This window comes from Scomber japonicus, chromosome 12 (assembly GCF_027409825.1).
Source record: "Scomber japonicus isolate fScoJap1 chromosome 12, fScoJap1.pri, whole genome shotgun sequence".
NCBI classification, from domain to species: Eukaryota; Metazoa; Chordata; class Actinopteri; order Scombriformes; family Scombridae; genus Scomber; species Scomber japonicus.
In genome coordinates, this window is record NC_070589.1 from 15591497 (window position 1) to 15663585 (window position 72089).

The 72089-nt window shown below is 40.2% G+C and overlaps 2 protein-coding genes across 2 annotated transcripts; one reads left to right on the forward strand and one right to left on the reverse strand.

Annotated features, from left to right (window-relative positions):
* Positions 1-21902: 21902 nt before the first annotated feature.
* LOC128369623 (neurocan core protein-like) lies at positions 21903-58074 on the forward strand. The gene is given in 22 exon segments (XM_053330701.1): positions 21903-21930; positions 22028-22103; positions 24659-24718; positions 25035-25054; positions 29279-29482; positions 29861-30043; positions 30572-30746; positions 34539-34666; positions 35398-35682; positions 36775-36912; positions 37011-37100; positions 37199-37356; positions 37436-37601; positions 41817-43025; positions 46489-46605; positions 51444-51557; positions 53543-53594; positions 53805-53911; positions 54408-54490; positions 54663-54807; positions 56441-56623; positions 57908-58074. Coding segments are annotated over 22 exon segments (3840 nt in total). The 3' UTR covers positions 58027-58074.
* A 2173-nt stretch (positions 58075-60247) lies between these two features.
* Positions 60248-64780, reverse strand: tm6sf2a (transmembrane 6 superfamily member 2a). The gene is made up of 10 exons (XM_053330106.1): positions 64518-64780; positions 63565-63668; positions 63363-63460; positions 63172-63275; positions 62987-63069; positions 62773-62897; positions 61974-62075; positions 61758-61850; positions 61530-61649; positions 60248-61425 (listed from the first exon to the last, which is right to left on the reverse strand). The coding sequence occupies exons 1-10, from the start codon at positions 64607-64609 to the stop codon at positions 61216-61218; spliced, it is 1131 nt and encodes a 376-aa protein (XP_053186081.1). The 5' UTR covers positions 64610-64780; the 3' UTR covers positions 60248-61215.
* Between the last annotated feature and the right edge of the window lie 7309 nt (positions 64781-72089).

Below are 72089 nucleotides of genomic sequence, written 5' to 3' on the forward strand. Positions count from 1 at the left end.
CTATCAAGACAGACTGCAACAACACAAGAGAGACGCAGAGAAAGATGTTAAGAGTCGAGTGGACAACTGAAGGACGACCAGGTTGCTCAGAATGACAATGAGGCACGAGGAGCCTATTTTAAATTCAAATTGATATTTATACATATGGATACTCACACTTTTTAATTATACATCAGCCTGATTATGTAGCTGGTGTCAGTATGGGATTGTATAGAGCTAATTGGCACTCTCGTCTTGTGTATTCAGGAAGCACTGTTTCTAGCAGAGTTATGCACTCTAAAAAATATGTTGAATTCATGCTGTGTTAATGTTCTGACAAGCCAAATGTGTTGTAATTAGGAAAACAAACAGATGGGTATGTGTGTGTGTGTGTGTGTGTGTGTGTGTGTGTGTGTGTGTGTGTGTGTGTGTGTGTGTGTGTGTGAAAGAGAGAGAGAGAGATAGTTTTTAGTTTTCAGAGTTGATTTGCAGGTCTTGTAAAAAAAAATCAAATCAACAACAACAGCAGAGTTTTAAGCTAGACTGTAATGCATTTTTGCTTTTCCATGGGATTTTTATACAAGCTGCATTATTTCTATTTTGCTGTGAAATACTGTGAAATTGTCATTTATATCCAATTTATTTCAGCATTATTCCCTGACTGCTGATAGGTTTGCTGTGCAAGACAGTTTGCTCTTTAAGCAATCTGTTTTGGCCTTTACCATTTTTTCCCCCATACTCTATTGCAAGACTGCATTTTAAGTAGATTGGCATTTACTTTCTTGATAATATTCATATTTCTGGTATTCTTACAGTATTTATATATTTTCCAGTGAATTACAAAAAGCACAAATACACACAAATGAGAAAAGAGAGAAAAACAAACAGAACAGATGAAAAATAGCTTAATTAAGAGAAAAATATAGCAACATATTAATGTATATAGACACAATACATACTTTATATACACACACATACAGTATATGCATGCATACATACTATTCATTCATACTTGAGTACACGCATACATATGCACATACATATTGAAGAGGATGAAAAAAACTTGATACATATTGAAGAGGATGAAAAAAACTTGATTAATTATTTAGGCCATATGTTTAACATTGATTTGGTTACACCTGGAATCATCATATTTGAGCTGATCTGCTTTTGGTCTCTCTTCGATTAATAGTTAAAACCCTTTTTTTCTAAACAAGAAATTACATCATTGTGTTTGCAGTGATTGGAAATATCTATGGTCCTATTTCTCCTTTCCAATAGGAAAGAGTAGAGAGAAAGCTGATAAGAGACAGGGACAGGCCATTATGAAAGGCATCATGAGAGGTGTTTACTCTGTTATGAAATACAGTCCTTGAACGTACTGAGGCGTCATTGGTTGGTGGCGCAGAGAGAAAGTGGAGCATGTTTTTCAGCAACTCCCTATCAAACAGAATGAGGCTGGAAAAAACACAGAAGACCTGGATGATGAAACAAGGTTAAAACTGGAGTAAAGTAGGTTAAGGAGTGAGTCTGCAGATCGAGTTGATCGTTTAGTGAGAATCCCCTCAGTGTCAGGGAAGCAGAGTGAGGCAATAAGACTGAAACACGCTCTACAATCAGGCCAACTAGGGCAAGTCCCACCTGCAGCAATGAGGAAATAAAGAGCTCACCTACTTGTTTCATCCTTTCTTTATGTTACAATGTCTTATGGTATGATGCAGCTGAGTTGAAGAGAGAGGACTAGAGGAGACAAAGGTGAAGGAGAGTTGGCTAAAGTAGAGTTATAGCAGAGTAAAATAGAGTAAAGCTGAGTGGAGTCATGTCAAGTCCATTTTTTATTTATATAGCCCAACATCCCAAATCCAAAATTCGCCTCAAGGGACTTTACAATCTGTAGCCTACAGCTTAGAGCGAAGGCGAGTTACAGCAGAGCAGTGTAGAGTTAAAGGGGTAATCCACTGATTTTATAAATGAAGTTCAGTTTACTGGCCACAAGGAGTTCTCAACAGGCTGCAAAAACATGTATTCACACTTTATAAAATCCTCTGTAGTTCTGGAGGGAGCTTTCCATGGGGAAAGATTACCTTGACGAGGTCATCAAGGTTAACTCACACAGGGTTTGTGAATGTTAAAGTTTTGAAGGGGGCATGTAGTGCTCTTTGTGATTTTCTGTTATCTATATATGGTGTTGGATGTCTATGTTAAACATGGTCAAAGATCCAAAACTTGAGGTTAGCTTAATGTAAAATGTACCCTGCAAGTCTTCACAGGGCTTCACTGAAAAACCACTTTAAAGTGGAGGTAAAGGAACTCTATGATGTATTAGAACTTGGGCTTCATTTTGGTAGCTCTGGCCATTTGTAGTTAAAAGTGAAAGTAAGTCCATACACAATGTTGCTTATAATCCTTATACACACTACACAGCTGCGATAACTATGACGTGTGTTTGGCCAAAGTTGTGAAGGATGTTTACAGTTTGTGTGGTAATTTTTTTCAATTTGCATTCATTTTCTTTCTGATTAACTTGGGGGCCTGTTAACAACCTGTCAGATCATCTGATAGCTAATGCTTGTTGCCCTGTTGGACCTATTTTAAGTGATGATCTCAGCAACTGCTGTGGTGAAAATGATGTTATCATAACCAACAGAACCGATGGTCGAAGCTACAAAAATGAAACAGAAGTTATAATGTAATGTTCTTTAAAACAGAGAAGTGTTACAGCAAAGTACCATAGAGTAGAAAAGAGCAGAGAAAAGTATATGTAAAACTGAGTAGAGTACAGACAGTATAAATAATAGATGAGCAGAGTAGAGTTTGAGTAGAATAGAGAAGAGTAGAACTGAGTTGAGCCTGTAGAGAAAAGTCAAGCATATTTTCAGCAGGGACTACAATGCATATGATTGATAACGTTTTTTAATTAATGTCCATGATGTTAATGAAGATGATAAACCTGTGCTGTGTGTGTGCCACTGTGAAAAGGACAGTGTAGACGCCAAACACGTTGACAGCGGAGCTTCCCGTTTTCAAAGCTCTGTGGTTTTATCTCTCCTACCACCACAGATACTGAGTGAAAGGAGGGAGAAGGATGAAGGCTGAGTGTGACACAGACCACAGATGCCGCACAGGAGCTCATTAGAGACTCATACAGGCACACAGACACACACATGCAAATACATCATTTCAGTCACACTTACACACCCCAATCATGCATGAGAATGTACACAAAGGCACATGTGCACAAGCATCAACACACATGCAGCTGCTCCTTCACACATGACCTGAATTTTAAATGCCAAGGTAGATCAGTGCTTAATTGAGCATGTAAAAGGTTGTTTTTTTTTCGGTGCTTGTGTGTATGTGTGTACTTACTATATGTGTCTGTGTATTTGTGTGTTGGTAAAGTGGGGGGTTGTGGGTGTTAAAGCTGTCATCCAGTCTGAATTAAAAGCCGTCGCACATCAGCCAAACTGTAAGACAGGCACAGATGTGCACAAACAAACAGACTCCAGAGATTTAAAAAATCTGAAGAAAAGCTAACTGAAAAATAAATGAAAAATAAATAGAATAAGTCTCATTATGTCCCTGAAGGATGGAGCACAAACATTTGTATTATCACTGTAAAACCATTTTTTGATTTGGGAATTTGTAGTTTCTTTTGTTCTCTCCTCCCCCAAACTCCCTGTCCCCTTGTTCACTAATAGTCCCTCTTCTGCTGTTATGATCTTTGTCTCTCTTCACAATGTCTCATCTTTTCGAGGCTACCAAGAAATGTTTCCTCTTTGATTCCAGACTAATATTTTTCCTTTCTAAAGCTCAGTTACATGCTGCTCTATTGTGTCAGGTCCTATACTGTTTTATTTTGTTGGGATTCCCTCACTTCCTGTTTGTGTTCTTTCTAGGTGTCTTGACTCTCTGTGTCTGATTGTCCATTGTCTTCACCTGTGCATCGTTATCTCCTCCCCTCATGTGTATAAATGCCTGTTTCCCCCCAGTGTGTCTTTGTCAGATTGTCTGTCGTTTTGTGAGTAGCTTTTCTGGCAGTTTCCTTGTGTATGTTTTTCCTTATGTTCCGACCTTGTTTTTCCCTTTGATACCAGTCTTGCCTAGCGTTTTTGTACCGTTGCCTTATCCTACCTTTTGATGGTTTTAACTCTTGCCTGGTTTTTTGGACTACCCTTTTGCCTCATGTTTTTGTACTTCTGCCTCTGTGTACTGGACCTGGACTATCTAAAACTGCCTCACCACACCTGTCTGTCTCTGGTCTGCTCTGTGGGTCCCAGTTTTGTCTGTCCGAGCCTGACAGTACAATCTGACCACTACCATGGACCCCGCAGATCCAGAGCCTGTCCGCGAGACACTTGAAACTCAAAGCAAGTGGCTTCGCATGCATGAGGAGTAAATGGCTTCTTTGAGACAGGAATTAGCTGAGTCTAACAGACGTCAAGAGGCAGCGTTTAATCTGTTAGCCTCCAAGCTAAGCCATCTGATGGTAGGCCTGTAGCAAGGGCAATCCACAACATCTCCCAGTGAGGGTGCAGTAGCCTCTTCTCCACCACCACCTCAGATTGACACTCACTCCTCCACATCTGCTGAACCAACTTACTTGTGGTTGTCAAGCCCAGAAAGATTCTCTGGTGAGTCAGGAGACCATTCCTTACCCAATGTGAGCTTCATTTCGAGTTTCTGGCAGCAGCCTTCCCCTCTGATCACAGTAAGATAGCCTACATGATTTCTTTCCTGTCTGGTCGAGCCAAAGCCTGGACCAAAACTGAGTGGAACCGCCGTTCGGCCATCTGCAATTCTCTGACCCTTTTTGAAAAGGCCTTTTACTCATATTTTTCAAACTGTTGCTCCTGGTCGAGAGGCCGCCAAAGCTCTAGTTGCCATGCGGCAAGGGAGGCGGAGCGTGATGGACTATGCTATTGAGTTTAGAACACTAACGGCAGATAATGGTTGGAATCAACCTGCTCTAGTTAATGGCCTTTCAGAGCGTCTAAAAGACCTAACTCCTCTAGACCTGCCCTCTGAGCTTGATGCTCTAGTCTCCCTTGCCTCCAAGATTGACAAGAGACTGCTGGGACGATGCATCTACTGCGCTCAACTGGGCCATTTCCTGGAGAACTGTCCTATACGCCACTGCGGTTCTGCCCGTCAAGCATCTGTGCTGGTATGTACCTCCCCAGTAAGAACAGATCTTGACGACAGTTCTCTCATGTCACACTCTCCTTTATAATCTGTCTCTCTCACCCTGCTCTCATTGACTCTGGTGCTGATGCTAGTCTCATGGACATTAACTTGGCCAAGAGACTTAACCTCTCTTTTGTCTGTATAGACTCCCCCGTGCCTGCCACCACCCTAGACGGCCATGTAATGCATCTGGTTACCCACCGCACCTCACCTGTGACTCTGATTTTTCCTGATTCTCATACTGAACAGATAACTTTTCACCTTTTTGATGCACCCCAACACCCACTTGTCTTAGGCTATCCCTGGTTAACACTGCATAATCCTCATAGACTGGTCCTCCGGCAAGGTTCTGTCATGGGGGAGCAACTGTAAGACGCAGTGCTTTTTGGGTCCACCTGTTTCCACCTTGCCCAAGGAGGTCAACGAGGAGTTTCCGGATTTGTCCTCGGTTCCACACTGCTACCAGGACCTTAAGCAGGTATTCCTCATCACCTGCTGGAGCGGGTTTCTTTGTGGACAAGAAAGAAAAGACCCTTCGACCCTGCATTGATTTTCATGGACTCAATGAGATTACTGTAAAAACAGGTACCTTCTTCCACTCATCTGGGTTTGAGCTCCTCCTGGGGGCCAAGGTATTCACTAAGCTGGACCTGTGCAATGCTTATCATCTGGTCCGTATCAGAGAAGGGGATGAGTGGAAGACAGCTTTTAACACACCCACAGGACATTATGAGTATTTGGTAATGTCTTTTGGACTCACTAATGCCCCTGCTGTGTTTCAGTCACTGGTAAATGACATTCTTTTTGAGTATTTGAACATGTTTCAAGGCTGAGAAATGTGAATTTCATGGGGTTTGTGGTGTCTGAGGGGAGGGTCAGCATGGATCAGAGAAGGTTCGGGCAGTGCAAGAGTGGCCCACACCCACGTCCAGAAAGGAGGTCCGACGGTTTCTGGGGTTTGCAAACTTTTACAGAAAGTTTATTTGTGACTTCAGCCACATTGCTTCCCCTCTGCATGCTCTAACCTCCCAAGGTGCAATTTCTCTGCCTTGTGTTGGGTTGTGTCACCTGGGGAAATTGAAGAGCGGGTCAAGACAGCTAATCAAGGGATTCAGATTCCTCCTGAGGTACCACCCTACAAGTTTCACCCCTGACCTTTGGGGTTCTGTGATTACTTAGGCTCATGCTTCTCTGACCCGGGTCCGTGAGAGGTTTTGCTGGCCTGGTATGAGGAATGATGTCAGTGAGTATGTGGCAGTCTTCACAATCTGTGCAAAATAAGAGCAAGAACGTCCCCAGTGTTGGACTTCTCCACCCCCTTCCTGTACCACAGCGGCTCTGGTCTGACAGAGGGTAACACTGCTGTACTTACAGTGATAGACTAGTTCTCCAAGATGGTACAGTTACCATTACCTAAAATTCCCTCTGCCAAAGAAACGGCAGAGGTGCTCATGTCTCATGTTAAGTTTTTGGATTTCCCAGGAATGTCCTGTCTGACTGGGGTCCGCATTTTGTGGCTCAGTTTTGGAGGGCGTTCTGCCAGCTCATGGGTGCCACTGTTAATCTGACCTCAGGCCGCCACCCGCAAACCAATGGGCAGACGGAGTGGTTAAACAAGGAGCTGGAGAAGGGGCTCCACTGCCTGGATTCCCGGAATCCTGCCTCGTGGAGCATGTACGTCATGTGGGTGGAGTATGCTCATAACACACTCCCAGCACTTCCATTGGCATGTTTCTGTTCCAGTGTGTTTTTGGGTACCAGCCACCTCTGTTTCCTGTGCTGGAGAGAGGTACACATCCCGTCTGCTGTCGCCATGGTCCGCCGTTGCCGATGGATGTGGGCTCAGGCCCGTCGGAACCTCCTCAGGTCTTCCTAGAGCTACAAGAAGTTTGCTGACAGGAGGAGAGCGGTGCCAGTGTATCGAGCCAGACAACAGGTGTGGTTGTTGACCAGACACTTGCTTCTCAAGGTGGAGTCCCGTAAGTTGGCCCCTCGTTTTGTTGGACCATCCCTGTGTCTGAGACTCAACCTTCCCAGGTCCCTTTTGGGTGAACCCCATCTTTCATGTCAGGACCAGCCCTTTGGTTCCGCCTGCCAGGCCCCCTCCTCCCGCCCGGATCGTCGATGGGGGTCCGGTCTACACGGTTTGGAAGCTGTTGGCTGTTCACCATTGGGAGAGGCTTCCAGTACCTCATAGACTGGGAGGGCTACGGACCAGAGGAGTTGGGTCTCCTCCCGGAACATCGTGGACCCTGACCTCATACGGGATTTCCATCATGACTACCCCCACGATCTTGGGCCGTCAGGGGTCGGCCATAAAGGGGGGTTTAGTTTTACTGTTTAGTTTGTTTGGTTTTTGATTTCCTGTTTTATTTTGTTGGGATTCCCTCACTTCCTGTTTGTGTTCTTTCTAGGTGTCTTGACTCTCTGTGTGCGATTGTCTTCACCTGTGGATCGTTATCTCCTCCCCTCATGTGCATAAATGCCTGTTTCCCCCCAGTGTGTCTTTGTCAGATTGATCGTTTTGTGAGTAGCTTTCCGGCAGTTTCCTTGTGTATGTTTTCCCCTTGATACCAGTCTTGCCTAGCATTTTTGTACCGTTGCCTTATCCTACCTTTTGATGGTTTTGACTCTTGTCTGGTTTTTTGGACTACCCTTTTGCCTTGTGTTTTTGTACTTCTGCCTGTGCTGACTGCCTCTGTGTACCAAACCTGGACTGTCTAAACTGCCTCACCACACCTGTCTGTCTCTGGTCTGCTCTGTGGGTCCCAGTTTTGTCTGTCTGAGCCTGGCATGTTTCATCTGCAATATCTATTAAACATAATACTCGACTGATTTGACCAAAAAATTTCAAGTTATGGTCGCCTTTGTGGCTTTTTAACACACCTCTTTTTATCATATGACTAAGGTTGCATATTTAATCTTCCTTTTCCATTGCCAGTACAGATCCCAACTCTTTGACATGAGTGGATGTATGTGACATACATCGAATCTTAAAATGACATTGACAAAAAGCTTTTTTTTGAAATTCAGATGGTTCATCTCATGGTCAACACCCAATCCAACCATCAGGGGGTAGGAGGAGACTATAACCTGTTTCTGATCAAAGATGCTATGAACGTCTTATCTTTCTCTTGCCAGTTTGGTACTTCATTCAAGCACATACTGAAGCATCACCATCGTTGTCTGATGAAGACTGTGAGATTAAACTGTAAGAAAAGGCTATTTCAATTAGGGGAGACTAAGTGAAAGTACGGCTTAAAGGATCAGTATGTAAGATTTAGGAGGATCCATGGGCAAAAATGGAATATAATATTCATAATGTTTTCATTAATGTATAATCACCTGAAATTAAGAATCATGTTTTCATTACTTTTAATGAGCCCATTACATATAGAAGCGGGTCCTTTTTCAGAACTCACCATGTTGCACCACCATGTGTCTACAGTGGCCCAGAGCAGACAAACTCCACCGGCTAATCTGTAAAGCCATTAGATGTAATCCTCTGGCATCATGAATATCAATCAAAACAATGAGCTGTGCACAAAATGTTATGTAATATGTTTTATATATAGATATATTTCAGTCTGGATCAAAGTGGTGGACCAACCAACCAACAGGCCAGAATACCCACCAATCAGTTGCCAATCAATTTTCAGACCCGCCCACTAAATCCTGAACACAGAAATCTTGAAACACAGTTTGTGATGCCTAGCTCCACAATTCAAATCTAAATGGTTGAAATGCTTTTTACACCTTGTTTTTAGAAATAAATTTATGACCTATTTAATGTGTTTAGAAAAAAATGTCTGAATTCACTTTATCCGGGCTTTAAGAAAATATTTGCAAAGCTACGATTAGCTACAAGCTAAGATTTTGCTGGGGTCAAACTACTGTTTACAAGGTAAAGAATAAACTTTCACAGTCACAAAAAACAGATAATACAGTAAAACTTACACTTATTCAGTAAGTGGGATAATTTGGTCAGTGAGATAAACGCCCGTCTTCCCAGAAAAACTGACCTTAAAAGGAGAACCTCTCTACTTCTTCAGAGAAACACAGATAACATGAAAAAATTACATTATGCATGTAATGACCATCTACGTGGCAATATATATGAATTTCTGCCACGGTAAAGGAAAAATTAGGCCAAAGCAAACATAAACCAGCAGGCCTGTGGTTGGACAGTATGGAGATATTCCATGTGGTTAGCATCAGTGTGCACCGCGTCTCTACGACTTCCTTCATGACTGCCTTCCTGCTGCCCAGATGGGGCCTTTTGGCTCGGAAACACTTAAACCCAGCATTGTGGTTAAACCCAGTCTGAGCAACTGCTTTATCAGCACAAAGACTGTAAAATCCAGTTTAGTTTAGACTTTTCACCATTGGCACATTTCATCACTCAAAGGCTTCTCTTATATCCTTTTCCCCTCTTTTTATGTGGCTGGCTTGCTTGCTGGCTTGTTTGATCTCTTTAGGTTAACAGCATTACCGTAAAAAAAAACCCATGAAGAAGCAGCAGCACATAATAGGCACGCACAGGAGCCTAAAAACACCTCATAGCAGTGTGGAGAAAGCTACTCAAAGCCTCATTACACTCTGTTTCCTACCGAGGGGCAGCGTGCATTACTTGGTGGTGTTATTTTGCTCCCGCTAAGATGCTATAATCACTCTCCACGAGTCATTTTTGTGTCATCATCTTCATCCTGCCTCTCTTGTATATTTTGTGTTCTCCATTGTGTGTGGATGGCTGCTCCCTTGCTGAAGAGTGATTGACATTGTTTGTCTGTTGGCGAGGCGCCTGACATTTCTAGAAGTCACAGTGCACATTAAGACTGAGCCGAGACTCCTTGCATGTATGTGTGTGAGTGCAACTGAATAGTTGGTATGTGCAGTCCATGTACACTATTTATATGCTATGAAACTGTGTGACGCAAAATTTCATCTCATAAACATATCCACTTTCATTTCCTAGTGTGCAAATATATGTTCAATATCTATAATTTAGGATATTTTGCCAATACAGCATCTGCTCACTTGCAGCTGTAGAGTCAAAAAAGGCAAAGAGCAAACGTCAGTTCTGGTGCACTGATGATCTGGGTGTTTTCACATGTTCAGCTGGACTCCCATGAGCAGCTCCCTGAGGCCTTTGCAGTAAACCTCTTTCAGAGTTGTGTTTAGGGCTTCTGCATCTCTTTCCCACTCCTCCTCCTGTCGTGTTCAGAGGGAATTGGAGATGCAATAAGAGCCGGATGAATCCCCCACTGCTCTGTTTGTTTCTGTTTTTTCCCATCACTCTCACAGCGCTGATGAGGGCCCCTTCAACAAACATGCCTGTTAATGTGTCGGCTTGTAAAACAAACACACTGACTGGATCAAGAGCATCACTGGTAGGCCTTAACTGCTGCTAGTATTTCTTGATCCTAAGTTTCTCTGTGACCGTATCTGTTTGAGTGTGAGCCAGCGACTGCAATTTGCATATATTTTCTCCTTCTGTCTAACAAAAGTATTACAAAATACACCATTGTGTTTAGATGCCAACAAAACCAAGCCAAGAACTAACGTTCGCAATGGGATTAAAGACGAACCCAAATGCAACTACAGTATGTTTACACACTAAATTTGATTAAATATGACTAAACTATGTGCTCTAAGGCCTCAAACAGCTTTATTTGATCAGAATTTTTGAATTTGAAATGGAGATTTTATTTTTGTATTTTTTGTAGTTAATGTGAAACAAAGAATGACACATGAGATGTTTAACTGGCTCAGACCTTGTCTAGTCACAGCGATGCGCCCACTCTCCTGTTGATTTACGTGCCGACAGAAAATGATTATCTGTTAACCAGATGTGCCCTTATCAAATATTTGCACTTACGTCATTACATTACATCTGCTCTGCAGATACTAGAAGAAAATCAGAAAATATCTGTGAATGCCTGTAATATTTATGGCAGAAGACGACAAACTGACATCTTCACTGTTCATTAACCGTAATGGACTGGATCAATACTTGTTATTGGAGACTCCCATACCTCTGTGGACTGGAAACAGATCAGTGCCACAGTGGATAGAAAATCTGAGGATCAATTTTCAACTGAATAACAACAAGTCTTTCCCTGCACTGGACTGTTGGACTTCAGTGTTGTGTTAGAACAACACCTAGAAACACACAACAGTACAACCACATGTCATATTTATGGAGGTGTCTTACCTACTTCCTCTGAGGTTTATAAAAGAAAGACAGCATCATTTTTAAAACCACTGCATGTTGAATGTTTCAGCACAGATGCCTTCAAATGTCTCAAAAATACTGTTTCCATAAAAACTGCTATGATTAATATTTTTATATTAAAAATGGTTGAAATGACTACATGTAATCTCACTGGTAGATTAACCCACAGAGAATCATCACCAACTCTGCCCCAAATTAGTTCTATGTTGAGTTTTATCTTGGGTCACTCTCATCAGAGCTGTTTCCAGTGACAGCAAGCGGCTGTTTTCAACAAAACTCACTGCATATCTGACTACCTGACCTACACCAACATCTGACAGACAAAGTTATCAACTAGCTGGTGAATATAGTGGAGCATGTAGCAGACAGATATTTCCCTCAGGAGTTGGAGGAGCCCAAAACAGAGCTAAAATCAGAACAAATACTGAGCTTACATTCACCATTTTACCTACATTTGTCTAAACAATCTGTCTATCACTGGCACTAGTGGCTGGATTCACAAGATGATAAGATGACGAAATCACACAAAATCCTCAAAGGACGCAAATTGATTCGAATCACTGGAGGTTTGGACACAAGTGCACAACTTGAAGCCTGACAAAATGTCCAGCTGTCTTGCAAGGTAACGTGACCAGAAACACCACTCAAATAATTCTAATGTATAATTAGGCAACAGTTTGCTTACAGATTTGTCATATAGCAACTATATATCTATCATTTGTCAATATTGTGTTGTTAATGCGTTGGGCCTCACCAAATTGGTCCAAAAAATCAATTAACGAAGCTTAAAAAGTTGGAAAAAATCTCTTATTCCACCTATTCTTCTGTATCATTTGGTTTCAAGCTTTTCATTAAAGGTAAATTGTGTTCATGTTTTATGGGTGTACTATTTCATCAAACTTAAATAATATGGATGTCTGGTGCATTATATTTTCATACACTTTATCAAATTCAGCCTGGTTGAAACTTTGGAATCTCAACTAGAGTTGGAGGATACAGTTGTGCAGGTTTGAACAAAGTTTGTAATGACAGGCCCAGCAGCAGGTCACTGGAGTTTATAATTATGTTAAAGTGAATACTGCAGCCAGCACAAAACCAGCAGTTCAAGCTGGAATGCCATAAGAAGTGATTATTATTTAAGGCTTCCTGTCTTCACAGACAAAACAAAACTTTGGGACGAACTCCAGCTCTCATTTCTCCAAATTAACTTATTTCAGTTTCCCTTAAATGAAGATTTTAGTCCAGAGTCACTGTGATTACCATGATTAGTAGCACCAACTCCTGCCTGCATTACACCAGGGAAGATGCATAATTCAAAACCATCTTGAGCACACAATAGACTGCAAACCTACAGTATGATGAATAACAAAGACCCTGCTGCTCTCCAACTCACTTTATCAATGAGAGAAATCAGTGTATAAGCTAAACCAGTGGTCAGAGCCCCACCAGCAACACACCAGCATTCCCCCCTTTCTTTATCATATGATAATAAAGACTGATGCTGTTTCTATTAACCCCCACTGCAGTGATGAGATGTTGGCTGTTGCCAGGTTGTGAAATGCTTCCTATAGGCAATTAAATCTGCTCCATATCAGTTAAATGTTATTCCTGAACACATTAATTGGTTAGATACAGTATAATCTTTATTTGGTCTCATTAAAATAGAAGACCTGTGTATTATATGTTATTATACAACTTGTGTTACACAGGAGGTGTGTGGAAACGGAGCATTTGAGGATGTGAAGGGCTTTAATTCACAGACATCGGATCAACATATACGGTTTATGTAGGAATCGGATTATGGTCATATAGAGTACACCCCCTCGCTCTCTTTTTAACCCCCACCATCCCCCTTCCCACCCTCGTTTCCCCCTCTTTGGATGGGGGCGCTGGAACCGTCTGCCTGTCACCGCTTGCCTCTTTGTTCAAACTGATTTTGCTTATCTCCCTCAGCGTAGCTGCCGGCGAGGAGGGGGACGGAGCACCTTGCTCTGTGTGTGTGCGCGTGTATGTGTGTGTGCATCTATTCCGATCTGGCATATATCACTGTCTGAGGATGAACGGCGCATCGACTGCTCAGTGAGGAGAAGGACACCGTTGAAAGGAGTGAAAAGTCCAAGACGTGGAGCGCTTGTGCACACACTCCCGCTGGTCTCCTCTGCCTCTGCAAAGTGCTGTTTCACCCTTGTTTCGTCGTTTACCGTCTCTGCACCCTCTGGGAGCTTTGGAGAGCACCTGCACTGAGGCGCAAAGCTTTCTCCCACATTTCAGAGGATTGCACCATTAAGACGCATCTCGTTTTTGTCAGATAAGGTAAGAATGAGCGCAAGGAAACCATTTGCTTCATATGCATGCTCTCTGAAATCAATCATATGGTCAGGGTTTCATATCTCAAGTCACCAGGCAGCAAGAGGCGCCTGATCAGCTGCTGAAACACCGTTTAAAGTCTCTCAGTTTATTGGTTACAATAGAAAAACGCACTTTGGGTTAGGGTTAGGGTTTAAAAGCAGGTCTTTTCGATTCATGATATAAATTTGGAGTGTTTTTTCACACTGCCCATCCATGCAACATCTAATCATATGAATATGTAATAAGTGTAAGTAAAAAGAAATTTCCCCTGCCTTTCTCCTCGCATGATCTTAGGCGCACACAATCGCACCCGTTTGGGATATCTTTAATTATTTACAGAACAAATCTTTTAATACTGGTCTATATTTACGACCTATGTAAGGGCATGCATAAATCAACTCACCAAGTATCCTTGTTAGTGTGTCCTTTATATGGTTTCATCGTCATCAAGAGGTCTTGTCTGTATTTTAGAAGAACTTTGAGTCTAAACACACACACACACACACACACACACACACACACACACACACACACACACACACACACACACTTTTCTTCCTTTACACATGACAAAATTAAAAGAAACCAAAGGGGAACATACCTTCTGTTGACTGATGCAATTGTGGAAGTAGATCTGAACACTTGAACAGGTGTTTGTGAAATCTATTATGTAAATCAGTCCTTTGGTGAACAAACAACATGTGTTGAATAGTTGCCAAAATCAGATGTTATATTGGGCCACATCCAGAGTTGTCACCTGGGCATGACATCAAAGATACTATATAGAATCTGGATTATCACTGTATGTGTGTGAGTGCACTGGCTGCATCTTTTTTTCTTTCTTTCTCTCTCTCTCTCTCTCTCTCTCTCTCTCTCTCTCTCTCTCTCTCTCTCTCTCTCTCTCTCTCTCTCTCTCTCTCTCTCACACACACACACTCACACACACACACACACACACACACACACACACACACACACACACACACACACACACACTCACACACACACACACACACACACACACACACACACACACACACACTGTTTTATCTTCACATTATAGGCTAGTACCTCATATCTATGTGCTTTTTACAACTAACTTTGCTTTTGTCCTGAAGATATGGAATCAAAAAAGACACAAATTGCCTGGTGCCAAGTAGGAGAACAGACCTTTCAGAGTCTCATATTGATGTCTGGCTGCTCTGTAAACAAACTCCGGCATGTACAAATCATGGTGAAGGAGGAGAACAGTTTGGGTCACCTTGACAAATGAGCTGTATTGTCTGAGAATATGAGAGTCCCTGCAGCCCAATAAAGCCTATATTCTGTGTCTATTCTTCACTCAGTCTGGAGGAGTCCAAGGCTTTTCTTCTTTGGCCTTGTTAGTGCGCTCACCACCAGCTGTGTGTCAGTGCCACAAAGCAGGACGAGGTTAACTAGGCAACGCCACGCTATATACGAGCTTGAACTGAGGAAATGTGTGTGTGCCAGAGATAACAGTAAAGGAGAGCCTGTGGGATGAGAGGAGAATAGTGAGGAATGAGGCTAAGACAGACACCCAGCTGAAAGTTTACAGCATGCATTTTTTATTCTGTCCGGATGTGTGTGTGTGTGTATGTGTGTGTGTGTTTATGTGTGTGTGTGTGTGTGTGTGTGTGTGTGTGTGTGTTTGTGTTTAAAAGGGTGTGTGGGCATTTGTGAGGCCCAGCACGCATACTCAGTAGTTGTGTGTATGTTTGTGTGTTCATCTGCGTACTTAGATGACTGCACTCATACGAGCAGAGGGATCAGAGAGCCGTGTTGTGGGGAAGAAAAGGGTCTGATTCTAAAATAGAGTAGCGGCTCAGTTCAGCTGCCTTGCTGTCTGTTGCTGCACACTTAGCACTCAATCAGCCTCAGTATTGTTTATCATGTCTGGCTGTGAGCCTTCTGCAATTCGAGGAGTAAGAGGAGTTCACTTTACACGTCAGTGGAAGATGGAAAAACAGACACATAAGATGCTTTGAGACACTTGAACTGAAATGATTAGTTAATTGGGAATAAATTAGTCGATCAACAGAAAAAAAGCTTTTTTAAGTCGCTTTTCAAGCAAAAATGACATTTTTTAAAAAATAATTCATTTTAACAGACCAGAAGATTAATCGATTAACCCAGAAAAGTAGCCCACTAATCAATCATGAAAATGAGGACTAAAACAATTAGTCGATTAATAGGTCAGGTGACTGACCAAACATTAATCAGCAACTGTTTTGATAGGTTTTGCAGTGTTGATCAGACAAAACAAACCATTTTTGGACATCACCTTTAGGAAATTGATGATTTGTAACTATTGACCAAAATTATTAATCTATAGTGAAAACAGTTATTAGTTGTAGCCAGTACCCAGAAATAAATGAATTAAAAGAGACATTTAGTACTCCTGGTCTCTTCAGTCTGCCATGAAAGCATTTTACAAGCCTTGTTGATGGTATATTTGCAGGAGAAGCCAAAGGTAATTCTCAGGCAGGGTTTGATATTATTCTCTGTAGAATGAAAGTGCCTACTGTAATGTGTCACTTAGGTGACATATTACACAGTGCTAATAGCTAACAGAATGGCACTATATAAATGCAAATCAGCACCAGCACCCGCTTATAGTGGCTTAGGTATGATCAAAATAAGCTTCACCTCTGAGACGCCACAGGCTTGCAGCTTTATGGTTATTCTGCAATGAAAATGTGTTCATTTCATTTGGATCAGAATGTGATTGGTAATGCTGTTCAGTGCAGCAAATGTCTGAGAAACTGCAGTCTGTTTTTTGTAATTCATAAACAGCAGATCCAGCTGGCACACAGTGAGCCAGACTGGGGACGAAAGTGGGAATTTTATGATCTCTTTGAACTCTGTGGCCCATTTACAGCCAAACAGGGAATAGGCTTTAGACTAAAAATGACTTCACAGTGACTGGAGAAAAAACTGTCCACGTTTTCAGCACTGGACAGCTCCCAAATCTCATACCCCAGTGGTCCAACCACGAACATTTATGAAATGGAAAAAGAGCAGTGAATAGCTGTGCTTTGAGTGACTGAAAGAGGTGCAACGCCGAATTCTTTCTCTCTTCTCTCCCTGGAATATTGAAACCCTCTCACTGAACGAGTCCCCAGTCACCAAAACCCCAAAAGGGATTGGACGAACTAATCCATCAATCAACTTCACTCTTCAACCTGGGAGGGACTAAAACAGCCCACCAGGCCAATCATTACAAGCGTAGATGAGACCACGGCTGAACAGCTCAGCCACACAAAGAGAAAGGTCCCTCTCTTTGTCTTTGGCCAGGGGCTCTCCTCTAAGGTAGTGACTGGTGGAAGACAAATGTTTGGCTTTATAGTTGGCGAAGAAGAAACTCTTTTAGGCAGCACCAAAGTTTTATCCACAGTCCCAAAGCTTCTGCAATACAGAGTGGATTAGAATTTTTTATGTTATTGCAGCTGTGTTACTTTGTGATATGATTTTCCTTGATGTTACGCTGTTTTAAATATCTCCACTCAGCAAGTCTTTCTTGTTATTTTTAACAGCTGATGTGAGAATGAGTAGACTGCTTCTGGCACTCTGGGCATTGGCACTAGTGATAAACACTTGAAGGACAGAGCTCTCTGTTTTTTTTCTTCTCCTCACCTAGTTGATATTCCACAGAATCAGCACATCATTAAACATTAGGAATACTTGGATTAAGTCCCATCATGGTGGCTATATTTGTGTCTGTTGTCCATTTCATTTCACAGCTACTCATGTTCCTGACCACTTCTCCCATTGGATGAAAATGCGGTTGTTCTGTGGCCTGTTTATGGTAGCTCTGACAATTATACAGTGAGAGAGTGAGAGGGCAGAGAGAGAGAAAAAAAAAAAAGAGAGAGAGAGAGAGAGAGAGAGAGAGAGAGAGAGAGAGAGAGAGAGAGAGAGAGAGCGAGAGTGTGTGTGTGTGTGTGTGTGTGTGTTTGTGGAGCCAAAGATTAAATATACTTGAGATGATAGCATGGACTCAAGCACCTGATCCTTTATTGGCTTTGTTACCAACAGCCGACCTCGAAACCTTCACCTTTGACCTCTGCCATTATTTAGATGCAGCTGGTGTATATTTGACCTCTGACCCTAAAAATCATTAGAGTCGTTAATATTGCTGTTTACTTAAACAAATATTTTACCCACAATATATTTAAATGTGATAGTTTCAGTGGAGTAGATTCTTTAAAGCTGCTCCAATCAAAATTTTCATAGTAACTGAATCAAATGAATACTTATGTCTGGCTTGCAACTTTACTATTCATGGTTACAGCCCTTATCAGTTTTTTTTTATGTCCAAATTTGATGTCACAAATCCTGCAAGTAGGTCCATGCCTTAAACTCAGGTTTAAGTTAAACACAGAGAAACATTCCTTCTTCAGCAAATGAACAGTCTTCTGGTGTCAAGGAGGAGGACTTTAAACAAATAAGTTCTGACACGATACCTGCCCAGCACCACGTTTCCTGGGGGAGACCAAAAAGGACAACAAGGAGAGTAAATATTTTACTTGTTGTGCTGCCCCCAAGTGGCCACAAAATCCTGTTTCTGAGTACATTAAAATTATGAGATAGTAATGTAACGTTTTTTAGTATCTCAACTCTTTCAGTGTTTCATTATCTTTACTTACTGTCTCATAATTATGATTATCAGGATTAACTTTTCATCGTTTTTTATTGTTCATGTCAAAAATCACATCTTCAGATTTTATGGATAACACCACTCCAACTACAATTTTTTTACACAATGTAAATTAGCTTTTTTGTTGCTGAATGTAGTAATACCTTTATTTACGTAGCATTTTTAAAAAAAGTTTACAAAGTGCCAGACATAAAATCAGTGCAATCTTTATTTAAGTAAAATAAGGTTTCTTCTTAAGATCTCTAAGATTGGTTCTTCCAGTAAAAGCTTTACAGGTAACAAATCCGTTGATGTCAGTATGATTTGATCCTCTGTGATGCATCACAGAAATGAGTAATGATTGATTCCACCCAGGCCACCGCCTGGTTCTCTCAGGTTTCTATTTCCTCTAAAAGCTATCTCTAACAGTACTCTGTTCTCACACATTTATGTGCACACTGCTCCTAATATGTAAATCAAATGCATTTAAAATGATTTTTTCCCCCGTCCAGCTCACGACTGACTAACATACACTGAATCACACACAGTCAAACCTACACCTTTTGCATATGCACACACAATAAAAAACACTGATGTGACAGTGCCAGAATGAAGAGGAGGAGAGAGAAAATGAGCATATCTGAGATCATCTGCTGCAGGTCTGTTGAGTGTAGCTTCACAGCAACTTAACAGCCCTCCAGGAAGGCCGGGAGCAGATGGATGTTATAAGAGCTGTCAATCTCTCTCTCAGGTATACCTTAAACATCACATCAGTATATTTCTTATGTTGTGTACTGAAAAATTAATGAATAGTATAGTGTTAAAATTGTAACTACCTATGCTTAGAGTCACAACAAACCCAAGACTCAAAGATCTACTTCTCTCTCTTACTGAACCTGTCTGTCAAGGATCCTTCAGACTGATCTAAATTGCCTCCTCTCCTTGCTTTACTGCACACACATAGCCAAATCTTAACTTGGCCTCTCCTGAGCGTGTTATCGAGCTGGTTTAAATAACCGCTGTCGCTGTGCCCAGTGAGATCAATGGTGTCAGTGTGAAAGGATGGAGTGTGTAATCTTGAATCGGAGGGACCAGCAGCTTTCCAGAGACTCTCAATCCGAAGCCAAGGCCTGAACTGCATGAGTCATTAGTTGCTTTGAGTGTGATTAGTCACCACACAGGCGCACTGAACACAAAGGGTATCTGTATGTGTGTGTATGTGTGTGTGTGTGCATGGTGGATGAAGGGAGCAGGAAATGAATACCTGATTCAGCTTGGTTCACTTTCTTATTGCAGTTTCTTTTTTCTGTTTTTAATTTCTTAAGCAATTAATGTTCAAGCTCTCTGGTTTAATGTCTCTTTTGTGGCACCAAATCACCACTGGATTTGAGCATACTTCCAATGTATCTTTTTCTCTTTCTTTACAATTCATTAGTGAAAATTGCTTTTGTATAAGCACATGGAAGAAGAAATTTCAGCCTCATATCTATTCAGGATGGACTGGCCACAGCCATTCTCTCCTGCAAAGCAAATTAAGGAGAATTATAGTGCTTCCAACGCAGCTTTTCTGAAGCGCTTTCATCATGCCAGTGTATTGTTGTCACGATGGTGATAAAAATGACCTTCCTTTCATTCCCCTTTCCACATGCTCCTCCTCTCCCCGCTTACCACTTTGTCTGTCACTCATCTGGAGCTGTTATTCTGCTGTTCACGCCACCGCTCTCTGGAGGTAATAGTTTTGTGAGACATGATTAAAGAAAAAGGGAAGGAGCACCTACTCCTGTCAGATCACAGTAGGGGGAAACAAGACTGACAATTTGACTCTTTACTGTAAAACTGGCTCCATTTCAGTCCTGAAGTCTAATAGCGCAGGTTTATCTGAAGTCTTCTGCCTCTCCTCTAAAGCTACACTGTATTTTTAGACATTAATTCTGCTTCTTCCTCTTGTCATTGTGCTGCTGCCTGAGCAAGGTTTCGAAGCTTCCTGTAAAAATACAAATCAGAAAAACTATCAGAAAATATTTCCCATGCAGTAAATAGAGCTCAAGCTGTCTTGCGTTTGGTGGGGAACAATATTCTGTCAAATACAAAGCCGCAAAGAACAATGAAGCATAAATCTGACTGTGTAAATAAATCTGTGTGTTTCTTGTCAAAATGTGTTTTTCTATAGTAAGCATCTATTATCCATCTTATAATGAGTAACTCTTAAATAATTTATTTTTTTACACTGTACTTGCTGCTCCTTTATTTTCATGTTTTCTATGTGTTTCATTGGCTGGTGATGATGCTGACATTTTTCATTGGTAGCTAACCTCAGTCTTATGTAGTCAACATTCATAATGAATATGATGAGTCTTTTTTGTTTTTGAAAAATCCTGCATAGTATACATTTTAAAATGAGACACTTCTTTTGTTTGCTTTTGGCTAAAACCAAGGATACAATTTTAAAAAGATTACCATGAATTTCAAATCACTGTTATGATTGTAAACTGCATAACAACAGTCACAGTAACCACAATCCATTAAGCATGTGTTGTCTTGCAGAATGTAGGCTCAGCAAACTTAAACTGAGATTTAACTGAGATGCCAGCAGCCAGTGTGTATCTTGTGCATTGGCTGGGATTTGATGCAGGACTTTATAGTAGCTGTGCCATTACAGCTGCATTCGTGTGTGTGTGTGTGTGTGTGTGTGTGTGTGTGAGCGCGCACACACGTGTGTGTGTGTGCGTGCGTGCGTGAATGAATCAACATGGGACCCAACCTGGCCTGATTAACAAAACCATTTCAGTTTGCACACAGACACACACACATACACACTTCAAGGCATTGTGAGCATAAAGCCGTCTCGCTGTGCTCACAAACATGATTTATCTCACAACCCCAACAGAGGCTGACATGGTATGATGATCCACACTTTCTATGTTTTTTTTCTCCAAACAATTTTCCCACCAACTGTAGAACTGAAGGAGATTTGGGTCGAGGGACCCATCTTGCCTGCATCATGAGTATCATGAGGCCAGTTGGTCTCCTACTTCAACAGATTGACAGCTTAGTGCTGAGCCATAATGTAGGTCTGCCAGCCTCATCTGTTGGCTCTCTTTGGATCTCTGTCACTCTGCTAGCTGGCCCTTACAATGAGCTGAGAATGTGTCCTATTCAGACAACATCGTGAAAATGTGTCCGATGGACATCTACATTGAAGTCCACTGAAGCATTTTAGAGACTTCTGGCTCCTTTCTCCTCAAGACACAACTGTGCCTGTGAAAGTGAAGAGGGCTGATTTAGAGGGAGGCTTTCCCGACATCTGATGTCTCGTCCCGAACAAAAGGTGGTACTGGTTAGTATGCAGCTGGTGTCATTAGATGGCCAGTGCACTGTAAATCCCCTCTGGTAAATCTTTGAATGGCTGCTGTCTATAGTCACATAGTGTTGTATATTGTATAGAATCCATAGAAATGTCCATAGGCTGAAATCTGTTTTCTGTTAGTGTGGATCATGGTTGCTGTGCCCCTGCCAGTCCCAGGCCCACCGATACAACAATCTCTGCTCACAAGACTGGGCAAACTTCTGGGTGTCATGACCCTCTCCAAGCCTTTAGAAATCTCTTGTCACCCACCCAGCTAGCCCAACCAATGGATCAGGCCAGCCTTCAACATGCAAAGAGCTCGACCCCAATCTGTCACAGCCCATCACAAGGTCCTAACCCACCTTCAGAGATGGGATACCACAGAGTGTGTGGCACAGTGGGGTCTCAATAGCCCTTTTTCAAGTGTCCAGAAACCAACTTGATAGCCCACTATTAAAAGCTGCTCAACAAATTGTTTTTTAATGACAGTATAGCTTCACAGGTGTCACAGAATGTCTTGCTATCTGAGAGCAATGTTCTTCTTTGGCCTCACATGTTCCAGTTTTATACAGTTGAAGGTTTTATTCAGCTTTCACTTGGTCAGAGAGCCACTATTATTTCTTCAATTTATAAAGGGTTGAACTGGTGTTGCATAATCTTCTTTCTAAGCATCAGGGATGCTGTTGGCATGGGTCGATGTTACCTTGGTGAATGTGAAGAGACTGTTTGCTTCCCTGGGTAAATTATTTATTTTATGTAACTTAAATCTAGATGGTCAAATTATATTATATACTAATTTCTCTCACAAACTATTTTGAATCTTTCTTTTACTTCTACACAATTTACTGGCAAAGTCTGTGTAGTCAAGGAGATAGACAGAAGACATTTTTGGCCCAAAAGTAAATGAATAATTGAAAGGTATTTGTTTTAATACCCCCTTTATATTCAAAGCTGTGTTTCTTCGAACAACATATTCTCCGCTTTATCTCCATTTCATACCAGTATGAGGCAATAAAGCTCAGTCTCTCCGTTGAGCTGAGACGCTTCGGCCTCAAGCCAAATCCTCTGGCAAAGTCAGCAGCTCTTCTCTGATGTGTGGTAGGATTTCCTCTTTGTTGTGCGGCACTAAAATTACTTTTTTCACTGCAAAAGTTAACACATTGCTTTTGTTGAATATTTGGATGTTTTAGGATTCGTGTGACTATTCCCATTAAATTTATCACTGCATGGATGGTGTAACATCAAATTAGATGGTTTATTTTTACCATTATTAGTAAAGCAGATATGTGGGCAGCTGCACCTCATTTGGCAAAGCCAGCCGATTATTTATCATTGGGGTGGTGGTTTTGATATTGAAGTGTTCTTGAGCAAGGCACCTAACCTCAAATTGTTCCGGATGTCGACAAAAGCATCTGCCAAATGAATGCAATGTATTCAATGGTGCATCCTCCCATCTTCAAGGGGGAATGGGTTCAAAGGTCACCTTGTCTGATTGCAGTGCCAATGGTTTACAGCCCCCCCCCCTCTCTCCCCCCCCCTCTCTCTCTCACACACACACACACACACACACACACAATGGTCTACCATAGCTACCATAGCTCATTGCCTGTAAAGCACTGAATACAAGCTTCAGTTGTCTGTGTCTGGGTCCTTAAAGATGCAGTATTATTTCTTCATTTTGACATTATCACACCAATTAATTAGTTGACAATGTGGTTCATTAGTCCTCTTCTGTTATATTGTATACATGCAACTAAATCACCTAATTCGTCTTAAACTAACTCGTAAATTATTTGTGTTTTAGGTTATTACGGGGCATTTGATGTGTTTTTATGGGTGTGGCCCATTAGAGCAGGCTATGATCGAGAGGCTAGAGGTAGCAGTACAGGAAAGTCACTACAATATTTCACAGTGTTTTCATTGTGCTGATTTCTCACTTTTAATGACCTCACAGATGTTGGTAACCTCAACTTAAGTGAAACAATTGCTTTCATGGTAGACAGCCCATGAACAGTTGTTTTAAGTCTGTCCTCAAACAATAGTCAGGTGTCCAAATGAGCACTGAAGAATGTTTTTCTTGCTGCTATCATTCCTTCTGTTCACATTAGAAGATCCCCTCATAATGTACTTATCGATGTAAGTGATGGGGGACAAAATCTACAGTTGTTTTGTGCAAAAATGTAATGTCTATCCTTTAAGATGAGTGACACATACTGTGACATGAATGTGAACTTGACTAATAGGGTTACACTTAATATCGTAGCATTGTTTCTATCAGCTGAAAATCCCATACCTCCACATTTAATTATTTTTATTAAATTAGAGTTTTGTTTTTAAGCTGATGCATGGATTTGAGTCTAATTGGCTTTGAAGGTTTCATAAACCAAACAGCTGTGAAGTTTGGTTTTTTTAGGCACACGCACAAGCAAGTAGCCCTTCATCTGTTCAAACATGAAAAATCTTCAAACATTTACTAAATGAAAACTGATGAAAAAATCCCAAAAGAGTGATGAAACCGTAAGCTTTAAAGCTCAGAAGTTTGTTGTTAGTGGATGAAATGAGTAAGCTTCAATTCAGGGAAATACTTAATGTTAGTGACTATACTGTACTTCAACTGTGAATGTTTAGGGTGGCACATTGAACACAAAAGCAAATATTTATCATATTTTTATATGAACATTAAATTATGATAATATGCTTGCATTGGGGGAAATGGAGGCACGATTGATAGTTAATAGAGTAATTATTGTCTTGTGTGTTTTGGAGATCAGTGCATCAAACTAAAAAAATTTAAAAAGAATATTTTTCATGTTCAAATAAATTTATTTTAAAGTCAAGCTTGTCTTGTTGTCTCTTCTTAGTACTGACTGTGTTTTCTGCCCTCCCTTTCTCTCTTCAATTCCAGGATGGTGCTCTCTCTGTGTGTGGCTGGGCGGCACATCCTCTTGGCTCTGACGTTGCTACTGTATTTTGGCTCAGGTGAGTTCTCTGTCTCTCACCTCCACTCTTTGTTTCCTGTTGACCTCAATGGCTACGCCTCCTGGTGCTGCAGAAGGTAATCAGTGGTTTCTGATCTAAAGAAACAGTAGTGAGGAACATATCACCAAATTTCAGGGAAGCAAGAGAAAGGAGAGCACAAGAGGAATGAACAGAGGGCTGATTCATGGAAGGAAGGAAGGAATGAAGGGAGGGCAGTGCAGCTGGGTCAGGATACCCATGCGGCAGAGAAAAAAAAACTGTTCTCACATTAATTTTTCCATAGACGTAAATCCATAAGACAGGTGTGTGGTAATTTGAGTGAGCTGACATGCTGAAGATGTTTGCAGACATGCTCAGTGGGATTGTGCTGGAACGCCTCCAAACCCATTTATGCAAGTTTAGTCTACCATCTGTTCAACTATGCATAAAATTCACAATTACGGAACAAAAAGACAAAACATCTCAGAGCTGCAGGTCTCTGGTGGATAATATCGCAGGTCTGATGTCCCACATGCAGACTGCTGACTGCCTACAGTGTAGATAAGTTTCTTTCTTTAATTACTTTGCCTGTAGTTGGCATGGATGATGGTTGCTGGTCAGCCTGGATTTTCATTAAAATGAGAAACTGCATTTCATTTCTGAAATTAAAACATTACCTTACCAGTCATTACGCTCTGACAGCGAAAAGTTATTATTCCACACTTAATCATGCTTTTGTCATATTTTTTCAATCCAGAACACAAATGTAAACAAAAGATATTTTAGTGAAATCTTGCCTCTAGTTACAGAGGAATGTCAAGAAACAGCTTCTTTAAGAGAGAGGTTTTTTTTTTTTTACTGTACATCATGCAAAGCTATTTCAGTAGAGAAAGAGATTTCAATCAGGAGAGACCAGAGAATGAAGTAAAATAATGTTTATTATGCAGATGATATTAATGATTAGGTATTGTCAAAGTCTTTGGCGCTTGGACTCTGCAGGGAGAATTTTTGAATTGAAGGGCGTAAGTCCTGAGCATCAGCATGATAGATCCCCCCTGGAGTCCAGACACTGGTGGTGGTGGCTGATGACATCGATCAATCAATCTCGGTCCAAATCACAACAAAGTCATCTTGAGGTTGAAACTGATCGGGCTGATGAAGTTGAAGTGATTCATTGAGGAATCTGAAGACTAGGTGGTGATGGGGTGGTGGTGGGTCGTACAAAACAGCATTAAGAAAGCGAAAGCATCTGAGCAGAGAGGGAGAACATTTAAAAATACAGCTGCAATATGATAGGCTGACAGTGTGTCACCATGCTATTGGTTAGGCTTGACCAGGTGATGTGAACAGCTGATGTGTCAATTGATGCTCCAGAAATAACAGCAAGTAAGATATGAGCTTTGACAGAGATCAGTATGAGCTATGAGAAGGATCAGGATGACTGAAGAATGAGAAATAAAACTAAGACGTGAGCAAACAAAAAGGTGGTCTTCCTGTCTGAACTTTCTCTAGCTTCATTAAAATTATAGACCTGTAAATGTGCATAATATGTCACCTTTAAGCTGCTATAAAAGCCAAAACATTAATTATTTTGATTAGCTATTTTATTTCTGACTCTATAATTTTAAAGTTCCCAGCAGTCAACAAAGTAAAACGACGTACCTAACTGTGAACACTGGAGTTTGATGTTCTGCAGTATGAGTTGTGCTGGCAGACGGGTGTGAATGAGTGCACCAGGTTAATGGTAACTACCACATATAGTATGTATTTAACTTATCAGTAATGTCCTGTGGTTCACAACATAATCAGGCTGCTAGTAAACACAAATGGTGTCATTTAAAACCACCATGTGATTATTTTGAGTATTCCTGACTGTAATGACTCTAACAGTGGCAGTCGCTTGCATTTACAAATCATTTGGTAAAATGTGGTCACATGATTATTTTGGACATCAGTTGATGAGATCACTGAACTCTCAATTAAACAGTTTACTGGAGCACAAGGGATGAACCCTGCCTATAAGCTAAAACATGCAGAGAATCCAGCCCCCTGTGACCCTGAACAAGACTCAAGTTCTATGATGCTGCCCTTGCATACATAATGTGTTAATTGGATAAAATTTGCTAAATTGTAACACATCTTAGATTAGTGTTAGCATGCTCAAATTAGCTAATTAGCACTTGACACAGACAACAGCTAAGGCTGGTGGGAATGTAATTTAGTTTCACAGGAATTTAGTTATATGAAGGGTTAGATGACTGCCAAAGTTATTACATGCCATGCCATTGGTCCAATGACCAATTATTAAAAAAACATAGTCTTCATAACTTCCCATTTTTTTCCATCTTAATGTATTCTGAAGTGCAAGTACAAAGATACCATTTGCAAACTGATTGCTTTTTAGTGCATTTAGTGCTTAATAACCCTAATCCCAACCCAAAAGATGAAAGTGGTACCCTAATTGTAACACCCAAACATAAATAATGGCAGTGCGCCATCCCACCCCCCAACTTCCACTAATTCAACACCACGGACATGGCTGGCAGTCACTGAACTCCAAAAACTCTAGAGTGTGTATTTTCAGAGCAGTGGGATTTTGTTTTTGGGGTAATGGGCCATAGGACTAATGGACTTTCGGTCCAATGGGATTTTTTTTTCGTACTACTGGGGTTTCAGACTAATGGGCAGTCCAGGAGAACATATGAATTAGTGCATCAAATGTCATAACAATACGTCCAGTAGCTGTTCAGATATTTCAATCAAATGTGAATCTCATGATCAGTTGGGTTCATCGTCTGAGGATGATGAATGTTTTATGCAAAAATGTATTGGAATCCATCAAACAGTTGATGAAATATTTCAGTGCTGTACTGCTAGCATGGCTAAAAATGTTGATCCCTGAGACCTCTCCTCCCCCTTTCAGTCTAACTGTAATCCAAACAGCTCAGTAGAATCTGGAGGAGGACTGACAAGAATAAGAGATCATGTCTGTTAATGACAGCAAGTGTCCCTTCAAGTCACTTCCAGCTCTTTGTTCCTCTTTTTAGTCTTTTTTTCTCCCTTTTGTCTCATCTGTCACCACCATGCTTCTGGGTACACTTGTCATCCAAATTACCTCAATTTCCAGCATTCAGTTTCTTAGACTTCTTTTCTTTTTTAAAATCATCCTTTCCTTCTATCCCTTCATCAGACTTCCTCTCTCATTCCTCTCTGTCTTGTTCTGACTCACATGTTTTCCCTGATATTTGTGATTGTGTGATTAGATTTGATTTGGGGGGCAGGCAGCGGGGATGTTCTACAGCACAGGGAAATGCTCTCAGGGGGTTCAGTGTTTGAACACCATCCAATCTAAATGCAGATGGAAATATATTTCGGGGATTCAATTCCACTGTTCATGTTATTTCAAAAAGGGCTTTGTTTTGTTTTTTTTACACAGGTTCTCTCATTTTGCTCGCATTAGTTTTCTACAAATTGATGTATTTGATTAACAATGAACATTTAATTAGAGAGCAAAATAAAACAAATTAAAAAAATCCTCACACAGGTTTGTAAATGAGTCTTTTGCCTTTTTGTTGGTATGATTTCAGAGACTGTTATAACTTATACCCCATTTTATTCATAATTGTGTGGGTAGAAACTGATTGTGAACTTTACAATTAATATTAAAACACTGAGAATACAACTGCTTTTGCTTTTGATCCCTGTTTTTAAAAAAGTTAATTAAAGTTTACCAAAACTCAAGGTCCTTTAGCTGTTTTAGAAGATCTCAACTATTTAACCACTACTGAAAATCTTCATTTGCAGATGGGAGTATGCTCAGTTATCTTTATGCTATGTAAATTTTAGGGAAATTAACTTTTATGGTTAGGAAAGTCTTTTATGTTTAAGAACAATAAAATGTCTACCTTCTATAAAATAAAATAATGGCAGTTTGGTATGTTGCTGTGAATTGAGGATGAAGCCACAAAGCGGTAGGGGATGGTTGGTCAGAAGATCTTTACAGTTGATCCTGTTGTCATGGTTACATTGAGCCTGTATACCGTGGCAACCAGACAGCGTGCATTGCTGATAGCAGTGTGCAAACTAATCACTTGATACAGTAACTCTGCCTTTACATTGATACTTTTGTATGAAATGTCTTTAAATTAATTAGTTTGAGTGACAATCGGAGTGGTGTGTGTGTGTGCATGTCTGTCTGTGTGTGTGTGTGTGTAGATGATGTTCCTTGGTCATATGTGGAAACATGCATGCGAAATTGCTAATGAATCCCTGAGGTCTTGTTAGCAGGCACCATGGTGAGATGCTAAAACCTACCATTACATACAGTATGCTGCTTATTGCAGAATGCAAGATTTACCCTACTCAGTAAGATTCATCCGTGTCTGTCAAAAATAATTTCTCTGCTGGAGCCTTGTTCAAAGTAGACAAGTGAAGCACATGTGGTGAATCAGCATTACAGGAAATTGTTTACTGGATTTTTTCCTTCTACCATGTAAGGACATTTTTCTCCAACATATTTAATTGTCTAATCCAATTATGCTTTTGTTCTCTTGTTTACTCTCTCCAGGTGCAGCCTCCTCCATAGTGAACATGCGTAGGATCACCCATTCGACAGTACAAGAAATGCTGGCAGGCAAAGCTGTCCTCCCCTGTGTCTTCACCCTTCAGACCACCTCCACCAGCCAGCCTCCCCACCTCCTGTGGACTCGCATCAAGCTGCCAGCAGGAGGACAGGATGCTCCTCTGGAGCAGACTGTGCTCTCTGCTAAAGGTATAACAAAGAAATGGTTTTGTTGTTGAATAAGACCTATATCTACATCATTCAGTCAGCTAACATTTAGTGCTTGAAGACTTAAAGCTGCACTAATCAATATTTTATATTCATAATGGATCAAATTACTTGTTTGTGTAAGGAGTTGCTCATAGTGATTAACCCACAGAGAAATACCGCCTGACCACCTTTCAGCTCATTGTTTTGATTTTACCGTTCAAAAGAAACTGATGGAGAAGATAATGTTTCAGGACATTTAACTCAGTCTTTCTATGTATTTAGGGACCTTATACTGTAAAGTCTATTTTCTACTTCTAAAATGAAATAGGATGTCAGTAGACATTTTGTGTTGAAGAAACCTCTCTTTCTTTGCCAAAGGTGATGTAATCAAGGTGAATAAGGCTTTCATTGGCCGTGTCAGGCTGCCAGGATACACTGCCAATCCCCTGAATGCTACCATGGAGATCTCCAGCCTCCGTACCAACGACTCGGGCACTTACCACTGTCAGGTTGTCATGGGTAACGACTATGAGAGAGACACTGTGCCCCTGGTGGTCTCCGGTAAGTGCAGCAGCCGCTGACGTAGATTTCATTGTGAGAAACGTTTAGTGGCACAGCTCTCCCCAAGGAAACATTTAAAAGAAACAAAAAATGTTGCTGACAGCCTGAGTTGCATTAACACAAAAAGGCTTTAAAATTCTTCTTCTAACATAATTGATTTTTGTGTTTTATTGCATTCAGGCTTGTTATGCTAATGTAAGATAGATAATGGCAGCTTTAAAACAGGGGCACTGCCAAACCCTTTCAGCATTTTTTTCTCAGCATATCAATATCATAATGACTTACTTAATTAATGTAGCTAACTGCTCACTGTGTCCATGTTGTTTTGTTATCTAGTTTTCCACTTGAGTAATTGTGTAATTATTTTTTAATGAAGATGTTTGGACTGAATACCAATGATTATTTTTGTGTCTTCATCTGTGAAATTTCAGCTTAAACTCACAAAGTGTTAAATTGATCTGTATGTGGTCACATGTGTATTGATTACACCCTGCTGATTTATTGATTTTTTTGTGTGTGTCTCTCTAGGTGTGGTGTTTCACTATCAGGCTCCTAGCGCCCGTTACGCCCTCTCATTTACAGACGCCCAGCGTGCCTGCCAGGAAAACTCGGCTCAGATCGCCACACCAGCCCAGCTGTGGGCAGCATATTATGACGGCTTCGCCAGCTGTGCAGCTGGCTGGTTAGATGATCAGACAGTCCGGTGAGTCAATGACTTCTTTCTGTTTGTCAGGAGATAAAACAAAGGTAATTAAACTGTAATATGGCTGGTGTGAGATGATAAAACACAGCAACATATTAAATATTCATAAATACTTTTATTCTATAGTAGAAATGTTTTAAGAAGAGAATCAATTGACTTATTGTTTCAGCTCTACTTAGAGGACTTTTTTAAATCAGGCAAGTCTTTAAAATGAACACATTTGCCTTGTTTTGTTAACTGTTCGTCCTCTCTCTTCATCTGCTATCCCAACTAGTTTTTCTCATTTGCTTAAACACATTTGTCCATTCAGAAGTTATATTTTCAAGACAGTGTCCGTACACACACAGGCCTAAACTGAAAGTCACTGATGAAAAATTACGTCTTGTTTGGAAAATGCTTAAATACTCACAAAACATTAAAAACATGCTACAAAAGCAAATATTTCCATCAATCAATCCACTGTATGGTCAAATTAACATACTGTATTACTTATTAATTATCACAAACAAACACAATGGCCAACAAATCAGTATGAACCGGTTCAACCCCTAATTTGTCCAATATGCCTGTGCCATTTGTTCAGTTACAGTATGTGCCAAAAAGGACAAGCAAGCATATCACAGCGTGAATTTTATTATTAGATAACAAGCGAAGCTGCACCTGCACTTTTTATACTTTTTGAGATGCCCTGTTGCAATACTGTAAAAAAAACATTTTCTTATAAAGATATCTTCATTCACTTTATTCTTTTATGCAGGTCTTTCTGTGCCAATGAACTGTTGTAAGAAACAATAAAACATTGCAAACAAACTCAGAAATACTCAGAAACAAATCTGTTTTTATTGTATTGCATCAGATGTTTCTATGGGTGTGACGATACACTCCGCTCACGAGATGAGACACGATATTGGGTTCACGAGATCGAGACGAGATTTGAACTATATTTTTAAGAAAACTTCAATGAGGAAATATATGACTGTTCTTTTATTTGAAATTCACAAAATGGAAATAATGCAGGTGCATTTTGAAATGTTTTCATATTGTAATGAATCACTTCAGTTCTACTTTCTAAATATATAATTATCATGCAGTATGCAGCACTGTAAAAGGTTTCCCCATATAGACAGACATTTTATAGATAGATCATTTTGGTATTTATGGAAATAACAACCATAAATACAAAGGTTAGATACAATCACAAATACCAAAAAGTAAATTATAAAGAGTAGAAACAATTCTAATATATAAATATAAATTAACAAAGAATACAATTATCACAAATTATAACATATTGCTAATAAAAAAAAACACAAATAAAAGTAAATTGCACAAATCCTGTATCACATAAATACACAAGTAGAACAACATACTTATAAATTGTGTTATAATTTGGCAGTGTGACTCATTTTACTTTTTGCATCATTAGGCTTCCATAGCTGCGCTAGATTCCTCCGCCCCTCCTACCTCAGGTTCAGTGTAGAGACCTGAGGTCAATTTACCACTGCTCCTCTCCTCATCTCCTACTTCTGACTGAGATCTTCTCAGCAGGTAGAAGCTGTAACAAGGTTAATGATCCACACGTGACATTATAAAAAGAAGACATGACGTACAAATGAGCGAAGGGAACCCGATCGTCTTTTTTTTTCTTTTTTGGTGCGATCCTTAATTATGGCTTCGTGAGACAAAATGAACTTAGACGAGAAATATCGTCGCGTTTTCGTCTCGCGAGATCTCGTCTCGCGAGATCTCGTCACACCACTAGATGTTTCCATATCATTCTTTTTTCCATATTTTTCAAACTCAGAAATGCTGAATATTGTAAATAGAAATAAAATAAACAAACATAGAAGCAACCAAAGGAAACTTTTGTGTGGAAATATCCAAAAACAATTAGTCCATTCATTTCTGATTATTAGGTCACAGGTTCTCATAAACATCACTTTGGATGTTTTCCCTTGAAATGCACTGAGGGAAAAACCTCCTTGTTTGGAGTATCTATTGCTGGCAGTTATCTGCACCTATTGCCAGGCAACCAGCATTCATCGCCTCCAGGAAGGACATCTGGTCATATGGCTACTGACCTTCCATCCCAAAGCAGAGAAGAATTCCTCAGTTGGGTTTAGATACGGAGAGTATGCAGGGAGGAATGCATCATCAAACCATTCATTCACCAGTCAAGAGTGGTTGAAGGCAGCATTGCCAAATGATGGCATACAAAGTCATACCAGGCCTCAATAACCGTCCCTCTTCAAGTAAAATCAGTCCTTCATTCAGCGCATCAAGAAATGTGATGAAGCGTTCTGTGTTGCATGGGCCGATAGTTGTGGCAAAGGACACCATCATTGGGGATGGCAGCACACATGGTGATATTGGCGCCCCTCTGACCTGGCACTGTAACAATGGCCCTCTGCCCAGTGATGTTTCTTCCACATAAATTAATATGTGATGTGCCCCTTCAGCTTCAAGCTCCATTATTCTGTAAGAAGAAAGCAAATCCATACAGCAAATTATTCCAGTAACTGTTTGGTATGACAAAGCATTACAATAACAAATCCTTGCCTGCCCATACTGGAGTCCCGCCTCCTTCACAATGTCAAAGTTACTTTGGAATTAAACTCTGTACAGCTGCTTTATTATCTCATGGTTTCATGTAAGGACTTGATCAATAGTAGCCAAACTCACACTGTTATTTTTTCTAAATGCTCCCTGATCTGCATTTACTGCTGTCTGGATTACACACAGTCCGATCACAGTGTTTGCCATGATCATATTTACAATGGCAGCTTTCTGTTCAGCACTAAAGATCTTTCCTGTGCCTGCAGTGTGTGGCAGTCTGTCGACTCTATTAAGTAAATGCAAAAACCATGTCAGAACTGAGATCATGAAAGTCTCATAAATGGGATAGATGAAAAAACTGTATTACTGCATTTACCAAGAGGGCAATACAGTAAAGCTGAAATATGCTGTGTTGTGCAGTAACTGTGATTCACCTATTCTCATTACGAAAAAGTCTGACAGTAGATGCCATAGTGCTCCGCCTGAGAATGGTCTGGACCCTTTGTCCAGTCTTGTTGCTTGGATTTCATTTGAAACTTGAGCTCTATTTTCATGAAAACTCGTCCTCGGGCGCCTCTGCGTGGCCTCTTACTCTGCTTATTTGCCTTTGGCCTCTTTCATCCATGCTTGCAAAAGAAAGAAGCACATCTTTTACAGATGACTGAGGACTGATTGCTGGTTGAAGAGTTGAACAATCAGATTCAATCAGCTTTGAACAGATGTTTTCCTTTTGTTTAACACATTCCCATAGAATTTTAGGTCTTTCTATGAGATCTGTGCTAATTGTGTTGAAAAAGGGTGTAAAAAATGTGTGAAACCAATGAAAAAGTGTTAACACATTTGCAATAGAAGACTGCTGCTGTGCTGAGGTGATGTTAAAATCCAGTGGATACCAGTTGCGTGTCTTAGCAATCCAGACCAGCTGTAACATTCAATTCTTCTGCTTTATCACCTCGTCTGGTTCAGTATCACATTTGTTTACTTGTTTACTGCTCTTGTTTCTTTTCTGTTAATTGCATTTTAATTTATTGTAATCCTCTGCCATTTAAAGAAGAATGTGAATGGAAATGTGCTGTTAGCTGATGTATAAAGTCTAAATGAGAGTAAAGGTTTCGATGTGTGAGCTAAGATAATGTTTTTACAGTAAGATGTCTACAAGACATTTATTGTTCCCAGTGATTAGTAAAAAGAGGCTCATTCCCATTTATAACTCCCACATGGTTGTTGTCTCCACAGCTATTCTGTCCAGCTGCCAGAGCTTGGTTGCTATGGATACAAGGAGTACTCTGCTGGAGTGAGGAATTATGGGAAGAGGGACCCAAAAGAGCTGTTTGATGTGTACTGTTTTGCAAAAGAACTGGATGGTATGCACACACACACACACACACACACACATACACACACACGCGCGCATATCAAAATCTGTCACAGCTTTTGGGTTATCACTGATGTCTGTGTTATATTCTATTACAATAAAGGCCACATTCAATAAAGGACTAAAATCAGCGGCAAATTGATCTACTAACATGTTTTGACTGTGTAGCCATAGCCTGATTTAGCACTTATCAATATATTTTATACTGACAGTGGATCAAATGACTGCTTGTAAATGAAAATAGTTGCTTGTTGTGATGAACTCATAGTAGCCACTGTGCCATAGACCTACATTGTTTCAATCTATTAAAAACATGAATAAGAATAAGCCACACTGACATGTTCCTTTATTACTATAAACAGACACTGTAGTTTATTTTTAGTCGAGTATCTTCACTGAACCCACAGCTAAAAATAGACTCCAATAAAAGCAATATTTACTCCTGTTTAAGTAACATTTATTAAAAGTGACAGAGCCCAGCTTTTTTTAATAATAAAACTAAATATTTGTGACCTATTTTTAAAGAAAGCTTCAGTAGGAACCACCTAGGTTGGGAAGTTAGATATATTATATTGTTTATTTTGGTCTTTTTGATTTGACAGAATATTGCAGAATATTAAACAATATTATGTGTATTTAATACATTTTTCTACTGGATAAAAATCTGTCAGGCAGCATCTGTTTCTTAACAAGTTCCTTCTCATGCCCTCCCTCCTCCAGGTGAGGTGTTTCACTCCTCGGTCCCCGGCAGACTGTCACTGTCCTCAGCCTCAGACCGTTGTGTGTCCCTCGGGGGCCAGTTGGCTACTGTGGGGCAGCTTTATCTGGCCTGGAGGGCCGGCCTGGACAGCTGTGCCCCAGGCTGGCTGTCTGATGGCAGTGTCCGCTACCCAGTCAGCTGGCCTCGGCTGGACTGTGGAGGGAACCAGTCGGGAGTCCACACTGTCACACCCAATAGCACAACTGACAACAGCACAGCAGTCTATGATGCATACTGCTACAGAGGTATTGGTCCGGGAGCTAATGCTTACATCGGTATGCTAACCTGTTGACCATGACAATACTAACGTGATTAAATTTGGCAGGTATAATATACAATTATCACCATCCTAGATTAGCATGTTAGCATGATACGATCCGCTAATTAGCACGAGACAAAGTAGGGGCTGATGTCATTAGTTTTGACTATTTTGACCTGCCGACCTCACTGAAGAGGACTGCCCATTGGTCCAAAGGCCCAATATTCTGAAATCCCAATAGTATAAAAAAAATCCCATTGGACTTAAAGCCTATTAGTTCGATGAAGAAAACAAGTAACCATTGCTCTGAAAATATACACTCAGGATAAAAGCCCGTCGGCATGGCACCTTTACCAAGGTGATACAGTTCACCCGGAGGGGGACATGAATGTAACTACAAAATCTGATGGCCATCCATCCAATAGTCACCAAGACATTTCAATAAAAACAAAAATGTTAACCTCCTGGTGGTGCTACATAAACTCATGGATCACCAAAGTCAGTACTATTCATCCTCTGGGGACCATGAATGCGTAGATCTAACAGTTATTGAGATTTTTCTTTCTGACTCAAAGTTATGACTAGACCAACCAACGTTGCTATCCCTAAAGCTGCAAGCATGGCTACTGTAATTTGTTTTCGATGGACAGTTCTAGTAAGATTCCATCTCAATAAAACGTTCCTGTGAATATCATCTGTAAATAACATAACAATACATTAATAACAGCCATCTCACTCCTAACAGAACTGCTGATGTTGCTGTGGAGGCCTTAAAATCTATTGATGTAGTTACACAATAAATGACATTGTCACTGTTGTAGCTATGGCAACACAGATTCTGGATCCACATCATCCATCCCACCGTCACGTATCTATGAAACAGCTGGACTGACAGAAGCAGTGAGAAAGAGACAGAGGCACAAAAGAGAAGACAGGATATCTCGTTGCTCCCCTTTCAGTTTGCATTTTTTCATGCTTTTTGCTGATATTGGCCAACGATTGCTAAACCTTTGACACTTGGGATGAAATCCTTTAGTGGTTTCGATGTGAACACAGATCTCTCCAACTTGTTTCCCAGGTAAAGTGAAGAATACAGGCTCCATCTCTCAGATCTACACTTCCCTGTGGAAGCCTTGGAGCTACCTCACAGGCTCAACTGATGCCACAGGGACAGACAGTCCCAACCCGACTACACAGTACACCACTACTGCCAGAGGTTTTTTTGTTTTTGCAGATCTGTAACCAGCTGATTATTTAGTGAATAAACTATCTAGTCAGTAAATAAATGTTGTTTTTGCACATATATCCATGCAGGATCCTCAGATGGCAGCGATATTTCTCCCTCAAATTGGACAGGGCTGGTCGACCTGGAAGAGGATACCTCCCTTCATAGTGCTGATGCTTGTAAGGCTGATTGATAATATTGATTCTTGCAGGAAGAATTGCTTGTATTGATGCCCAAACAATGTGGATAATCATTCACCTGTTTGTGTCCTCCTCAGCCTCAGACCTCTGGTCCTCAGAGTCCTCAGATTCATATGTGACCCTCCAGCTAATCCACGGACAGAGCTCCTTAGACTGGGGAGAGCCACTGGAGCCTGGTCCCGATTCTGTGGAGTTTCTCCTGCCCCCAGTCGACCCCACTCCTACTGAGAAGAAGGTTGGTCTGGTTTTAAGCTTTTATTAGGAGGTTTAGATTCTGAACTGGCATAATTGAATCAACTAAATTGTTATTTCAGGCGATCTCAAAAATCGTCAAGTCCATATGGAAGCCTTGGAACTACCTGGTGGGGACTGGTGATGAGGAGGGGACCCATGCGCCAGATGGACAGGTGGGAGAAGAGGAAACAACCACAAAAAAGTCTGAGGAAGGGTCAAATGAGTTCAGTACAGCAACACCAGGTGGGTGGATTGATACCATTTCTTATCTGTGAATATATTTCTGAAAAGAGAATAACAGATTTGAGGTTTTTGTCACATATGCATTAGATAGTGCATCATTTCAGTGAAATACTTTTTGTTGTAGCTCAATCCACTTAACAAGGTAATAATACTAAAATGAACAAACCAAAAAAAACACTTCAGATTCAGACAAAGTTGACTATAAAAGCAGAAATTAAGAAAGGGACACAAAAAACAAGAAAGAAAAACTACTGTATCTGTCTTAAACCCATATTATATTATTTAATGCTGTTAATTATATGATGATGATGATGATGATGATGATGATCATCATCATTATTATTATTATTATCATTATTAGGGACTGAGCCAAAAGGCAAGGACCCTATTGTTATTATTATACTTTTTTGCAGTTTGTATATGATACTTCTTGTACATTTTTTTCTGGTATTCTATTTCACACGACCAGGAAAAAACAGAAGACGTGTCAAACTTACTGCCAAAACAAAATATTAAAGGTCAACATTAAATGAAGAAGTGAATTTTTCTAGCTGTGAGTAACACCAACATTTCCTTCAAATAAAACCGATAGATAATTGTATGAGATTGTGACACAGCCGCAGCATTTGAGTTATAAAGGATATGAGCAGCTTGACGGCAGCACGTGCGTACGTGCATGTACCTTATTGTGAGCAGGCTTCAGTTGAGGCTGTAATTTGTTCAGGTCTGTGATGTTGGGGAAACATCAGTTCAGCAGCAAAACAGGATGTTAATTACAGCAAAAACAAGCCTCTGGAACAAAGTTTATTAGAGAAACACATAGGAAGGAGGCGGTGAGGGGATAAGTGAACAGAGACCCTCAGTTTAAAATTGGTTCAGTGGGGGAGCATCCAGCAGGGCCCGTATACCGTTTACTCCGCAGGAATAGCAAAAATGAGCTTGAAGTCCAGAGACTTACCAAATCCACGCTTTCTCTGGAGCTCAAACTGCCTCTCTTGTAGAGCCACTAATGAGCTGTGATTGACAACACATGTGACAGCTGGGGAGCTCCAGCTGCAGGCGATTGCATCCCTGCCAGTGAGACCCAAACAACCAAAAATATATGTTCTTTTAACTTTGTACTTGACCTTGACCTTGATGGAAAGTGTTACAACTTCACGTGTTATAATTCTTTATAACTTTGGTCACAAGTGTTTGTTTGTGTTAGCATTTAATTGTATTTCAAAAACATTCACTGTTAAATCTGTCTTGCTGATTTGTGGCTGCTCATTTGTAATTATGTCATTTGTAATTATGTTTAAATGTCCTTCACAGTTTTCATTAATATTTATCTGTTTAGATTCATGCTTTCATTAACCCTTACGTTCGTTTCAAATTTGACTCATTTTGACATTTGAAAGCCACAAAACCACCCTAAATTATATTTTTTTAGCCTGCAATTATATGACTTTTGAAAATATTTCAACATTATTTATTTCATGCAGCTGGTAAACATGTTTGCACGTAGCAGGTGTTCTGGCTCAGTGTTGATTGATGGTTTAAATGAATATAATGAAACCTACCATTGAAATTTTATTGCACCCTTTACCCAACAATAAATTAATAGAAATAATTATAAGGCTGTTATGTTCTCTTGTTTTAACATGAGATTATAATATGTGTGTATTTGTGATCATGAATGTATTCTTTCTATAATGAATAGTGTCAAACCTAAAGAGAAAACACTCTATACTATCTGAAGCATTAATTAAGACCAATCACCAATTTATTAATGATTGATAAGATATCTATGGATGCAATATACATATGTGGTTCCAAATTTGGTCTCCAGACTAATTATAAGAAGATACTGAAGCCAAGAAGGGTCAGAGTATGAACAGTATGTAAGGGTTAACAATTCATAAAAGTATTTTACACTTAACCTTTGTAGAAGCTGATAAAAAAAATAGTTGTAAAAATGTATTTTGTCATCAAAGTGAGCTCTAGGTGTTATCTTTTTGTAACTGGCTCAGCTAAATCGCACTATTAATGTGCTCAGTTAGACCTGTTTCTTTGTTATGACATGCCAAAATGTCCACTGTTATTGCTGCATGGAGCAAGGATCCATATGATGGTGCTGTGTCTAATCTAAAAGAGAGAGAAAAGTTCTTCTCTTTTCCATTTTGAGAATTCAACCAGCTCTTATCATGGCTGCCAGTTCACTCATTTAGGGACTTTTCTTATCAAAAAAGACACTCCCAGATTCTCAAATAAAACTGTACAGGTGAGGCCAGTTTTCTTGGATAAATAAATAAAATAAACTTCATTACAAAGACTGTTTTAATAAATATATTCTTCACAGACCACATCCCTGAAATAGGACAGAGCACACCTGTTTTTGTGAATCCTTTAATAGGCCTCAATTCTGTTTCTGAAACCACTGGTTGTTCAGTCGGATAATGTTGGATCCCTGCAGAGCAATCATGCCTACAAATGTTTTGAGCTGGTGACCCAATATTGACTATCAGGCTACAGTCTGGGTCAAGAACATCTGGTTTCCTTCAAACATGAATGCAGGCAGATGATGGAAAAAGATTCATGTCCAATTCACCAAAGCATATACCGTTTTCCCCGTGTCTCAGGGGTTCAGTAGGTTTACACAGATTTTCAGTTCTTTATTTATTGGCCTTGGATGAAAGTGGCTTTCAAATGGTAGCAATCTCTGTTTAGTGTTTGTTGAAACTGTATTACAGAGTTGTTGATTCAATTCTGAAGCAGTGTGAGGCTTTAGTTTCATTCTGCTTGTCATGACTGTGTGTCCTGTTTGTCTCAGTGTCCAGACTGTTAGACCTTCACCAAGGTGTTCTTTATATATCTTTTTTTAAGCTAATAATGACTGTTTTAAATTTGAAAATGACATGATCATCTTTTAAATTTTAATATCAATATGCAGTTACAGCCTTTTTGTGGGAAGCATTTTCTCCATGTTTACTGCATATTAAGATTTATAAGATTTTAAAATGTGTTTTAGCTTTGGTTTGGTCATAGCTAATCCTTTCCCCCCTTGCTTTAAAAAAAATGGTGTAATGACATGTTTCTTGACTATATCTTTAGGAAATTCGGTACACTCTGTACCCACCCCAAGTTTCTCAAGATTTAGGGACACCTTCATTGAACACATCAACAAAGAGAGGTCTCAAAATAGGAACTGAATGTATTAGAGTACATGGTGCTATATTATTATGTTTTGTTCTGTATTTGGCTCTTATCCTCGAAGATGTCTCTTCTCCAGGATCCTCTGTTTCAATCAGGAGAGACATCTGGATGAGAAAAGAATGATGTTTATTACATGAATAAGATGTGATAGTCATAAGTTTTTGACGCTTAAACTCCAGGAGGACATCGTCTCAGAGCAGGCAAGAGATAAATCCCCCATGAAGTCCAGGCACCTTGGTGGTGGAGGCTGATGAATTCGAATGAGAATTATGGTCAATGAAAAGATGGGACTGTTGATCCTGGATAGACTGGGCGGAGATGGGGAGGTGGCGGGGCGCACATAACAGCTGCATGCCAGACAGCAAATAAATGATAGGCTAACAATGAAAGTATGTCGTTGTGCCATTGGCTGGACAGGTGACAACTGCTCAAACTATGCCCGCTGAGCACTGAAATCCAGAAAATAGGTGAGCATGCATGTCAGAAGTGTAAGGCAGGGAGGAATGCTAAACTGTACTTACCTCGCACTAAGTTTCATGTATGTATGTATGAACATATGTGTGTGTATATATATATATATATATATATATATATATATATATATATATATATATATACGTGTGTGTTTATATGTACAGTACCAGTCAAAAGTTTGGACACACTTTCCCATTCACATCAATGAGAAAGTGTGTCCAAACGTTTGACTGGTACTGTATATATACATATATATATACAGTATATATGTGTGTGTGTGTGTATATATACTGTATATACACACACACACACATACATATAAATATATATATATATATAGACTGACTTTGCTGCTTGGTGTTGATAATACTGAAGAAGTTGTTAGAGTGCTAGAGAAAAACAGCTGTTGGTAGCTCAGACTGCTCAGAAGTGTTTGGTTTGTCTGCCAGAGAAAATCCACTTTGCTCGTTGCTCTTGGCTTTTGCACTACTGTCTCTGTCTGCAATTACTGCGCTCTTGACTGCCCTTGTTCTTTCCTCTTTGCTTGTTTTGCGCCCCCCACAGGTTTGTTTTCTTGGGGGAGTTCATGGTTCAGCAGTCCCTCGAGGAACAACGCAACAGCAGCCAGTGAAGAATCACCCACTCGTCTGGCATCTACGTTGGAGGCCTCCAGTAACTCTATAACTACAGCGAGCACCAAGAGCTGGGAGGCTTCCGAGACACAAACCTCCACTGCCTCCAGCCCCCCACCTGAAATCACCTCATCCAGCGGAGAAACCTGGGTCCGCGTTGAAGTAGAGACCACAACCCAGCCGGGTGAAAAGAGGGAGGAGACGGTGACCTCTAGAGCCAGTGGAAGAGGAGGGAGAGGAAGGGGAAAGAAGAACAGAGGGGAGGACAGGAGCAGGGGAGAAGAGAGGGTGAGGGGAGAGGAGAAAGTGAAAGGAGAAGAGGAAGGGAGCGGAGAGATGGCTGGTGCCGAAGCAAAGGGGGAGATACAAGTCTCACGTCGACCAGTCGGAACCAGTAAACCAAGAGAAAGATCCAGAGAAAGATCTAGAGAGAGGGGTCACAGGAAAGGACAGACCACCACTTCTGCCCCTACGACCACCACCGCCAGCCCTCTTGAGCCCACTGTGACGTTCACAACCGAGTCAGAAAGTGTTGACTTTTCTACATCCAAATCCCTCCCCGTCTTACCAGCAGAAACCCAATCACTGCCTGTCTCACCAGACTCACACTCATCTCCATCCTCTTTGCCATCCATCTCACCATCAGTGCCTGTCACAGCGTCAGTGTCTCCATCTCTGTCTTTTTCTCCATCATCGCCATCTCAATTCCTCTTTGAATCTCCATCTCTATCTCCATCCCAGTCTATTCCCTCTTCCTCCTCTTCACCTCCGTCTACTTCCTCATCTCTATCTGATTCCCAAACCCCATCCCTCTCACCTTCACCATCGTCACCCACTTCCCACTCACCGTTTCAGACTCAAACTGCCGGATCAGGGGCTTCATCTCCTCACTCAGAAAACCAGGACAGCTCCACTGACCCCCTATCATCGCTCCACTGGGTCCCAGTAGAAAGAGCGACTCTGAATGGCTCTCTGGATTCTCCTCCATTACTGTCAGGGCCCTTGGATGAGGAGGAGCCTGCTTGGTCTCACGCTGTGGGCTCGGGGGCCCTGTTACCTGGCAACATGGAGGAGGAGACCAGCAAGGGAGGATACAACGTCAGTTCCGTAACTGTGGACCCAACAGGTTAGCATTTTATGTCTGTGTTTAGATGTTTTGTCATCTAGTTGGTAGACTTTTATTTCCATGTTTCCATTTGTCCATTTTTGTTTGTTCATTGTAATCAATCATAAATGTTATCATCCCACATACAGCATGATTTAGTCTGTAAAATAAAGATGGATGTATCAATGTGTATTATCATCCATTAGTTTGCTCTGGACTTGATGTCAGCACTTTAAGGGACACTTCAGCCTCAAGGTGTGGTAGTTCCTGCTTCACTGACAGCGAAGAGAAGTTCTGGTTTATCACAATATGGGTCTTATTTTTGTAGTTTCGGCCATGATTTTTTCAGTAACGATGTGTTTGTATTGTTATCCCTAAAAAGAAGTCCAGCGGGACACTTCCTTTTTTGAGGCGTAACCGGTGGTTGGATGAAGGGTTGATATAATTTAAATTTTTGTGTTAGTGGAAAGGCTAGTGTGGTACAGTATGCGTTATGTTGGGAAATGTGTTAAGCATTAGCATTAGGTGTTAGCATCCCCCACACTTAATAGGAGGATTGTGATTCTCCTAACTCTTAGGTTGTCTTATTCAGGTTGTCTTTTCTTAGCTAGCTTACTAACGTCAGCCATATTCAGAAACCAGTTTGTTTTCTTCTTCTAGTTTCTGGTTTTTAATCTGAGGGTGTTGATGGGATTTTTGAGTGAGTGTTTAATGCTTGGTTCGGTTGCTGTAAAATGTTGTTGGTTCACAGATCTCACAAATTGGTTTGATAAGTCCATGTTATCATAACCAACAGAAATTATGGCCAAAACTACGAAAATAATTACCTTGTCAAAAAAGAATTTTCCTTCAAGATTTCCTTTTCATTTCCTCTCCTGACCTTCCTGCTGGCTTATACATTTAAAACACTTCATTGTGTATTCCTGAGCTGCGTACCTTTTATTCCCTCCAGAAGAAACATCTTCCTGCCACCATACATATCTGTTGATTAAGTCTGTTGCATGTATATCTCAGCAAAGCTCCCGGCTGGCCACATGGTTTACTACTTATTTTTTGCTTGATAATGAAAGCACATATACAGGAAATATCCTATCACCCAGTGGTTTAAAGCCCCGTGGGCATTATGCTATCGCACATTTCTATGGTGATTTATTTTGCTCCCTTTGAAAGCAGGTCATGTCTGCGGCAGACATGTCTGAGCCGCCTTCTCGGGGTGAGAAGAGTGCGGATGGAAAACAGCTGTAAACTGTATCGACAAGAAGCCGAGGGCAACCATCTGGGCTGCTGGTGTACTGTACAAGGGTTGATTGATTGACTGAAAGACCCTGGAGCCATGCAGGCAGAAGGCCATAGACACACACAAACAAACACACACACACACACACACTGATATCTTTGCTACATAAACACAAGTGGATGGATGGATGGAGCTTGCAGGAGACTGGATAAGAATAATGACTTTCAGCTCACATTGCTCTCTCTCTCTCTCTCTCTCTCTCTCTCTCTCTCTCTCTCTCTCTCTCTCTCTCTCTCTCGCTCTCTTTCTCTCTTTTCTCTTTCTCTCTCTCATGTACATAATCTCAGCTCCAGTTTAGTCACTTGTGACTCGGTTTCATGGTGATGGTCACTATTTGCACTCCTGACTGGATCACAAAGCACTTCGTCAGTTCAATTAATGAGAGAGAAAATAAAAAAGCGTTTCAGGTTGGATTCAAGGACCTTCAGTTGCAAAACACTTGAAAACACAGAAACTCAATGCACAAACACACAATGACATCGAGTTTTTTTCCATTGTCTGGTCTTGTTGAACAGATTTATATCACATTGTCTCTCCATAACATTTAAATTGCCAGCCAGTTTCTTTGTTTCAAGCTACTTGTGCTCCCCTGCTTTTCCAGAAATACCAATATTGACATGTGAGGTTTAAAGCGAAAATTTCCACCGTGCCTGTCGTTTCAATCGCTCGAAGAAAAGGCTATGTGTGATGTGTGGATTACTCTGAGGTATCACTGCAAAGTGTTATCCCCTAACCGTCCTATCTCTGTTATCTTATTAGTTTGATTTTGCTGTTGCCTGCTTGTTGTTATCGTTGTTTGTGCCAGTGGTGTCAAGCGCTGTGCAGAGCGAGGGACGGTCCACCCTGTCAGCTCCTTCTACAGACTATTGATTTTTTTTGCACCACTCGGTTTAATGAACGGCCAATCGCACAAGGTTTATCTTTCACAAACACACGGGTACACATACAGACACACACGCACCCTGTCATAAAATCTGCACGTCATAATAGTAGATTTTTTTCATCATGACCTTGACTGATGCAGTGCATGTTGGCCCGGACTGATGTATATTAAATGAAATGCATGGCTGGTTTTAGCACCTGACTTCAGCAGAATTCAAACCATGAGGAGCTTGCAAAACTTATCATAAATCTATATTGCTGCAGCTATTGAGAAATCTCTCTATTGGATTCTATGTGATTGAAAACCCTCAATCCTTTTTTTTGTCTTCTTTTTTTTTTGGTTCCTGAATACTCGCCTTATGTTGTCCAATACAGCAGCTGGTGGGATGATAATTCAGAGGAGCTTGAGATGTCTGCTTCTGGTTAGTTATTGGACTGGATCAGCCTCAGGGCTAATCATAGCCACGGTATTGATTTTTTCTCATTGTACCGTGTAAACACAAACACACAAACCTACATGCACACACACACGCACGCACGCACACACACTGTTAACCTTACACACCACCCCCTCCTCAGCAGTCCTCAGTGTCAGAGGGAGCTGGCAGAACAAAGACTCCCACAGCCGAGCTCTGCGGCCAGAATTAACGAGTGGTGGTTTTCAAAGACCTTAAGTATAATGAGCAGCTCAGGGGAGAAACACGTGGTAGCGTGTCAATTGATATGGAAATATGTAATTGTGGAAGGAGACCACACACATGCACACATTTAGGGTCTGAATAGTGGGGACGATGTGCTCAGCGGGGGGTCCGCTCATTTCTGTTGAGGATGGTTAATGTCTGAAGTTCTCACGCTGCCCACTACACTCAGTGGAGTGAGTCAAGACTGGCTTTCCATATGGTAACCATGACAACTGTGGCTGTGAGTAGATGGTGAGGTTGAGGCTCTCTGGCTTCTGATCCCTTTGAAAAAAGACAGTGTGAAATGGATATGCATGTGTTGTAACCATTGACTCTGGCTGAGATGGAACGATGGAAAATTAGGATGGCTTGTTTTTTGACTTGTGTGTTTCTTTAAAACAAAAATCTGAACAATCTAGTAGCAGCAGTGAGGGAAATTCTGTTAACACCATCCAACTTTAGAATAGAAATATGTGCTTTATTCAGCCAGTGAGCTTCAATTAATCTGTTTTCATCCTTACCAAACTGAATCACATTTCCAAAAAGGTAAAACTCTTTTACTGTATGGGTAATTAACTCACATCCCTCATTTTGGATGTTCCCCCTGTTTGTCTGTCCCTCTTAGTCGAAGTGGAGCCCTGCGTGACAAACCCGTGTCTCCACGGAGGAAAGTGCCTTCCTCAGGGAACGGGTTACAGCTGCTACTGCCCACAAGGATACACTGGGGAGAACTGTGAGATCGGTGAGTGATACCTAAACACACAGACACATAAACAGATACACAGACGCACACGCAAACACACATCCCACACACACATGTACGAGCACACACTGACATAATAAAGTCTGCCCTGCATCAGTCTGTATATTGACACAAGCCTCTCTCCAGCAGCCCATTGGCAGGTCAAAGGTCGAGCTGTCCGTCATAGCCAGAGAGGAGGTTGAATAGAGGCAGGGGTTAAAGGTTACTTTCAGACTGTCAGAGCAAGGTGATGATTATGGTCCCTGAAGGTCACACTACTAGTATATCTCACTGTCAAGGTTTTTTTTAAACAAACAAACCTCGGAGCAGCTGAAGTAGTGCTGTGCATCCTGTTTTGAGACATATGACCCAAAAGTGACTCTGAACAGAAATCTCTGCTAATGCTCAAAAATCCACTGCTGAGGACATTCATGGTCACTTTAGTTTTAAAGATGAATTGATTTCTTGTCCTTACAAAAATACCTTGAGGTTTTTGGAAGGCCTGTCTTAGTTTCATCATGGTTAAAAAGATAAATCATTTAATGGCAGAAATCCCACATTCAGCTTGAAAAAACAAATCAATTGTTCTCTGCCTCAAAGCCTTTGTGCCGACTGAAATATATGGAAATCCAATCATAGCATTTGTGATATGCTGCTGACAGACAGAAAAAAACTAACAGAGGAGAAAACATTAACTTCTTAGCTGAGGTATGATGACAGTTCAGAGTTTTGACAAATGACAGATTTTAGATGCACTTTATCTTAGTGTATGGAAAAGGTCAGGACCGACATGCTGCCATGTTGCACCGGCTGATGGTGGCCTGCTTGAACTGCAAGACAAAGAGGGACTGAAGGCCATGGTTAATTGTTCACAATGGTTTCCATCTGCTGGCATAGAGAGGGAGGAGACTCACTTATTGTTGAAATGGGGATGACGGACCACATGTTTAGACAGCATCTCCATGACTGCATTCATGGTTGCACTTGTTCAAACATGCAAAAGGTGGTGGAAGTAGTTGTGTAAACATAGCATGAGACAAAAGTAAAACCTTCCTCTTCCTGCTTTGACATGCCAACATGTCTGATGAAGAAGGTCTATTCTCTCTTTGAATCACTGCCCCCCAACTGAAAGGTTCTACATACCTATTGTACATCCACTAAGTGTTTTATTCACTTGGCACTTAGCAGATTGTGTTTAATTGACATCCCTCCCCCATCATGTTGCAGATAATACAAATTACAACTTTAAATGATAGTACAACTATATCATTCATATTGGTACAAGTAGTTTAGTGACTGACATCACAGCACAGCAATAATCAAAAAATGCTGCATGAGCTATGTGATATTGATATTTAAGTTTAATTTGAGTTTAAAAAATCTTTTGTAAAATAATCATTTTCTTTACACAAACCTAAACAGATGATTAAAAAAATAAAATAAAAATAATAATAATGATAATAATAATAATAATAATAATAATACTACATTGTAATAATAATACATTATAATAATACAAATAAACAGTGTTGATAAGATTTCCTCAAATTCCAAAAGATAGTACTTTATTGATTCTTAGTGCAACTGATGTGCAAAAATTAAACTATAACTATCTACCATACTGTGAGACTAAAACTAAAGTAAAAACAAGCTGTACACACAACTAGGCTGAATTAGACAATAAATAGTAATAATTTAGAATAAAGATCATAAAATGAAGAGTGACTGAAGCGTGGCAGCTGCTTTACAGGTGTGGGAGGTTGGATTTATCAGCTGATAAATATACACTGATACCGATAACCTGCAATAAGCTAATATCAACCAATATCCACCACCAACTTCACAGGTTTTTGGTTTTGTTTTAAAAATTGAAATTTAGTCTCACTATTTAATTGTTCCCAATGACATTGAAGTCCATTTGATAATGATAAATGTGAAACACTGTTTAGCCACACCGTTTATACAGAGATAGCTATCACTTTAATATCGCTGGTTGATTTACACTAGTGAGTAGAATTGCTTTAAAGTGGATTTAAAGGCTATTGCAAAATCATACTTATGCCTAATTGACTTGAAATGAGCCTGTGATTTTATCGATTTTCGTTGTTGTTGTTTTCTTTTCTCTTTGTTGCTTGTTTTTGTATTTTCTTTGTCTCTTACCCCTTTCTGCTTCTTTCTCTCTTCTTATTTGGTTGATATGTTTTGGTGATTTTTTATACTAAAGGGCAGGATTTCATATAAGCCTCTCCTGCACAATTATTTGCCTTTGTACTGTGAAATATAATGTCAGTTTTATTATTGTGCATATGAATAAACAAAACAACAACAACAACAACAACAAAATTGCATCCATGTGATGAACACCTTGTCCTTTCAGGTATTTAATTCACTGGGGTACCCAACAACAGACCATCTGCTTATTTTATCTGTCAAGGCTCCTCAATTGAGTTTCATGCTGTGTATTGTAGTGGATGATTTTATGCATCCATCCTTGCACAACACTTCTAAAATCAAACTGTTCCTCTTCTGCAATTATATTTTTGCAGAGGTGCTTGTGAGCTTCAGTGTAGCACTGCAGGAGACATCTGTGTGGAGGTACTGTGACACTTTGACACAGAGGTATAAATCCGCCTTTAGAGTCCTAATTTGTTCCTTAACACTTGCTCAGCTTATTAGGCAACCATTCCTCAAAGAAGTGAACACTTTCTGAATAAATTAACCACATACAGTCACATACTTATCTGTATTCACAGTCCCACTCAGCTGTGAACACCTTAATACTTACCAGGTGCCAAGTTTTGTCTGTTTAGTGTCACAGAAAAGATAGACGAACGACATCCAGCAGCTGATGCGTGGGTATGTTGGAAAGCTTTGTATGGATTTGCAGAATTTGCAGTATTATCTCTCTGAGTAGCGGCCTCACCTCTGCATAATGGATTAAAAGGACAAGATAAGACATAAGTGACAGAGAATTCACCTACTCAAATGTTTCATATTCATACAGCATAGGTTCAAAAGTAATTCATAAGATTTACATTATTTACAAAAGTTGTCAACCCGCAGCAACTACACATTCCTGGAGGGGCCATTTTCTCTAAAAATGTATTAATCAAAAATAAACTCCTCCATCACCCTGTAGAAAAATCAGCCTTTACAACTTTTGTCTCTCAATTAAACATTTAGAGATTTTCTCCTCTTCTTGTATCACAGCTTCAGGCTGAGTTGCACCCACGCAGTATTATTTAACCTCTGTTCAATGATGATTTGATTTTCTTAAGGTTTATAACAATGAGAGAGAAGAGAAATGTTTAAAATAACTCATTCAAGGTCAAGTCAGGGTTGTACAATTTTACCATAGTTTAGATGCTGAGAGTAATTAATTCCTCATTTGTCGTACTACCAAAGCAAGACATTTCTAAATCCTACACATGCTGTCATAGTTTTCAAATTAAACTGAAGAAGGATGCTGTTAAAGACTATTTCTGAAGTAAGAAAAGAGACAGTTTGCTCTTAATTTGCTATTGTTTGATCTTCTAGACAAACAACCTTGATTGATCTCTGAAGTCTGTTCCTTTTATATTTCTTTAAGAAACAGTCTCATTTTGATTTAAAATGCTAACATTTTTTATAAACAAACCTCTGCTGTCATATTAGAGTTAATCTTTGATCAAATATGAATCATTCAACAGAGTCAACAGTAAATCTAAACTGAAAACATTTACAGTAAAAAAAACAATCTTACTTTGTTTTACACTGCCAGAGACTTTCCTGATAAATCACAATTTAATCCAGATTAAAAATTAATCCGTATCATTGCTGCTGATTTCAAGTGATAAGAGTGTCTTGCATGCGGCTAAAGGTCATTACAGATTGATCTGTGTGACACCTTTAGTTCTCCACATTCGCTGACCTTTGTCAGTTTTCAGATTTTTGTTAGAAACTAAGTAACGGTTAAGATCAGAGGAAACACTTTGAAGAACATTTGAACCCGTAAGTAGCTTTCTGCTTTCTTTTCACGCTCTTGCTGTGAGTTTTAATAGATTTCTACAGTCCTGGGGGTACATCTGTTATTCTAGGCCCAAAAAAAGACCCCACAGTGGCGAAAGAAGATTACATGCCCTCCATTTACAATGATAAAGTGATACTATATTGATCCCTGTAGAGAAGTGTTCCTTTCGCCTGCGTTTTTCTTCCCACAGAGAGGTCAGGGAGCTCAGTTTGCTGCAGCCCCGGAGCTGGTAGAGTATCTGTTGTATCTTAAGGCCTCTTCAGCAGGATGGGTGCCTGCTGAAATCTGGGCTTGAACCCGACTCATCTGGTCACATCAGTCTCATTTTATTTATGTCTACAGTACAGTACGTCTACGCTTTAGATGAAAAGCAGTGCAGCCTGCAGCGTGTAACTTTTTCTTTACAGTTATGAAGCCTTTTGTAAAATGAGACAATGGACAAGAGATAAAAGGAGAGATTAGTCATACTGTACATCAAGTCAACCTGAAACTGTGTAAATGCACACAGATGGACATAACAATACTTAAAAGGCTTTTAGAGAGTCTTCCTCTGAGAGTGAATGAGGACAAAGAAGGAATGCAAAGGGGATTAGACCATGTGGATTCTGTTTGAATTATGATAGTATACTTGCCAACATGGACACATTTCACTGTTTAAACCAGGACTAATGGCCAGCTCATCTCATGTCAGTGTCTGAATGGCAGCAAACACCCCCTCAATTTCTTTTTCTTTATGAACAACATCTCTACAGCAGAATACATCCTTTTAATTAGAAACCCTAATGAGATCTACACCCGTCTGCTCTTGCTGCTTTTTTCTCCCTCACAGATGTTGATGACTGCCAGTCGGAGCCATGTGAAAATGGAGGCACTTGCATCGACAAGATTGATTCATTCCTCTGCCTTTGCCTGCCGAGCTATGGAGGAGACACGTGTGAGAAAGGTGAGAGGAAGACAGACGGAGAATACTGCACACATACAAATGGGGCTACGTGAGGGGAGTTATCATGCATTATTTGTTCATACTGTATGAAATCCTTCATGTGTGCAGCCAGGATGACGAATAAAGTTTCCCAGTCATCTGATATAAGCTGTAAAAGGTTTTGGCTATAACTGTGCTGGTAGAAATAATCCTCATCAGTGTGCAGGGTCTGTTACAGCTATATGTCATAACATAATATCACAAGGCTGCATCTCTGTAGCTATCAGACAGTGTATCTTTGTGTATCACAGTGCTGCAAGGTGACAGATACTGAATCTCCTGCATGCACAAAAAATACACAGTTTCCCAAGCATCAGTAGGTCAGTCAGTGTCTCTCCATACATGCACACATACCCACATGGGTACAATCATAGTAGTGTTTTTTTAGTCAGAGATGATTCATTATTGTAACTGTATTATGTAATGAAAATGTAATGTGTATGGACCTAAGACTGAGTAATTTGTAGTTCACTGAGATAAAAACAACTATTTTGGATGTAAACAAAGCAAGCATACAGCACTTTTCAAAACAGAAATTACAAAGTAATTTACTGGAACAACAAAATAGGAAAGAGGGGGATTAAGAGAAGCACAACTATGTGTACAACCCACAAAATGTGTAAAATCAACTGAAAACCAAAGAAGAAAAAGAAGAGTTGTTTGACTTTTTTTTTTTTAATTTTCTTTCTTGCTGATAGATAATTTCTTACAGGGGATTTATTTCTTTGAAAGTTGCTCAGTGGCACATAAAACCAATAAAGCCATACTGTGCATGCTCTATGGGCTCAATGGGTCCATAGAGCATCGACATGTGATCAGACCAAACAAAAACGGCCTGTTTCTTTCAACCAAACATATTCCAGTAGAGCCCCAGAATGAAAATATGGAACCTGGCAAAGTGCATAATGTGACCCTTTTAATTAGTACTAGTGGTACTAGTGGGTGGATTTGCTGCCTTTGGACAGTTTTCGTAAAATGTTGCTCTATTCCTGTAAAAATATGCACTGATTTGACTTCTCTGAGACTTTGTGGGAGGCTGTTCTAGAGATGAGGAGCAACAACAACAAACCAGGCTGTCAAAAATGGCAAACAAGCAGGCGGATGTGAAGCTTTGTTTCTAAAAACAAACTAGGCAAAGCCGGTGACGAACCGACCTGGTGCAAAATAGTGTGATGCAGGCGATCAAATTGAAACTAGTGTTAGATAATCAAAGAGGTAGCAATCAACCTGCAAATCCAGAGATGGCAATCTGTAATACAACAAAATAATCAAATAGAGCCACAGACAAACTCAGAAGCAATCTAGTCCCATGAGCATGTGCAGTGTGAACAATAAACAGACACACACACACACACACACACACACACACCTTAGCAAGGTTCCGATCAGTGGAACTAATCACCCTTCATACCACACACTGCATACACGCACTCAAGCAATGATTCATTACCTCACTGGATTTAGCCACCTCCAGCTCCAGATTTGCCCTCCTTGAATGTGTGTGTGTGTGTGTGTGTGTGTGTGTGTGTGTGTGTGTGTGTGTGTGTGTGTGTGTGTGTGTGTGTGTGTGTGTGTGTGTGCGCGCGCCGTGCACTAGTAGTAATGAGGATAAATGAATATCCAACCTTTGCAGTTATAAATGAATCCACAGGCCTTGGTAATGAATACTAATAGTGCAGGGAGAGGGCCTCATGTGCTGTGAATTGAAAACGAGCCTGTATAATTACAGTTCATGTATTCAGCCTCTCAAGATGCCACAGTCATATATTTTAGTCTTTATTTGCCAAATGAGATAGAACTTTTGGCAAAAGAGCCTTTTGCTTCCTCTCTTCTCCCGTCCTATACAGACTATTTCATCTACTCCTGCACTTGACTTGGTTTTTACCCTTCAAAAAATCATTTTAGCTTCACAAATTTTCCCTCCTCTTTTCTATTCACCTCTACAGACATAGAAGGCTGCGAGCATGGTTGGAGGAAGTTCCACGGCCATTGCTACAGGTAGGAACGATGAAAAGCTGGCTTTACTGTGAAAATGAATGTTACAGTATATCTACCTGCTACCACAGGTGCCTCATTTATCTGCATTACTCTTCCATACCCTTGAGTAATGTGTGACATACTTACTGCTCTGTAGCATTAGAACTTGTCTTGCTGTATAATATATGAATTATGTATTTCCATATACACTCACACGGTGTCGTCCCTCAGGTACTTCACCCACAGACACACCTGGGAGGATGCAGAGAAAGACTGCAGAGAGCACAGTGCCCACCTCAGTAGTGTCATCTCCGCTACTGAGCAGCAGTTTATCAATGGTACGAATGTATTTCTGTTGGCTTCTTTTGTCTCCTGCAGGTATAACACCCACTTAAAACCACACCAAAGGACAACAAATTAAATCCAACATGTGATCTAGACATGCAGAAACAAGAATATATCAAATTTAACTAAATAAAAAAACTGTAAATAATATGTAGGGTAACACAGACAAGGTGTTGTTTATTAATGGTAGAGTGGAAGACAAAGAAGAGGAAGTGAAAACAAAATAATACACGAATGAAATGATAAAAGAAAAATGTGGTTGAATACACAAAACGGAAAAGGACAGACTACTTCTGTGAGTGTGTGAGTCTAAATACACATTGTGTGTGTGTGTGTGTGTGTGTGTGTGTGTGTGTGTGTGTGTGTGTGTGTGTGTGTGTGTGTGTGTGTGTGTGTGTGTGTGTGTGTGTGTGTGTGTGTGTGGACATCAGGGCTTTTACAGATAAGTGATTAAGTCTAATGGAAATATGGTGTTGGTGGTTTTTCCAGGTCTGGGTCATGACAACGCCTGGATCGGTCTGAATGACCGCACAGTGGAGGAGGACTTTCAGTGGACTGACACCAACGATCTGGTGAGTCATCATCTCAAATTTGTAGTGCTCAGGTGTAATCACACAAATGCCAGACAGTGATGTGAAAATACCAGTTTTTATCCAAAAAACTGAGAGAAGATTTGAGTCTTGCCTGGCAGCAGTGACTAATAAAAGCTAGTGCATCTGCATTTTGTTGTTTCCTGATGTGCAGGTATATGAGAACTGGAGGGAGAGCCAGCCGGATAACTTCTTTGCAGGCGGCGAGGACTGTGTGGTGACCATCGCCCATGAGGATGGCAAGTGGAACGACGTGCCCTGCAACTACAACCTGCCCTACATCTGCAAGAAAGGCACAGGTACTGTAACACAGCTGGACTGAATGTAACCAAACATCTGGCAGTACTAATGAAAAGTACAAATAAACAATAATTTGATGTTGAAATGCTGCCTGACACTTCCAGGTCCACTTTTAGTCCCTTTACAATTTGCAATAAAATGTGTCTTGTATCCAGACAGTATGTAGATTTGATTTACACCTGGTATTAATGTGTCTTCAGTGTCCTTATTTAGATCAAATCCAATCGCTCGATCCAGCTCAAACAACCGTACATCACAACCTTCTCTCATTTGCACAATTTCAAAAGATTTTCAAAAGATGGCAGCCATGCTTGAAGCTGCTCTACTGTGCAGACTTTTGCTGGCTTTTGGAAGCAGGGAAGAAGCCACGAATTATTTGAACATCAATAGTTTATTTGTTGCTTTCTTGTTAGCTTGCTTTATTCACTACTGGCTAATGGCTGCTACCTTGCTGATTTGGAACATTATGTATGTCTGACCACGTAGTTGTTGGATGTGGATTAATCTCTGACACTCCATTCTCAATACGTCCTTGGTGCATTTACACCTGTACTGTCATGAGGTCAAGCACCATCTGATTGCAATCCAGTCACCCAAAATGCATTTTTTTTAAGTGTGAAGGGGTCCTCTGATTCTCTTACAGCACAATGCTTAATAATCAGTTTATGAGGACAGATTGGTGCTTTCTTCATACAGTTTAGTTTCTTGTGTGTTATCACTGACCAGCTGGCAACCTGTTAGTCAGAAATGCACATCATCAGCTCCGGTGCTCAGGAAATTTCTTCCTGGAGCTTCTCACACAGCCACTCAGCAGTTGGTCAGGCCTAAGTAGCTGTTTCACATTATTTGCAGTTTTTCTCCTTTAAAGGTCATGACAGCGGATGCTCCAAAAAATGAAATGACAAACACAAACTTTAGTGAAGATTGTGATTCTGTCTCAAACAACACGCATTGATTTTTCAGAACTATATCAATCTCAATCTTCCTCTTATTGCTGTTCCTCTCTCTCCTCTGAGCTCACTTACACTTGTCCAGACAGCAGAACTGTACTTATGCACTGTGCAGTTATTGCCAATTACTGCCTTGTCCACAAATACGATCTGAAATTCTTGTGAGTCATTTCACCAGGCTTTCCTGATATTTACCCACACCTTCCCTCTGTGATTTGACTCAGTTGGGCTGAAAGTGAATGCAGTTAGAGCTTGTAGGATGCAACCAGAACTAAAGATAGGGACAACTCTGAAGACAGTGGAGGGTCTGTAGGAGTGAGAGAAAGAGAGAGGGGAAGAGATAGAGGAGGACAGGATTAGTAGTAAAGGATTAGAAGTACTTTAAGTGTATTTGTTTGTCTGGCTGTCTGCTATAGGGCCCCATTACCTCCCTCTGGCCAGGCTACAGCGCTGCTCATCACTCACATTCACAGCAAGGCTGCCATCTAGAGGCAACACACACTGAGCAGTTGTGGGCTCTATTTTAGAGTCTGAAAAGAGAACTAAAGTTGGTCTCTCTCTGCTGAACGGATGCATAAGGAATGAAAGTAACATTGGATGTATTGTAGCTCCATATGTATCTTACTGATATCTTGAGCAAAAACAGCAATCAACCTTTTCATGTTTGATGCATTTTTGGCAGTGCTGTGTGGGACCCCACCTGCAGTGGAGAACGCCCATTTGATAGGTCGGCGGAGGTCACACTATGACATACATGCAGTGGTGCGCTACCAGTGCTCTGAAGGCTTCTACCAGCGCCACATCCCCACCGCACGCTGTCGGGCTGACGGGAGCTGGGAGCGACCCAGGATCATCTGCACAAAGTGTAAGTGTTCAATATCTAATGATACATTATTTTATTGTTATTTTCTCCACCTCCTCATCAACAGACATGATGCCTTTTTGTGTTTTTAATTGATTAATTCTCCTATATAGCTTAAATAACATGTTTTACTTTCCTGGTGAGCAAGGCAAGGCAAATTTCAATAACAAGAAAAAATCAAAGAGACATTAAGGCAAAATGTAAAATAAAAATAAAAATAAAAAGATAAATTCGAACAGAATTCACAAGAGTTAAATAGAAAATAAGAGATAAGTTAAAATAGAATAAGAAAGATGAAAGAGTATGCAAAATATGAATCTAAAGCCCCAAATGTCATTTAATAAAAGGCAGCAGCAAACAGAAAAATCTGAGAGTCGGAGCAGACCTCAAGTTTTCAGGGAGTTTGTTCCAGATGAGTGGTGCATATAAAGTGAATGCTGCCTCTCCAAGTTTAGTTTTGACCCTAGGGACAGAAAGCAGACCTGTCTCCGACCATCTGAGAGGCACCTCACATGTCACAAGTCCTAAAATATTCTTGGACAATAGAATCATCACACAAAGCAGTACTGCAAAGAAAGAACCAGATTAGGATAAAAGTAATAACTACAATAATGTCTCTTTACTTTTTAAGATAAGTGGAAAGGTTGTCTATATCATGTGAAGGTACAATGTTGTTTCACTGTCTCTGGCCAAAGTGGTGCACCAAAAATCACAGGCCAGGACCTACTGTCTCAGATATTGACAACATTTAGCTACAGATAAAGGAAGCAAGATACTACAGAGACTTCTCATCCAGCCAAATGTGTTGTGAATGTCCTCCCTTCTTTTTAAGGACTAGCTCCTATTCAGAGTCTGTTTTCCATCCATAAAATACTGTAATGGTGTGAACAGAAAGGTACGCAATAGTTACAGTATACATATGAGGACACTTGATTTGGTTATTTAAAGTATATATTTTTAAAGGTTTTAATGTTTGTTTGGCAGTGATAATTTGATGATTGTATATGAAATCTTGATGATTTTATCACGAAACAGGTGTCTTTTTTCATTTTGTATCCTGTAATCTCACCATAGCAAACTGTCAATTAGATTGAAATGGCAATAATCTTGAATTCAATAATGAAAAGACCTTATTTTAAACAGTGAGCAGTGGATTTCATTTAGAGAAAAAGTGGCATGAGGTGTGATAATCTTACAACATTATTTATTACCCTACAGTTGTGATGTGTCACTACTACAGTATATACAGAAAACCAGATGAACTCATTTGCTTCCTTTCAACTTCAGCCCGTAGGTCACACCGGTACAGACGCCATCACCACAATCAGCACCACGAGCGCCGCAGCCACAGGAGACACGGAGGAGAGGGACATAAGGCCAGAGAGGACGTGCACAGCTACTACTGAACCAAATAATACAACATTTGCAATGCCTAGGTGCTAACCATGGCCCATAAAGAAAGACAGTAGTTCACGTGAAACAATCCCATTTCCTTTTTTGCTTCTAGCCATGCTCTGTTTAGCTTTATTCCTCCTGATGAATAAGGTATTCTCCCTCTAACATACAGTTTACATCACTGAGTTTGGGTGTTTTGATGCTTCTTTTTGTTCTCACCCTGCTTCCTTTAACCAAGGTCCATGCGAACACTTATCTTGTAACACTAACACTCTTATTAACATCCTCCCTCTCTAACATCTCAGTACGGTAAATCCTCCACCTTTCTACGAACTATAACCCTCTCAGACTGGCAGCGCGTGTGTGAGCGTATGCGTGGAAGAGAGAAACTTAATAAAGTGCTGAGCCACTCTTTGTTTTTGTAAAGGTTTGCTTGTTCTACATGAAAAATTACTTTCATCCTAGTATTCTGTTTACAAAGCACAGATGTAATTGATGCAAGCTAGCATTCAGTCCCTGGTATCCCTGAGCTTTTTGTATGTGTACTGTAGCTGTTACTTTTTCCATAGAGCACCTGAATAGCTGGTCTGTTTTGTTCTACTGACATGCTTTTTTCTAATATTTGCTATGTTTTTGTGTAATGTTACTATTTATTATGAATCATTTGCTAGTGAATAAGCTTTTTTTTTTTTTACTTAAACTTCTGAGAGCCGGTGTAACATCACTTTTCTATACTATATAAGTCCAACAATCAAGTAACAAAATTAATCATTTGATTGCCTCTAATCTCTGTATTGTAAATATTGTGGTGTTTGTTATTGGCTGATCCTTGATCAATAGCTGGACCTTGTCCAATCAAATAGATCGTCATCCCCTTAAGCACTCTCAGCTAATGAATACGTCTCATTGGCAGTTGATTGATCGGTAGTGTGGATGGGATTATTGGACTCTTTCTTGAGATAACCACTTGATTGTATCTGACTCGCTGAATACTCTCAATCTTTGCACGGCTATATTTACACGATGGGTAGAATGTCACAATTTTTTTTGTCTTTGGTCCCTTTGATATTTGATCAATCATCCACTTTTTTGGTGTTCTTATGACTTTTTGTCCTGCTGTTGTATTCCATTCTTAATAAAGAGAAAAAAATGAACAGTATTTCTTATCAGTGTGTTTCTGTCAAACCAACAAACCGTCAATGTGTCTATTAGCTTCTGTCCTGTGTTGCAGATGAGTGAAGGAGGAGTGAATGCAGATGATATAGTAAAGTGCTGAGGTGCTTTCACTATGTTTCTATCGTGTCATTTTTTTAAACCTGAGCAGATGAAACTCAACCAGCTTCATTTCAAATCTGTCTATTGTGTTGTGCTTCTAACAGCCACTCTGCTTCCATATCATTTTCAGAAAATGTGTACAAATTCAGTAAAATTTTATAATCTAGATAGTTTTCAATATTTATTTTATCCAACTGTTCTATTATACTTTTGTCACATTTTCATATTAAAGTAGTTGAATGTCACAAAAGTTTTTGACATGATCATGGTCTAGAATCAGACTTTTATTAGCCGATTAATTTCCTACAATCCAGCTGGACCAATTTCTAGTGTGAACTTCATTGCATTTATTCATTCATTTTGTATTTCTCCGTTTTGGCCTGAGAGTTGTCAAATTTTAGGACAAGAATATTGGCACCTCCGTAAAAAAAAAGAAGCAATGCGAACCACACACCAGGTCAGCAAATTCCCATCAAAAAACATTACTGTCGTGTCATCTGTACGCATACACTAACTATGAGGAAGACTGTGAGTCACCTTTTAAAAATGACATTGTTGCATCCAAATCACCACGGAGTCATTGACTTCTGCCCTCCCAGCTGTTCATCACCTCACTGACCTTGTGTAACAGTGTGTCATGTGATCATATGTGTAGCTGCTGCATGTGTGACAGTTCACCTATATTCAGGGTTCAAGTCTTATCAGTTTGACAACCATAGCAGTTAACTGGGCCAGTGGCCCACTGCACATAGGTCACAATGACATCATCAGAGGCCAACTGACACGTGTAGAGACACTCCTTCTAAACCAGTAAACTGTTCAGTCTGTGAATGAATGGAGAATCCAACGTGAGATTTATGATCAACTTGTGCTTTGTCACAGTTTAGAAGCCCAGACAGAAACAACCTCAGAGAGTAGCTATACCTAAAAATAATGGATGGAACAAAAAGATGTGGTTTAGGCAAATGTAATTTAATCAAACATCCTTTCAGTGCTCCATTTGTTTTTATTGTAGAAAATAAACATGGAACATAAAACATGGAAAACCACACAGAGAGAAGTACTAGAGTACAACTAGAGCTGAAATGAAATAGATTCATTCAAAAACAGAATATTTTCCAGTGTGAGTGTTTCCTGCTTTTCTCTGTTGTGTATCATTATAAATTGAATCACTTTGGGTTTTGGACTGTTGGTCTGACAACACAAACTGAAGACATTAACTGAGATGTCAGGAACTTGTGATGGACATAATTCCCATTTGTGGCAATTTTAATGATTGATTTAAATAATAAATGAAATCTCTAGTTGCAGTTCTAATACAACATGTAGACGTTACACAATACAAGTTAATATGTTTCACCAAATGGACTTTTTTTCTTAATCATCTTCTTCATTTGAATAACATCTCTCTTCATCTCCCCTCTTACAAACTCTGAAGTTATTCAGTGAATCCTGTAAACACTTCTTATAGTCACAGTTTTTAAACAATGAAAGCTGTTTCCACTGACACTGGCATATTAAAGATAGTCAAATATAAACATGAGAGATTTACTGTATAATAATGATGTCACTCTCCTGTAGTGTATTGCTGGTTATGATCCAGGTTAACAGTTTTAATTTGGGAAAATACAAAGTGGGTATCTGCATGAGTCATCTGAAAGCTGTGCAAGCTGATCACAGTCCTCACCTCCATCAACAGCCTTCTTATCAGGGTCCAATAGTCCATGCAGAAAGTGTTGCACGCGGTGACTGATTTTGACCAGTTAACATAGAGGGCAACATTCTTAGATTTCCTCTGGGGTTTAGTCCGAAAAACTGTGTAATGCAGTTTGCACATCGAGGAGAGTCTCCAGACAACATTAGCCTTGTCACAACATGAAGTATTCCTCAACAATCCATAGATGGTGTGTGTGTGTGTGTGTGGTCTATTTTTTCTTCTTCTCGTTGTTGGTCTGTCCCTTGGTAACAGGCTTCATAAAATAAGCCGGGTTAGTGTGGCAGCGCAGGGCCAGCAGAGAAGGCGCAACAGCAAGCAGCACATTGAGGGCGATAACAGGCCGCCATTTGTCTGCTGGGATTCGGTACGTGAAGGGAGTGCGGGAGTGCAGAGATGCTCCGATATGGCACCACTGGCTCTGAGGAGAACAGCAGGGGAGGAGGAGGATGTAAACACAATGATTCATGCTGTGTTTTGCTTTTGATATCCAAAATAAACAACAAAAATAACAACCACAGTTACCTGGGCCATGGCTCCAGCAAAGAAAATGGTCCAGTCCAGCATCCAGCTGCAGCCAGGAGTTTTCAGACCATAGATGAGGATAGCCAGCAGGGGCAGTGCGTAGAACAAATACACCAGCATCTACAAGAATGGCACACAAAAACGAGAACTGATCAGTTCTTTTTTGAACATAAAAATATAAAGAGTAGTTTAATTCAAGTGTGCTGATAGATTTCTATGCACACTCACCATAACTCTTGGGAAGCCAACTGGATCTTTGAGGTAGGGTTCGTACTGATAGATGTAGGTGAAACAGACATCCAGAGGACAGTCCAGCACCACCTGAGGCAGAGACGAAGGGGAGTTATAGTTTCCATACATGCAACATCTTGTCAACATGTTCAGTCAGAAATAGTCATTTTGGACAAATAAAAAAAGAAATTAGAAAATTGAATTTTTACTCACAAAGCCTCTGAAAACTGAAAAGGCCATTGCTCCCAGTAACAGAAGTATGAGAAGCAGGTCTAGAGGGCGAGACACCAAACTTTTCTTCTGCTCTTCTGCAATCTAGACAACACAGAGACATATTATTTAAGTACCTTAACGCCTCAATAGAGCCAATATATTGATAGTGCGGATATACTGCCATTGGTTTTGACGTGTAAAACATAACAGTTCAGTAAATGTTAGCAATTAATGTTTACATTTTTTCTAATTATGGTCAATGTTTAGTTTTATTTGTTATTCAATTTATAGTTACTTTCATTAAAAAAATTATTTATGAATTTAGGACATAATATAAAACACAATTCAGGGTTTTTTGTTGTTCTCTCATCTTTGCTTTTTTACTTATTGTATGGTTTAATACTGTATTTTTAATTAAAATACAATAAATTTGAGGCACCCAAGTCAGGGTCTGTCAGGGTCTAAAGACGTCAAGTTAGACTATTAAAACAATCTGAGGTTATGGAGTTAGAAATGAGCGACGTTACCAGACCTCTGTGCTACCATTAACACAGCACACCTGAATCTCCAACCAGTTGCATTGTGGGTAATGCCTGTGCCTGGTTTGGACAGGTGCAATAAAGAAGAAATATCTGGTTCTGCTGCATCGGTTTTTAACTGTCCATTGACAGTCTGGCAATGTTGTAGGAGTGCAATGCTGAATTTGTGGAGCATTCTCTTCAGGGACCACGAACAAAAAAAAAGAAGGAACACCTCTGCGTGAATATTTATTACACACGTCTTGCCTGCTGACACGTACCTTGTCTGCTGTGATGACTGGCATCTCTCTGGGTCTGCTAAAGAGCACAGAGGCTGCCCAGAATGGCACCAAAAAGAAGGGTGTGTTCCTCCAAAAGGCTGGTCGAATGTTAGACCCATATTTACCTGGAAAAAGAACAACATGATCAATTAAAACAGCCTGAAACAACACTGATGATCTGACAAACTAGAGTGTTCATGTGGGCAGCTCTCACCAATAACCACTCCTGGGATGAGAACAATCTGATGGGCGATGGATGATCCCGCCCACAGCAACGCCAGGCTACGATAGGACTTCCTGCATGGTCAGAAAATCAACAGGTTTCATCAGAGGTGTCACTGAACACACAGCAGACAGGTAATGGTGATGGTGGTGATGGTAATGATGTCCACAGCTTACCCATTGAACATGCGGTGGATCACAGTGAGGAAGAGGACAAAGTGGATGACACCTTCCCAGTAAGACATCATCACGGCATAGGCAGCACTCAGGTGAGGCTCGCCCTAAAGAGACAGTATCATACAGTGAATTTAGACTTTTGACATTTAATCATCTGAAATTAAAGCATTTATTGCTTTGCTCATGTTTACCATCTTCAGGTAGAATCCCATGAAACCAGATATGAAGCCATCCTGCTCCAAAGCATTAGTCAGGCCCACCATGCAGGTGAAGGAAAACTCTGCAAACACTGAACGAACACATCAAAGCACAATGAAAAACAAATCTACAGCTGCTCCTCAGTCTCTCACTACACCAATAGATGTCAAAGTGTGTGTTTTTGCCAAATTGTACCATAGAATAAGGGGTCCACTTTCACTTTGTGTCGCACAGTGAGGAGGAGGAGGAGAAGAACAGATCCCAGCACGACCATTCCCATTCCCAGGATTGGCAGAGGTCTGAGGAAAAGCATGATTGACATGGACAGTGAGACATCACTGTATCTGTGTAGTATTTCAGCTGCCATCTTCTTTACATTTCAAGTTTCATCAAGAGCTGCAACAATTAGTTGATTAATCTGTTACATGATCACCAGAACATTTGTCACCAGTTATTTTGTTAATTGGTTCATCATTTTAAGTCATTGTTGAAGATAAAATGTCCAAATTATTTTGTTTCTTTGGACCATAAAGGAACATAGCTTTCTCATTTCTTTTCAAAGTTTCCTACTCTGATTAAGACATCACATTCAAATACTTTAAAGATAGTTAAAGTTGTTTCTTTGATGAAATGCACAAGCTCAGTTTTGATTTGGCATACCATATCACTCTGGTCAAGTATCATCCAGGCTTCATGACTTATTAAAAATGTTATGAAGATTAAAATAAATGGGTTAAATCATCAATAGTGCAGCTCTGTTGACTATAATTGGCTTCATCCTAATACAGAGAGGAACATTGGGTGTTACATTTAAATTTTTAAACGCCTTACACTCAAGATTATTCATTTATTTAAGACAGTTTCCTAAAATTCACTTACAGTTTTTCTAAGGCTTGTCTAAATCTTGTTTAGTGTGTAGGCTTTGAATGAGGTTACCTCAGGATAAACACACCCTCGCTAAACCTCCTTTCCTTCAGGCTGTGGGCCGCTTCATAAGCCTATTAATATCAGCGGCTTTACTGTGCAATACCTCTACACAGCAGGCCAAGATGAGAGTGAAATTATAAAAGAGTTTGCACGCGTGTACACACACACACACACACACACACGCACGCACACACACACATACACACACAAACACTTCTTACTCCTGGAGCGCAGGGATGTTGTTCATGGCGTATAAGACTCCAGGAGCGAGGAGGGAAAGGAGAAATACGGAGATCTCAACCGGCGGCCTCATTCTTCACAGCTTATTGTTTGGCCCCTTTTGGAAAATAAATGTCCAGATAGAATTATTCCCAGTTAAATCCTTCCAGCAATGAAACGAAGCATGTTCGATGATATAGTGTCCTCTCCTCTGCAGCCTCTGCGATGATTGAAGGGAGTGTACTGCTGCCTTTTGATCTGTGTCACTGTTGCTTCAACACGTCCACTATCTTGTAGGGTCTCAAAGTTCAACTCAGCAGCCATGTTTAATGAGTCCAAACTTAAAGGAAGAGTCGTATAAAGTTCAGGTAAAGCTGCTGAATTGTACATTGTACCTAAAATGTTGCCAGTGAATCTTAGGTGTGTTATTAAGGTATATATCACATTTAAATGATCTGAAAAGTTACAGCTGGGAAATAAAATCATCATCAACCCTAGCTATTCACCATTGAGTGTGTGTATGTTTGTGCAGACTGCCACCTGGTGGAGGCAGCTGTCACATGTCACTGGTTATCCTGATGAGCTTTTTCCAGATATAAAACTTCACTTATTTTGCTTTTTCTTTCTAATATCTTGCAATTTATGCATTCTGTGTACATGAGGTCAGTCTGGGTTGACAGAAGTTAAATATTTCAGTCACACCACACATTGTTTTTGGTTCCTGTGGCCCCTGGGGTTCATTAAGGAGCCATCTGTTCTATTTGGTGCAAGATTAAGAATTCCTCCTGTCTGAAGTCTCAAGTCTTGATTAAATTCTGGATTATATCTGAGAGGGAACATAAAGTTCAGAACAAAGATTACGTTTTTTCTCAGTGAGGTTGTTGTTTAAAGAGAATCCTTACAGTTCATTCACATTTTTAGGATTCCTATACAGTTTAAGTACAGTTTTTTTCCTACATATGGAAATCTGCATTGCACAACATCTTATGGATGAACAACATTTGTAAAGCAGGCCTACATCTAATGCTACGTTATCTTCTGTGACAAAGCAGCTGAAGAGGATTATGCTGCTGTTGCCACAGAAACTTAGTGACCAGAGAGAGTAGAGAGGGGTGGGGATTCTATGGAGAGAGTACACGGAGACAGTGAGAGGTTATTCAAACAGACGCACGAGGACAACCCTTCACCTACACATCAGAAAGGCATTTTTTAAGGTGACACAGATTTCAAACAGAGTCCACCCATCTTGTCACTATGATACACCCTTTAATAATCGGCATTATGACAGTCAACACCACTCTAACTATCGTCTATTGGACCTTCATCCTGGGTGATGCCTACTTCAAGTGGGTGGCACAGGCAGAAGACAAACCCAAGAAGTTGGTCACCCCAGCCTGAGGGAGTCATAGTCAAAATGGACCTGACTGAATGACTGGATGTTGTATTCGCTTAGGTGTAGTCAGCAAGAGCAGCTTGTAGTGCTTTTCTGTGGAGTCATATTTTTGCAAATTGACCTGCTTTCTGCTTCATCTGGAGAATTCTTGGAAATCAGTTATAATATTTTTACTGAACTGAAAGGATCCTGTGAGGTGAATAAGAGGAATCATTCTTACAGGTAATGTCTCAGATTTATCCACCACTTCAGCACAAGAAAATGCTTTAAATTGTATTTTTTATTATTTGGGAGTAATGTCCTAGTGTCATAGTGGCAACAGGTACTTCACATAATGCTAAATGAGCCCCATCTTCTGATTTGCAGTCTGCTGACTCTGTTAAAAGGCGTCGCTGACAGTGGCACTTGTCAATCAAATCCTGTCAAGGATTACAAAAGAACATCTTGATAGTGACACAGAAAGTCTTACTCTCCTGCCAGTCTCACTCTGAGACACAGTCTGAGACCTCACTGCTTTTCTCATCACATCTCTTCGATTGTTTCACCTCCTGTTTGCACTTTTCCACCGCAAGGATTGATTTTTTACCTAAGTTTATCATCATCATCTTCTTTTGTTTTATGACAACTGTTCTCTTGCTTCGCACAAACATCATGACACACGTTTTTTACTGGGGTCTGCATCCAGTCTCGTGGTTCATTCTCATTATGAATGTTGCCATCGGCATCATGGAATGGAAGTTTGTTGCTTCTCGGTTGGCTCAGATAAACACAAATGAAGAAGAGCCCAAACCCTAGAAAGGCGACTGACATTCTGACGAATTTTTGGATCCCTTCATCATAGCTTTGTTTTCCTGCCCACTTGTAGAGAAAAGTAATGATGCTGTGTCTCTATTCGTAGTAGAGCAGCTACTATGGTAAGCCTTTTGTTTGCATGACCTTAACCTTCTACTGTGTGTTTGTGTTATTTTCAGAGCAGTCTGTGTATGGTACACACTAATTTAGAAGTCCATTCATTCACAAGTCAAAGAAAACATCTGAGGAGCCCTTCAAGGTAAGAGGTCTTAATTCTTCTCTATAACTTTACTACGACACTTTTAAACATCCTTATTTCATCCTCATTTGTTCCTTTCTCATCTTTTGTATTAAAAAGGAAGTCAATCTGCTTCAAAGTCTTCCATAAGTAACTTTTGATAATGTACAGTTGTGAGACTACTGATCACAAAACTCATTCTGAAATATCACCATCTGCTCTGTTGTGAAGTGAGAAGAAGAAATGAGCCGTAAAAATAAAGTGAGTCATGTGACAGGACATTTATAGAATATAAGAAATGGGCTTGTGGTGCGCTTAAGATTAATTTAAAGTATAGTTTATCCATAGAGTGATGTTTATGGATATTAGTTTAAACCCAAGAGAAACTGGGTTTACTGTGATATATGTATTTTATATATATGCAACGTGGTCGTGGAGCACCATAAGCCTCTTTGGCGTATTACTGTCCACCTCTCCTCACTCATATCTCTAATCCCTACAGATGGAAAGCTGATATTGCTCTGTGACAGACTCAATCCTATTAACTCTGTCTGTCCTATATACACCTCTCCTCCATCTCACACTCCTTGCCCCCCAGCAAATTTGACCCTTCACAGAAAACTAGAAGGAAGAATGCTGGGATTTAAGTCTAGACAAAAGATTAGGAGAATTGGCACACTTATGGCATCAGATCTTCTTTGTCTGATGAACTACATTTTTGTAGCACTAGTTGGCGAAGGAAAACTATCACTCCTAAGAGGCCATGTTCTCATTTTTTAACCATCTCAACATTCCCATCTTTCAATCAGTTCTGCCATTCACAAGAAAAGAAAACATGTTCAAAATCTTTTAATGCTCAATTACTGTCCCTTCTCCTCTCTGATGCACCTGTTACCCATTTCCAAAGTGTTCACAGTACCATGAAGGAGTTTGGATCTGCGACAAGACAATAAATCTGTCATCAGCAAAGAAACAGCCCCAAAGCTTTACTACATTCTTTGAGCTATAAAGAAGTTAAAATCAACTCTACCAAAGCAGCTCAGCCATGAACCAACAACCAGTTGTATCCCCTAATGCCTCAGGAAGAGCTCTGTTCTGGAACCTCACGCAACTGGTGTTTGAGCACCGGCAGCTCCTCCAGCTGTCCAGAAAGAAGGAGGAGGAGGCCTATTTCGTGGACTACATCCCCCCAGCCAGAGATGCTATAACTCTGCCGCGCAATGTAGTCTATGTCCTAGTTGGGGTGGTGTTGGTTATAGTGGCCACTTACGCCATAGTGGGACACCTGATTAAAGATCTGATGCATGACTTTGCAGGTAACCCCCCCCCCCCCCCCCCCCCCTCCTGCCGGCAGACACATCCTGAGCCAAAATGTTCTCCTTCCCATCACTCTCCAGTCTTGCGTACATGTTTGTTGTGTCCCTGAGCCTTTTTCCTGAATTCTCAGACCAGAACTGGACCACCATTTTTTCTTTCCTTGTTTTCTCCCATGGGGTGACTTTGTCTCCTTCACTTCTGTCCTGTGGTTTCTGTGCAGAGGTCAATCTTCCCAACAGTGTTATTGTTATACCATCAAGGTGAATGCCAACAACTGAGGAATTTTGAGTTGACATCTTGAAGGGGTACTCCAGCAACTTAGTATTCTGCCTCCACAAAGTTGGAAGGCTTGCAAGACACACTTAAAAAAAAAGTCATCAGTATAATTCAAGCTCCAAAAACCTTTCTTATAATACAACTCAATAGCATCTTTCATTAGAAATCCCCTGCTTTGTAAATGCGCTCCAAGCCCCAATTTATAATGACATTTCTGGTCTCCAAACTTCAGGGTTATTTTTTAAAACTTTACAAAGTTCATCCCAAGAGCTTCAGAAGAAATTACATAACTTTTTTTTTACAGTGCTCCTCATGATGAGTAAAATTAACTTCATTTGTAAAATTGGTGGAGTTCCCCTTTAAAACACATAGACAAGACATTTTGTCTCATCCATTCTCATGTGTTTTGTCCTGTTTCTCCTCAAAGACTGGGTTCTTGGCCCCAAACCAGTGGAAGATGATCCTGAGGAGGGAAGAGCTGAAATAGAGGAAGAGCGACGAGTGAGTGTTTCCAGTAGACTGATGGGGAGCGACAGGCTGAGGATGGAGAAGGAGAAAGACGGACTGCTGCCCGGCTTCCACCAGGGAGGCAGCGGCGGTCATCGGCCATCCACCCCTCCTCCACTGAAAAGTGCCCTCACGTCCTACTTGGGAGAAAAAAGGATTTCTACTCATAGTGTGACCTTTGTCTGCCCTGCTACCCCTTACGTCACTTCCCTTTGAGTTTCTGCAACATCAGAAGTCCTCTGTGTTGATTTCATTGCAGTGATAAATGTTGTCTTTTTGCTATAGTGATGCTTCAGCTATGGCCTTTTTGTTTAATATAAAAACACTTAGTTTGTACTGATTTTACTGAGTAACTTTCTTTACCTATTAAACATTTCATATAAACATGGTTGATATTGTTGGTCATTTAACACACATTGCACCATTTTGATATATTATTTCCTGTTCCAGCAATAACACTGACATTCTCACAGTGATAATAAGTGAAATGTTAATATAAATTGTAAAAAATTGTGTTTTTAACTGACATTTTAAGTGTTTTTAACTGTCCGGATTTTAAAACTTTTAGACATGTTCAGATAAAAAATGTCAAATCATTCCATGAAAATATTATTTTGTTTAAAATGCCACCACTGTGTACCATCATTGAAAGGTTACATCATCACATGTTTCTGTACTTGTCGTACTTGTGCTGGTATTGGACTAAGCTTCTCTTCAGTAAACAACTGAATACAAGAGTGTAGTTGTCTTGTCTTCTTTCATTAATCCATCTTACCTGTCTCTAATGCCTGGTCGTGTCTGGGCCAGTGACCTTGTTGTAAATACTAAGGATTACTGTACATCAGCCATATTGAATACTGTTTAATAGTGATGTAAGCAGAAAGAAGAGATACAGACAGACTGATAGATAGATACATTAATAAGATGGATAGATACATACATACATACATACATACGTACACACATACATATATAGATATGAAATATATGCAGATATATGCGACAGGTAAACACGCTCCTTCATTGGGAAACTGTCTTCTCAGCATCATTCCTCTGACCTTGAGTACTTCAATCTGCTGCAGCTAATCTAGTTTCCACCTGTGCAGCGCCACAAGCAGACACCAAGGGTTTGTGCTTGCAAGCAAAATGAAAAATTCTCCAGTGAGAGGGATAAACTTCTAATTTTAATTTAACTTTAGGATAGTTTAACCAGAGGAGCGTGAACTGGAGGATTGCCACCTGCTTCTCTGCTGTATGTACCCTTATTTTTCATGTTCTAGTTATGATACTTTGAGCAGCTTTGTTGAAAGTGTAATGTTTTTTTGTGGCAGTCTGTGATTAATGTTAGAGAACATTTCCTTGTGATCTTCTCATAACTTGAATAGGAAGGAGACTTTTGTGCTGCCTTATTTTGGTACAGCAATGATGCTGAGACTTTAAGTGGATTCCCTGGCTGACAATAGAGGTTTGAGGATTCCAGCCATGGAAGCCATGGAAGAGCCAGTGGACAGCTTGCGTATTCGCTACAGGGCTGAAGATGGGACGGTGTTATTTGAGAGCTATATACCCCCCTCTCGGGATGCTGTCCACATGCCTAACTACATGCTCTACCTGCTAATTGCCAGCTTCATTCTGATGGGTGTTCTTTATGCCATCATCGGCCACCTCATCAAAGACCTCATCCATGACTGTGCAGGTAAGTTAACCAAAAGCTAAGGTTTTTACAATTAACCATTTTAATATAGCCTACAGGTGCTTCTTCAAGCTTGTTCAATGACTTAAGGAGCTTTGTCTTGCATCCCATCTATTGTTTTTCTTTCCTACACGTCTTCCCTCTCTGTATGTTTCCCAGACTGGATGTTTGGAGAGCAGCCTGAAGAGGTGGTGGTGAACTATTGTGAGGCCAAGGATAAATTTGTGGCAGACTGGTGCCCAGAAACCTCCCCCGAACTGGAGGCAATGGCCCGGGCTGAGGAGGACAAGATGCAAGAAACGGACTTCATGAAAGCCCCTGCTATCTGGATCATCAATAAAGACGTGCGAAGGGGAAGCAAGACAGGACCCCGTGTGGTCTTTGAGAAGAGGTATTAAATGTGTGGACACCCAGAAAAAGAGAAGATTTAAATGACAGATTTGCTGATGCAGATCTTGTGTATCTGAATGTGATTGGATGAATACTGATATGATTGAGAGTGTGAAGAGAGTGAATGTAATGACTCATTGCTGTGTAAGTGTAAGGCTGAAACTGTGTTACAATACTGTAGCTCTCTATGTAGGAACAAAGTGCTTTAGTGGTCTTATGAGGACATCTAGTGTCTGATGAGGTCAGTGCAGCAGATTTGTAGCAATGCACACTACACAAAAAATTCAAGCACAAGTTTGTTGGACAAAAAAGAAATGTGTACATGCCTTAATTCATCTTTGATTTTTTTTAATGCTTAAACTGCTTAAGCTTTATCAGTCCTTTGTAGCTATATTATCTATACTATAGGTGTAAAACAGAAGTCAACTGTTTTAAAATGAGATACTATTGTTGTGCCTGCTCATTACAAATTACATTGAAGCCTATTGTAATAAAGATAACTGGAAACATATTGAAGTTGTTGTTTGTTTTTCATTTTCGTTTGTATGAAAAAACTTTATGCAGTCAGGAGTCAGATGTTGTACACAAAATTACAACTTATGATGTCAACACTAATGTTTCAAACTGATTCAGGAATCATAAAGGAATTTATATGAACAAAAGGGTATGGGAAGAAGTACAGTATGATAATACACCAGCAACTTAACTTTCTGTCACACAGAGAAGTAGAAGAGTAGGATAACAATTGTATAACATGTTCGTCAGAGGATGATTTTTTTATAGAGATAAACATTTTACAAGCTTTACTTTAAAAGCTTTACATGCAGCACGAAATGCTTTCTGTCAGAATTAAAGACTAGTAAGTAAGACTGAAGTTGAAAAAAAATAGAAGAAAAAGAACAACCCTGATTCTGATTCGTATCTCTTCTGAGTGCATTATTTGGACATATATTAATAATGAATTCAGT

What these genes read in the sequence shown, in the direction of transcription:
- tm6sf2a (XM_053330106.1), bottom strand. Translation starts at nt 64,609, where the DNA reads ATGAGGCCGCCGGTTGAGATCTCCGTATTTCTCCTTTCCCTCCTCGCT. An exon ending in CATCCCAGGAGTGGTTATTG is followed by an intron (nt 62,898 to 62,986) that starts GTGAGAGCTGCC and finishes TTCTTTTTCCAG; the next exon opens with GTAAATATGGGTCTAACATT. An exon ending in TTTCAGTTTTCAGAGGCTTT is followed by an intron (nt 61,851 to 61,973) that starts GTGAGTAAAAAT and finishes TCTCTGCCTCAG; the next exon opens with GTGGTGCTGGACTGTCCTCT.